We start from the raw sequence: 72,089 nt of genomic DNA on the forward strand, positions 1-72,089 counted from the left end.
CCTCTACATGCATCTTTTTTTTTATTATTCTGATGAACCGAAAAAAGTTATCTCTATTAACCAGCCACGTCCCTACTTTGGGTGTTAGCCATGCCTCTTTCTGTCCACCTTGGAGGCGAGATTTACCTGCTGACAACATGCATGCATGGACATAAAACCCCCATGCTGTTTCCCCAAACTCTTTAGTATACAGAAAGGGCTGCTAACATCTTAGGTGGCATTGTAATTTCTTGTTCACTGCTCCCTGTTGAAATCCGCTATGCTCTCCTATAGCCTGTGGCAAAGCACTGTGGAGGGAGGATGTAACGGAACAAGAGACATCCATGCAGCTGGAAATGCATTAGCACTTGTGAGTTGTTTTGTTAATGGCTGCCTTTCTGGGGGAAGTGATTGAGCAAGGAACGATTTCCTTGCTTGCAGCCTTTGCCTACAGGATTCGACAGCCTGCTCAAATCCCCCAAAGGATATATTTAGAGATGGCATGGCAGAATCAGCAACTACAATAGAGCTAATCCAAAATGTTAGACTCTGGCCTGCAAGGCAGTTCCACTGACTGATTGATCAACTGAATTGTTTGGCTTACACGGTCCAATTACTATCAGCATGTACCAGAAGGATAGAAACAGAATGGCTCTGGATAAGTTGCTGCAGCCATTCTGATAGTCCTTTCAAGCACTGCAAAGGAGGCTGGGAGGCTGTCCTTCTGTCTGAAGGCCAATGTCCTCAATATGGGATTATTTCTTCTTCTTCCTCTTCTTCTATCATTATCAGGATAAATGATTGTAAATAAAATTGCATGGATATATTTGCTCTTTCCAAACTTAAGTGCAATCCCTTCTCTTCCTGGAATTTCACAATGCAGTTTTCAGATCTGAAATGGTCTAGAACAGGGGCAAGTGGGCACAAAACTGTGTTGGACCGACTGGGGTAAAGTATCATATGCATACAACCCATGGTGCTTCTTGAAAACATAAAGAAAATTGTAGACTAGGAAATAATTCATTTTATTTAGCAAATTCAGCCACAGTAAATCCTACATTTTTAGAATGTGGTTCCAGAAGCAGCAGCAGCTCCTCATCTTCCCCCTCCTCCTCCTCCTCCTCCTCCTCCCTCTTAACTGCATTAGGATCTCTATCACTCCTATCCTCTTAGTTTTTGCAACTCCTGACTTTTAATAAACTGGGTCAATGCAATATCAGCTAGGTCATTTTAGAGCCAACTTGAGTACAGAACTGACTCCGTATCTGGGAATGATAAATCACAATAGAAGTAAAGATATGAAAATCCTTTCAGTCCATACAAATAAAAAAGAAGATGTGATTTTTAAAGTGCCGCATTCAGAATGTATGAGCCTCTCTCCTGTAATCAATCATGCCAAATAAACCAGTTTTATTTAGAACCTGGGTGGCAGCAAAGACAGCCATTTTACATGTGCGCAATTCTAAGGCAGAGAGAATGATGAGTCTCCCTGGTTCTACTCTGCCACTTCATTCATTCATTCATATATATATATGTATGTATGTATGTAAATATAAATATAAATATAAATATAAATATAAATATAAATATAAATATAAATATAAATATAAATATAAATAAAAGGAGGTTTCCTGCTCAGATTTCCTGCTCAGATTTCTCTTCCTGTTTAAAGATTGGACGTGGTATTATGATGAAATGTAATGTAGGACCCACGTTTTCAACACACTGTTGGTTTTCCCATAGGACACACAAAATGGCACACACAGAAGACATTTTGGAATTCTACTGTATGGTTATCAGCTATAGCCACAAAATTTTGAAAGCCTGACAGCATTTTCCCTTCCCTCCCTCTTCTACCAAAGGAGAGATGAAGCCAGTTCAAGTTTCTTTCTAACATTTTCTTCCTTTCTTGTACTGAGCTCATCTCACTGCCGCATTCCCTCTTCAAGGTCATCTCTGTGGTCCGCTACACCAAACTTAGCTAGGCTCAAAGATTGTACACACGAAGCTTTTATGAGTGTCTATATTGAAGGCAAAGGTATATAAAGTGCAGTTTGGAGAACTGTAAACAAAAATGTAATGGGCTTTTCTTTCTTTTTCTTTGTTAAAGCAGGATGGTGGAAAAATTGGATGGAATTGGCTTAGGGGTGAATATATGGGAAACTGACCGAGATTCTTTGGTGTCACCTTGAAATACAGGATCTGGAAATACAGGAGTGGGGAGCACATGGTCTTCTGGATGTTGCACTTTCTTCTAATATCTATTACCATTGCCAGTCTATTAGGGCTGAAGGGATTTGGGGTCCAGCCACTTCTGAAGGGGCACAGATTCCCTACTTGTGCTGAAACAGAGTAACAGTTGGCCTGACCCAGCTGATCTCCTCTTGTATTAGTCATCAAAACAGAGAAAAGAAAGTACTTTCTATGATAGTAGATTCCTCAGTGCACAGAATGATTTCTCCATCAGTTGAGGATGTGGAGACAATGAAAAAAAGGATGATTGACCTACTTCAACTAATGGTTTGTGCTGAACTCTCTCTCTCCCTCCCTCTCCCTTTATTGTAGGTTATGATCATTTATGTCCTCAGTCTTCTGAGATTTGAAGGGTCTTTGAAACTTCATTCCCAAGGGAATTCCTTTCCCCAAAAGAGATGCTTTTCATACAAGGTGAACTCGCCCTTTTCCCCTCATCTAGACACTTTAAGAAGAGACAACTTGCTCTCTGACTCCCCCTTGGTCTCCACTAGATGGCATCAGAACATCTCTTAGACTCCCCACTTATTTCCCCCCTCCCTGCAAAGGGGGGGTTGGAAGTCACGCAGAACCTGCTTTTTGTCTCTGAACTGTGACTATTGTTCCAGTATTGCAATTGATTTCTGTTGAACTGATGAATCAGCAATCTCCAAAAATTTGGGACAGGCCAATGGGGGAGAGAAAAGAAGACAAAAGTTAAAAAAAAAGAGGAGGAGGAGGAGGAGGAGGAGGAACAACCAATGTTTCAAACTCCTAGAAGGAGGGAGAGGGAGAGGGAGAGGGAGATACTTTCTTGTCCTTAAAAGTAATCAAGCCCCAGTATAATTGCCTTCATCAACAGAGCAAAATGTCTTTGCTTGGGATCAAGGTAAATTCAGAGTATTGCTGTAGCTCCATAGTAGAAAATTGCTAAAAAAAAAAAAAAGGATTTTCCTGGGGATGACCAATTAAATATTGCTGCAGAAGAGAATATTATCCCCTCTGCCTTGCATGTCTTATGGACAAAGGTTGACTGGATGGGCAGTTTGAAGTTCCTTCAATGGGACATCATCATACTTAAAATGAATTTGTGGAGTGGTCTAGGCAGGTTGCATAATGATCCATCTCCTAAACTCTACTGCTGCACCCTGCTTAAGAATAAGATTCATCAGCATCACAGACCTGGTCAATAGCTCCTGACAGCCTTAGATAAGCTGCTTTGTCCCTCTGGTGGGGGTGGGGGGAAGATCAACGGTGGCAAAATTTGAAAAATAAATACAAAATTGTGAAGCAGCCTATACCATATGCAGGAGGATTCCTTCTTGATAGCTACAGGGACATGGAGGGGGTAGGAAAGTTAGCAAATGAAGCATAAGGAGAACATAACAACACCATTAACTCAGTTAGCCACAACCAAGGCAGGTTTCCTTACTGATGGTCTGGACAGCCCACAGTCACACTGGCCAACAAGGCAGAAATAGAAGTGCCTTGGCTTCTGCAGCTATCGATCTTCCAGAGGTATCTTCTGGGTGGCCAGGGCTTGGCAGTAGCTTTGTAATAAAGAATCTCCCTCTCTCAGCTGTTCTTTCTTCCCCTTTCTTCTTCTTGGATTTGTTCTTCAAACAAAGCAGTTGATTGGGTTTAAGCGTTCTCCCAACACTGTTGACTGGGTGGAGCTGATTGCACTTAGTGTATAACTGGTCTAATTTGGACTGGGTTTAATCCCATCAACTGGTTGACCTTAATCCCTTTTCGGAGTCCCTGCAATGCACTAACACTCTGCCACTGGTATAGTTATGCCTATTATGGGAACAGGGCCTAAAGTCCTGTTAAATCTGGTCCTGTGTCCCCCGCACCCAGATCTGCGTTATTTTTTTATCCATTCTCATTCGATCTGATGGAGAGAGTTTCGTTTTGGTTTTGCTGCCAAGGAGAATAAAACTTTGGTGAGATCCTCATGGGCTGGAGAGGGGCTCCTTGGCTTAGTGATGAAGTGGCCAGGAGTTGTGCTTCATCACCATCTCTCCAGGACTTGTAACAACCCTGGCTTCCCATGCCTCAATTAAACCCTAAGAAAAGACCTTGTGACTGGAGGCAGTGAGAAAGACTGGAAAGAGATGGAGAGGTCCCTAATCAATAAACGGGAGCACCAAGATAAATGGTGATGGTCTGTTGGTGTGTGGTAGAAAAAACAAATGTCTCCTTTTCAGGGGAAGAAAACTTGGAAGAGATCTTGTGGCACAGTATTTGTTAAATCTTTTATTCTTCCTCTAGGTAGCATTTCCTTTGCTCACTGTGGCAGAAATGCGCTTCTCAAAGCCATGTGCCCCACAATGTCCCACCATTCTTGATACATTCAAGCTCATTTGCATTTCCTTCCACTTGTCCTGGCTTTTAAAGGATCCCATGAAAAGCTGCTTTCTTTTGCTGTGGCTGTTTCCCTGTGTTTTGCTTTCATCCTGCCAGAGATGAAAGGATATTGATGTGGTTGAGGCTGTGCATTAAAATTAAATTTATGTTTGCGACGAAAAAGCAGAAACATAAATTAACTGGAATTTGGCTTCTTCTGGGGGTTTGGAGCAACAGCGTTGCTACACCAGCTCTGTCAAATGGGCCAGGAATGTGTTTTCAGAAAGAGCCCTGTGATAGATCATGTAGAGTGCTTCACGCAAAGAGTTTTGGCACACACATGCAGCCAAAGGGAATATAGTACAGTTAATAAAAAGAGTGAAAGGTCAGAGCATGGGAAAGCCGGAGTCTAATCTTTCCCCTTAAGAGATCATTGACAGAATGGATAATAAAGGAAAAGAGCCACATCAAAGGATATAATAGCAAACAACTTGAATTCAGGGGCTTTTGTTTCATCAGAAGATGCTGGACTTGTAATCCAGACTGATATTGTTGTCACTGGCTGCAAGCAGCTGTCCAGAATTTCATATAAGTCTTTTCATGCCCTCATTCTGAATTTCCAAGACTTAAATCTGGGTCCTTCGCATGCCAAAGAGTATGCTGTACCATAAACAACTACATCTTCCCATTATAAATGGAAACAAAATTCCAGCCCTCATGGTTGTGAATGGATGGCAGACCACAAGAAAATGCTAACAATTATTATAATTATCTCCCCTGTCAAAAAAAACAGTTGGATGCAGGACACCAGCCCCTTCATTCAGTTAGACCTCTGTCTTCCAATCCAGCAGAAAACACGGCACTTAGAGTAGATCTTAGCTCTCATTTTGGTTAGCTTTGTAAGAACTATATAGAGTTCTACCTAGAACACATTGGGTACATCAGCCTTTTTGCCACAACTCATCAGTGACTGTACCACATTTCTTTGAGTCTGTGCATTTCCTCAAAAAAAGTATTAGAGATATCTCCTATCAGAAATAAGCTATCAAATACCAGGTCAGATAAATACCACAGTCTGTTTTATATTGGACCAATGTCCATCAAGTTATCATAGTTGACATAGCACAAGTTGGTCCATTACTTGGCTAGACTCAGGAAGGTTCTGAGATGATTCCTGGTTGACTTGAGAACATCTCTTTTACAACATGGGACCTAGATAGTGAATCCTTTGAGTCCGAGGGACTATTGGTCTCTGAATAAACCACATTTGTTTTGTTTAATCAAGAACAGCATGTCTGAGAGGGCAATTATTCTACAATATTGCTGAGAAGTACTTAATCCAGCCACTCAGAGCTACGCACAACAAATTACATAAGCCAAACATAGGTTGTGCAAGTTAGATTCGTATGTTCAAGGGAACGTAGTCCAAATACCCCTGCACTCCAAATAGTTAAGACTTCTTCAGCAAACCTCTAACTGTGCAAACTTATCCATGTCTACTAAGAAGTAAATCCCACTAGGTATCTAGGTAAGACACACATTCACATTATATCCAGTATATTGGATGATGTGTGCTGAACCATTCCAGCCACAAAGTAATCCTATGTCTAAAGGGACAAAGTAGCATTTCCGTCCTGCCCTAGAAGCTGCATCACCAATATTTTCAGTACAGTGTTGAAGACAGGCCATAACTGATTGATTAAACCCTTTTAGAAGTTTCTAGATCATTCCTAGCATCACCAGGTATGGTTGAGAAAGACTCCTTTTTGAAATCTAGAACAGCTACTGACAATCAGGGTAGACATGAATGAGACTTGTGGTGATTGTCTAATGCTTTGACCTAGCATGAGACTTCAGTTCATTCTCGGCTACTTTCAGAGAAGATTGTCCAATGGGACCTTGAACAGATCCTACTCTACTCAAAACCATGGTGCCAGATTTATGTAAAATCGCTGAAAAATACTTATTGTATGTACCAGTCCATGGAAGAGTTGGACTATAGAAAGGAGAGTTTGATTAACCTGGATTGGCTGGCTAGAAACTTTATTACCTGAAAAGAGTGGGCAAACACAGCAAGGATAATCTTGTCCTCAATTCCTTCCCAATTCAGTTCTGTAGTTGCCTAGGAAACCACAGGCCTGGATGAATCCCCATACAATGGAACGTCATTTGGTGCTGATTTTTTTTAAACTGCTGCTTCCTGAAGAAAGACCATCTAGGAATACAGATCAACTAGTCCATTGGTTAACATTAGCACAGAGTTGCAAATGGATATAAGCAATGAGGTGGATCCAACTGAACTGTGTTCCAACACCCCTGGTTTAGGTGGGATTTCAGGTCTGCCATAACTAGATGTTCCCATTGATTTCAGAAGGACTACAGAAGGGTTCAGAAAGAGTTTGAGCTCATGTTAAAGTCACTTCATGGTTCCATGCAGTTGCTAATCAGCAGGATACTGGGCTGGCAGAGATCAATATTGGAACCATTCCAATCAATATTGGAACCAAGAGCTTGGGGACCAAATGCAGTCCCAGAGACCGAAAGCATTCTTGGATTAAGGGTCAGTTTGCTTACACTGGATCCAATCCAACTGTGAAAATCGTAATCTAACCCATCTCCAGGTCAAAAGTTCAGGCTGGGGGACACTTCTTTTAACAGTAATGGAATGGCTTCATTCTGTCACCCAAATCCATTCATAATATATCAAAATTACCAACAGTTCTTCCCCTATTTCCTCCCTCTGTTTTGAAGACAGAAGACCAAATGTAACATGCACAGAGAGATACTTTCCTTCTTTATTTCACATGAAGTTAAATTGTGAGCATGAGAATGTATATGTAATAAATAGAGACTATTCATCTTGGGTATGAACAACTCAGGAAGCTGTTCCTTAAAGATGGAACATGGTGAAAAGATGGTCAGTCTGGGCTTAGCCAATAAAGGTGACTGAGTATGGGAGCATCATTACATTAATATTTCCCTTTAAACACTAATGAAGAAATGCAATCTGCTTCCACATTGAAAGTCTGCTGAAGAAGACCATTCATCCCAAAAATGAAAATAGCTCAACAGTGATGCCAGTGACAAAAGTAGACCAAATAACAAAAGAATGTTCTTTTTAAAGAAATATTAAAAACCACTTTGATACTACAGGAGCCTTTAGGGCGGCCATTGCCAACTTGGTCTTGAAATAAAATACTGCCGTGAATGATCAAGGAATTAGATTGGCTGGTGAAGTTTAACTTCAGTGGCTTGAAAGAAATTGCTGGAAACATTGAGCTGTGATGTTCTCAGATGCTCAGGTCAAACCAGCAGGATTCCTCTCAAAGTAAGCTTTACAGCTGGCTAACTGTGGATTGGATAAAAGTGCCCCAGAATAACCATTACATTTCTGCGTGGGGGTGGGGACATCCTTTCAAGATTTAAAATAAAGTCAAAATCTAATTATAAGGCAGGAATGATAACAAGAACTGAAAGAAATGATAACAGAGAAAGATAAGATACCAATAGCCAGGTGTATAGATATACGTATTTACACATTTTTCCTGCTGGTTTGGCTGATGGAAAGGCAACTATTTGATGTTAAATTTTGCTTGTATTTTTTTTTTTAAAATAATAATTTTACCTTACTAAAGTAAGGAGTGATCCATAGGAATGAGCAAATCTATCGAATTTGGTTTTACGGTCTCCCTGTCTTCAAGAAAAATAAAAAAGCATCAATACTAGTGCACTGTTCTTTCAATATACCCTTTTCTTGTGTACCCATTTTTAAAGCAGGATTACTAAGACAATAAGGTTTTATATGTTTGTTTGCACTTGGAACTACATTACAATATTGGGAGAGTAGAAAATGTAGCCTGTTCCAATTTCTCTGTAAGTTGGGGCAAAGTGGATGCATAATAATTTGGACAGAAAGAGTTCATCATTTTTTACTGGTGATGGACATTGCTGGTGATTTAGCAGCTGTCTGTGAACTACCAAATACAGCGCTTGATAATGCCATCTGCGTGGAACTCAAATGGCAGTTCCTAAATTAGAAATAACCTTTTGGCAAACAAGGTGGGGGGGGGGAGTTGGGAGAGCAGGATTCCTACCCCTCCCCCAAGTTATTTCCCCAACATGCACAGTCTGGTAAATAAATAAATAAAAATAAAACATTGGCTTTAGAGTTTGAGATGAAAGGCCACATAAAAAAATGACATTTATAGAAATCAATACTTTGTCTTCAGCATGGAAACTGGACTTTCCTATAAACATCAACCTCACTTGCTAGAAGAAGCTCAAGGCACTGGCAAGTGAGATAATATAATACCAATTAGGAAACTCAGGGACTGAGAGAACAAGTCATACTTTTCTTTCCTTTTTTAATTATTGGCTTTTTCAAGGATCCCAAGTATTAGACAAAAGTCAGTGCTCCATTGTAATGTTTTCTGACCTGTGTTAGTGGTGAGATCACATCACAAAGGTGAGGAATAGAAGGAAGGGTTATAATTGGAGCCAAGCATTCGCAGGAAGACAGCCTAGCTTTTAGATTAGCCCAGGAAGGAAGCAGAACAAGCAAGAACACCATTTGATTGCATTTATTTGATTAAGGATCCAGGGCTCCTGTTTACAAAATTCTGTGGTGCATGTGTATATTCAAAAGAAGTGATATTACACCCGGGAAGTGAGTTAAGGGCATGCATCTTCACTCATGGAGTGGCCAGTGGTATTCGCACGCTTAAATATACTACTGTACCTCACTTACCTGACTATTTTTGAATAGGGGTATGAAGGTTTTTTGGTGCCTTCAAGTCAGTGTTGAGTCCTGGCAAATGCCTGGACAAGTCCCTGCAGGTTTTTTGGCCAGATTTTGGAAGTGGCTTGCCCTTGCCTCCTTCTTCCTAGGGATGGGTGAGAGGGGCTGGCCCAAGGTCACCCAGCTGGCTTCATGCCTAAGGCAGGACTGGAACTCATGGTCTCCCAGTTTCTAGCCTACGCCAAACTGGCTCCACTTCTGAATAGTTATTTTAACTGAAAATGACATGATGAGAAGGTGACATAGTGCAAAGCAATGTATCAGCTCCCAGGTGCCTCCACACCACCTGTCTGTGTCTGTGATGTAACTATAGTACTATAACACTGTGCATCTCCATCTCCATCTATCTCTATTGAAAAGCAGCCTGCTGAGAAGAAGAGACAAAAGGAAGTTGAATGGTAGACAACATCCTTGTGACTACCACTTCCAATGTTATGAAAATGCCCATGATATGCTCTCAAATTCCTGGCTTCCATTACATGCATTGGGCATCACTTGGGCTCATTGGGCATCACTGTGTTAGTGTTTGTGCATATGCACTCCAGTTAGGCCTGTCTTCAGGTACATCCTTGCACTTCATTTCTTCTTCATGGGCAGAAATAGCTCATCACTTTATTTGAAGAAGAGACTGCCCTTAGCAGTAGAAGTAAAACTTCCTCTTTGCTTTGCCCCATATTGTCATTAAAAAAAAAAAAAAGGCCTACTTGCTTTAGCCAGTGTTTCAAATAATAACAAGAGTCATTCTGTTGGCATCATGACCAACATTTTTCATCCTTTGCAATGTCCCTGACCTACCATTGTTCCAGAGCATTTGAGGAAGAGGGAAATAATAGAGGACATGCATGGAAAGTAATTGTAGAGAATGTGCACGAAAAAAAAAAAAATCTGCAAAACATGCTTCTTTGGGGAAATGAGAGTTAGAAAAATATCTAAGAAATGTCATCTAACTCTAGTTGACATGAGATAGTTGGTAAAATTAATTCTGGGACTGGAATTCAATTTCTTTGTTTCACTGCTGGTAGTATTTTATCAGTAGGCATGCACATTTTAATAATGCAAAGAGAGGAATTAAATGGTGACAAAGAATTGTATAATCACAACATCTTGTATGAAGTCCATAAAACTAAAAATAAATACTGGACTAGGTAAAATACTAGGTCACCCACTGTCTTTCAGGGGAAAAAAAAAATCCCAGGTAACATGGCACTTCTAAATCCTGAGAATTAATTCCAATATGGAGAATTGTGGTGGCAACCTTACCATTTGTAAAATGAGATAAAGTGTTTCATTGAAAAGAGCAAAGCAATTATTAAAAGTTCAAGATAAGGTCTCAAACTCAGAGCACTGTTTAGTTAGGCAGCTAAGGAATTGGCAGAAAAGGATATGAGTCGGGAGAATAGTCAGAAAGCTAGAAGAAGGAAGGAAAACATAAGTAGGCAGAAAGAAAACAAAGAAGTCATTCTTTCGTATATATGAATAAAGAAGGTGAATTATGTTCAAAAAGAGCAAAGCTGATTTGAGGGAGGAAGCGTGGATGGCTTGGCAGCCAATAATGAAATAGGGCATCCCTAAAGGGTAGGAACCTTTTCTGAGGGCTGAAATTGACTGAGGATAACTAAAGGTTTGGACCAGGTGTGGGTGGGGCATAATCCAAAGTGATACATGTTAAATCTGTCTGTCTATCTATCTTCTATCTTCTATCTATCATTTGTCTGTCTGTCTGTCTATCAATCATCTATCAATCATCTATCATTTATCTATCTATCTATCTATCTATCTATCTATCTATCTATCTATCTATCTTATATGTCTGTCTATCATCTATCTATTTTCTTCCTTCTAGTACAACTCTTTGAAATTTAATTGACATGTGAACCTATTCCCTGCTGCTGTTCCCTCTGTGTTATTGGGGTAGCTGTGGAAACATTTTAAGGCCAGAAAAGGCATTCACAATGTCTGTTTTAAAACCTGTTCTTCTTCGAACCTCTCTCAAATGGGGGTGGGAGCAAGGAAAAAAGGAATCAGCAGAGGGGTGTCAGCAGTAATTTTCAGTTCTGCCTTTGTCATCAGTTGTGTTATCCTAATTGGCAGGTGTCTGGAGGCAGAACATCAGCCCTGTTGAATAGAGTTTGCCTGGTGTCCTCCATCATCTTCTCCTGTCAATCTAAGGCCAATTGCTCACCCAATCCTTTCTCTGCCCATCAGTCAGAGATGAGCTGCCATGTGGGCATGGAACTTCTCAAGAAAATGGCATTGCACCATGTGCTTCAAATCCAAAAAGGCACACAGAGAGAGGGCATTGCCTCAGATTCAGTGCATGTCATATGAGGCTGTCAGTAGAACCTCAAGTAATAAGAGTTGACTGATACGATCAGGTAATTCCCTGATGGCTTATCATTCATAAAAGTAAATAAATCCAATATTAAATGCCCTGGTGAAAACTAGGAGAGGGGAATTCAGCTCAGTCTCTGCTGTTTTGGCACTTGAAAATCCTATCAAAATTCTGGTGGTCAAACACAACTCTGTTGTTATAATTGCTGAAAGCTACAGCTTCCCCTCACCTTGTTGCTCTTCAGGTCCATGGTTTATCATTCCTATCACCTCAGCCAGATGGCTAATGTCTATGGCCACTGAAATTGTCAAAAACTACAATAATTCAAAATCTGTTGCTTGATACTTGCCTGGAACTTCATGTGACAGACTGATGATAACTGCCCGAAGATTTCCTATAAACCCTTAGCCAAGTGCACTGAACTGGCACAGGGACTATCACTGCTGGCAAAGTATGAAGCCTCAATCACTCATGGTCAATTGAATTGATCAGATGAGACAGCATAGGGCCAAAGTTTTTGTTGTCAATTGTGTAGAATTCTACCAGGGTGGGGTAGGGGAACAAAAGGCAGCTCTAGTTATCTTAAATAGGAAAATTCAGAAGATAAATGCCTCTGTCCAAGTGCTGAAATGATACTATTAACCCCGGGCATTTCTCTTGGCTTGGTCGTATCATTGCTCCAAGAAGCTTTGGTTAAGACTTTAATCTGCAGTGTGGTCAACACTACTGAAAATGTGCTGGGATTTTAAAAAGCAAAATGATAGAAGGAATGCTTCCGTTGACTCCAAAACCTTACCCCCCCAGATTTTTATTTTTATTTTTTTTAAGGGATTTAAATTTTCAACAAATGGAATGAAATTTGCTGGATCGGAACCCTGACATATTCTGAACAGCTCATGCCTGGCAGTCAAGATCAGATAAATCCCTAAGTTCCAAGCAGAGGCATTAAGCAATCCATGAACGAGAGCGCGTTCCAGAAACAGCCTACTACTGGCAGTGATCAAGGATCGTATCATCCTTTTATGAATGTGAAAGGTAAGAAGCAAAGAGTGGTTTGACAAGGTTAAAATCTAAGGGAACAGCATCCAGAAAGCAACAATAAGCAAGTCTGCATCAGGGGACTGTTTTGATAGTATCCTTGTTTGCCTAGACTCCAGAGGCCAAGGCTTTTGTTTCCCGTGCCAAAGCATATACAATTCCAAGAAGGATTGGAGGGATTGCAAGGACAGCTAGAATGGAACAAGTGTAGCTAGAGCAAAATAGCTGAGTAAAAGGGCTTCCAGATGGAACACACACCACAGTGGCAGCGAAGCCTGGCACCAGCAGCTGGCAAGGTAGGGCAGATGGCTTCACCCTGTTGCCCCAACAGGGCCTTCCAGCTTGGGCACGTGCCCTGATCCTCCATGGCAGGTAACAGTGTTGAAAATCTTCCATTTAAATTTATTACCATGTCCTGGCATGGCATTACACTAGGTGATTCAAGCAATGTTTTAAATTTGTGTTTAAAAAAAAAAAAACTAACATACACAGCTGTGTGTGTTTGTGCCTTCAAGTCAGTGTTGACTCCTGCTGGCTGCCTGGACAGGTCCCAGCCATTTTCTTGGCAAGACTTCAGAAGTGGCTTGCCATTGCTTGCTTCCCAGGGCTTAGAGAGAGGGACTGGCCCTAAGTCACCCAGCTGGCTTCGTGCCTAAGGTGGGACTAGAACTCAGTCTCCTGGTTTCTAGCCTGGTGCCATAACCACGACACCAGACTGGCTCTCAACATACACAGTTACAGTACTCCAAATAAATAAATAAACACATTCAGTAAAGAATACTAGGTGTCCTGAGCCACAGACTGGTATGGCAATCAGATCAGTTCCCTTGAAAAGGCATGTTAAGCAAAATTCTTCCCTTGTTCCTTTAAAAATCACACTAAGCAAAATTTATCTTCCACTTGTAGAATCTTGGCCTGCATGTTACTGTGAGCTTTGCAGCCAACACTGTATGTATAGTCAGGTTTTAGAGGCCATTGGTACCACAGAGAAGGGGTTGGGGAACAATAAAGGCATTTTAGAAGGTCCACAGCAGTCAATAGCAGATCCCCCAAAACTGAAGGAACTTTGTTGTTCGCATTTTCCCTCTTGAAAATAAAAGTTTTTCCTTGACCTCTTCATATAAAATACAATAAAAATATTTAGCGCCCTCCACTGCAAAATGTTGGAACTGACAATTCCATTTAAAAAGTAGAAGAAGAAGGAGTGAAATTGACTCAAGACTAGGATTTTTCTCAGGGCTCCAAAGGAGGTGTCTCCAGATGCTGATGGCAGAGAAGAGCGAAGAGCAGCAAAAAAATGGAAGAGCCATTAGAAACCAGTCCTGCTTACAGGAGAGGAGGTGCACCTTTGTTTTCATACAAAAGGACTCTGCTTCTCTATTTATAACCCACCCTACAGCCTCTCTCAACTTGGGGCTCCAGCTTAATAATAACTGATGGCAGCAGCTTCTGCCCACACCGGGCTGGATATGGCCCTTGAATTCTGAGCACACATTTTTCTAACATTTGCAACTTCCATAGCAGACATCTGGAACACAGTTCTTGCATCTTGTGGTGGATACTATGGGGGGCTTGGGGAAGCAGCGACAGCACACCTCCCTAAATATCACTCGGATGGATCTCGTTTGGACAATATGCAGCACTGTTTGGTACTCCTGAGCTATCACCCGGGGAGGTGGTTTTTTTGCAGGAAAAACACAGCTCATCAGGAAAAAAGAATTGCTCCAGCATCCCTGCTCCTTCATTTTGGATTGCAACCCTTTTGAAAAGAACCAGCATGACTTTGAGAAAGAGAAAACTGTGCACATGTTTCGGATACAGATTTCTTAGCTGCAGAGAATTAGGATATCAGATGAATGGGGAGAGAGGTGGCCTCCTGCTGCGAGTAATTTCCATTTATTTCCAGATACCCAGCTCAATTGCTAGGCAAGAGAAATTCTGAGATGATTGCATGAATTAAACCAATTCCACATCTTTTTCTTGGGTTTGGTTGTTATTCTATAGATTATGTCGCAATGGAAAGGAAAGATGGGGTGGGTTCTTCTTTCTTCTTCCAGCCATGTCACTCTGTGCACAATCCATTTCCTTTTTTAAAACTTCAAGAATATATTTGTCTTTGTGAGGCTACCTAGTGGCACTTCCCTCCCACTTTCCCTCCCACTTGGGCAAATTCTCTTGAAGATCTTCCTCCTCATCTTGGTCCAGGGTTATGACATTTGCTGCTGGAACATTACATTCAGCTCCCTTCATACCACCTTGGGAAACCAGGAAATAACTGTTCTTTACTCTCTCTCTCTTTTAACGTTGATTATATAAAGAACAGGATATTCTAATTCAGGGATTACCTTCCCTGAAGTTAGCCGTATCATATTCTGGTGCTGAAGATGATCTGGGATTCATAGGTTAGCCTTGGAAGTATCTGAGAGACTTTCATCAGGCCTTTAACAAGCCTCTCTTTACTTCAGTGACTAATCTGAAAAATATCTCTCTTTGCAGACTGAACTCCTGAAGGATCAGTTTTCTGCAAGAGCCAATGTCTCTCACACCTGAACTGGAAACATGGAAGTGCTTCAATAGGAAAGAAGGGAAAAGGCAGGAAACAAGAATCTGCTGCCAAAGTATATTGGTATACAAGTGTGTGTGCATGGGCACACAAATATACATATGTGTGATTATATACACATAGAAATCTGGACCCTTACGTGTGTGAATCTCATGCCAAGGTGCTGGATGTCTAAACAAGAGAGTCAGTATAATGGTATAAGGGGAAGTCAATCCTTTTCTGGTTGAAGAACAAACGTTTTACATTGTTGTTATTGCTCTAGGGTTATGGCAAGGAGATTTTTATTTGTGCAACTGCTGGTCCCTGAGAGTATCTGCCCATCCTACAAGAATAGATGGGGTGAGAATGCTCCAGGTCCCTCCCCTGAAATGTTGCCATCTAATGGAACCTAGGAAGCATGCCTTTTTTGAGGCTGTCCCTATCTGGTGGAACACCTTCCCACCAGCAATATGGCAGATCTCTACCCTCTTAGCCTTTTGGCCTTTTTCTTTTTCGTAAAATAGATGTGCAAAATCTATAAGAGGCTAAACTCTACAAGCTGACCTAATATTTCTTAAAAACATAACCCTGTAGATGAAGCTGTGATGTCCTCTTGGGGGTGCTCTGCAGCTTGATAATAGTGACTGTGTGTTTTCCACCACTTTTGTGATGCTCACAATACTACACAAAACTGGGGAGGACTGGTATCAAATCTCCACTCATTCAGTAAACATCCTTGGGTAGGCATGAATTCTCAGCCTGATCTAACTCCACAGCATTGTGGTAATGATAATATGGGAGAAAGAAATATGGCTGCATCCTAGACAAGAAAGGGAAGGAACAAATGCTAAAAATCAGGACATGATAATAGATTTAGGATTCTTCTTGTTAAGGCAAGCAGAATCCCAGAGCTGAGTGTGTGAATTAGATCTGTGCAATCAAAAATGGGGACCTGATTAAATTCTTCAATGTACCCAAGACTTAGAGGTAGAGAGAGACAGAAGTAAATCACTTCAGGACCAGCCCTGAAGGCTGGACTATTAGGCAGAGTGAGGCAACCATCTCAGGCAGAAACTGTTTTTTTCAATCATTGGAAGACTGTGCTGAGCACCCCACAATTTGCCCTAGGTTCCCCTAAAGAAAGCTACATCTTCAGGTATGGTGGAAGCCAGAATCCCATGACTATTCCTGAACTAAAATTTGACTGTCTTACTTTTTCTTCCAAGCAACAAAAGTCATCAGCTGGATCTCAGACTTGTCAGGTTCAATAGGAATTAATCTCCTGAAAGTGTGGTGTACTGTTGCATCCTGAGGGTAGGTCCAACCTTTTTTTCTTTTTTTGCTATCAGCTGTAATTTGTGGTAATTTCTACATTTGTCTGTGCTCAGCTGGACAGAGGACCATCTACTTTCCTTCTTCCTAATAGAAGGACCTATGTTAGAGAATTATGACAATTGTGTTTCATTGATTGCCTTTGCTCTCTCCTTGCAGTGGGAGGGAATGGATCTCATTGTCTTTTGGCTCATGAAGTACATGTTGAATGGACACAACTTGCCTATTCTTCCAAAGAAAATATAGTTGGTGAAATCTATCTAGGAAATGGATTTTCCCCTCTCCCTCCTCCAGCTAACCAGGAAGCTGATTAGCCTCTTGTCCCTTTACTATTACAAAAATTCAATTTTATCTTAGTGGGAAAAAAATAAAACACTTTTCAGTTTGCTTAATACCTTTGCAGCAAACAGAAAATAATTTCTCTTTCTTCTACTACTTCTATGCAGATGCAGATGATGGGCAAAGAGAGAATGGTTGGATTGTAACTACAAGGAAGCAAAAGGATCACCTCAAATACCATGGCTTATAATTATCCCAAGGAAAGGATACCTATCCTTCTTTCAAGGTACCCCATTTTATTCCATTTTAGCTTACAACTCCCTTAGAAGCACTCATACAGCTCTCCATCTGTTGTCCGTGGATGGCATTAATATCAAGACAGTGCATATGTCATGAGTAAGGATGGCGAGCAGGGGGCTCCCATCCAGGCTGTAAAGCACGTGCGTAGCACTGAGGAATTAGGTAGCCATTCCAAGAGACACAGATCGGGCCCGCCTTAACTTTTGGGGTTTGTATGTCTGGGTTTTTCCCACGCTTCTTCAGTTTGTTAGGATTTTCCTGTTATGTAGCAGCAATAAAACACTAGAGACCTGTTCCTTGTCTCAGCGTGGTTCCTGGCTGTTAGGACAGCATACTTCCAAAAAATGTTTTGAAGGTGCTGTTTGCAGCAAGGAAACCTGAAAAAAAGGGTGACTGCTTAAATGAATCAACTCATTAAAGCCACCTCCTGTTTAATGCCGCTCATTAAAGCAGCTAGGTCTTTTTTCAGGCTCATACTGACATGGGGCAGGGGGGAAGAGGTATCTGCTTTAAAGAGGTGATGCACCATGCATTCTGAAGCACCACTTCTGAATCATTTTCAAGCCATGCACAGCCTATTAACAACGATCAGCTGAAATAGTTTCACCTAAGACATCAGGGGGTTGTGCCTTGTCTGTGTTAATGAAAGATAAATATTCTCTTTGCGTTTTCTCTACTCAATCACCTGGTTTCCATCAGAGAGTGCATGGATAGAAACAACACGCCAAGGAACAAGCTGTATCGATTTGGATTCTAGGCTCCACTCTCTTGTTACATACTTTCTCTTACTACAGTATTAATTGCCAAGCCTCTGGCCTTACCATGTCATTTGTTATCCAAATATAGCTACGCAACAGACTGTCACAAGGGAGCCATTTTTCATTAACATGAGTGACCAATCCCTTGATAAGCTGCCTTCCAGGTTTGGGATGACGTTCAGTTAAACACTGTCTCATAGATAGTAAATCATTGCCGTGTTACAGAAAAATTTTCCTCCGCTGAGCAGCAGGGAGCAAAGCTCTGTCTGCAGGTTTTTAATTGAGTAAAACAAACAGAGTTGAAACCTCTTTAGATACTCTCAAGCCATTTCCACTGGATTAATTTGAAGCTGCATCATTTGGAGTTACAGATAACTACGGAAGTCTGTTTTCCCCTTTTCTCCCTCCTTATCTCTCCTTTTTTTCTTCTGGTGTGCAGAAGGGTGACAAGAACAGGCTGGGCAAATATATCAAGGCTTGTTTCTCATTTCCCTGCCTCTGTTAATTCAGCTTGTTGAACCTGAAAATTTTAAAGTTTATGCTTATCCCCTTGTTGATGCATGCTTTTCCAAACATTTACAAAAATGTAGGGGGTTTTTTTGTGAAAAGGTTGCTGGTATGCTATCAATTTTTTATGGATATATGCATTGCATTAAAGTTTCTACTAATGTATACATACACACGTACACACACAGACATCTAACTACCTACCCACCCACCACACTGGCCAAGTACAGATTATAGATAAATGTGTTCTTAACCACCCAGTCTAGGGCTGAGATAGACCGGCTGGCCCAAAGTCACCTTCCTGGCTTCCATGTTAAGGAAGAGCTAGTACTAGAACCAGGGTGCCCTACTCCTAGCCCACTAGCTTAACCACTACACCACACTGACTCTCAAATGCACACACAGGCATAAAATTGCATGGCAAAGTTCTGTAAGCAGTGGGTTTCAAAAGACTATTAGTAGGCTTTGATTTGTGAGCTGCTTCAGGAATGTGAAATTGGATGAGTTTGCTTTCAGATGTGAACTAAATGAATTTCTCCCCATTCATAGCTTGGGAAAACCGTTTACCTAATTTTTGTTTCAAGAAGGATACTCTTCAGAAACCCACAAGGAAATGATGTGGTTTATTGCTCTCTTCTGTTGTTCCCAGAGACAATATTCAGAGACAAATGGCCTCTCGTCTTGGGAGTAATGTACAATCGCATTATGACAACAACCCATTCTGGAGTTATCCTTTACAGGTTTGTCCAAATACACGTCAAGACATTTAAATGGGTAACCACCAGCACATCTTTTGACCATGAATTCCAGAATTTAATTTTCTAATTAAGAACCAAGGAAAGTTGTGGGCTCCCTTGGTTGCTGTCATCCTTATTTCACAGAAACTGCTTCAGCAGATGACAACATCTCAGCGTCAGAGAAATCTGTGCTGGATTTCTTTCACAGCCATAATGTAGAGAGTTCAGCAACATCTGGAGGACCAACAGTTCCTCAGTCTTCAATTGCACAGCATTTGCCATTTTTTTAAAGAGAGGTGATCACTGTTTCTTCATGGATGGTCAGGAGTTATTATTCTTCAGTGCAAAGACTGCATACATACCACAAGTAAGACTCACAAATCTTGTTCCTTGAGGGGTGTGAGAATGAATCTCAATGAAGGTAAAGCCAAGGAGAAATCTGGACTCTCTGAAGCCTGTTTGAGATGGCGCACTCATGGCAGTCAACATGGAGTTCATGTCAATCTGCCACATTCTTGGGGAACACCTAAGCTGGCACAATCATTCACTTCCTTTTCTCCCTATCTTGTCCAAGAACTGACATCACAGGTAGTAGCATCATAGATGTTTTTCTTGGGAACAGTGGTCTCCTTTATTAAGTGCCATTATGAAGCCAAAGAGAGCCATGGCTGTCTGATGTCACTGTTTTTTTTTTCCTTGCACAGTATAAAATAAATCAGCACCAGCAAGCTCCAGGTAGAAATGGAGATGGAATAGTCAAAATGTTATGAAAAAAAAAAAGAAACCTAAACAATTGTTTCACTCTCCCATGCTGGCTAGTGAATTGTCCATCTCCTACTTCTTCTCTAAGAAGGAAACTGTAATGGTGTGTGGGAGTGACCTTGGGAGACTGGGAGAAAAGATGCTGCCTAGGGAACAGTCAGATAAGAGACAGCATAGCCCACAGCTGCCTAGTGGGTGGAGCAAGAGGTTCAGGAGGGACCCTCCCTAAGTTATCGAGCTGTAAAGGTGACGGCGGGAGAATTGTACTTTCAGACTTGCAAGATTGATAGCAGCCTTACCAGGTAGACCAGACAGGAAACACAGCCAGATCAGCTAATTCTACTTTATTGTAAAGCTACATGAACAGAACCTTGCAAGTCTGAAAGTACAAATCTCCCACCATCACCTTTACAGCTCAATAAGTTAGGGAGGGTCCCTCCTGAGCCTCTTTCTCTGCCCATTATACAGCTGTGGGCTCTGCTCCCTCTTATCTGGCCATTCCCTAGGCAGCATCTCTTTGCACAGTCTCCCAAGGTCATTCCCACATACTATTACAGAATCTGAGAGAGTTCCTTGACAGCTGTTCTCTCACCACTACACCCATATCCATGTTTGAAACAACAACTTTCCTTTCCCTGCCAAAATGAGTTGACCTTTCCTTCTCTAATGGGAATGTGCATGACATAAGCAATTAGGAAGGATAAGCAGAAAGAGTTGAGAAGGCTTTGGCAAGCATCTCACAGAAGCAGCAGGTGATGGGCTCTGACAGATGCCTTTGGTGTCGCTGTTTGCTCAACACTATGCCGGCTTCCCTCAAAATATTTTCCAAACCTGTTTGTGAGCTTCCTGGACTAAGGAAGAAGACAAAGGCAGGATAGGGAATGTGCATATCACCCATGATAAGCACAATGGAGCCAGTTACAGGAGCAGCCACTGAAGAACTTAAGTTAGTAAAAGGGCTGTTTCCATTTTTTGCTTCTTTCTGAAAGATCCAGTCATCACAAACAGTCAGTGGCTGTGATCCCACAACTGTCTCAGGTTATTTCCCCTAGTAGTCTTATGCTGCCTGTTCTTAGCTGGAAGCAGTTTCCCAAGATTCAAGCAAAAGTCCTTCCCATTATTTGCTGTCAAACATTTCAGTTGGAAATGTTCAGTCTCCTATTGAGATGACGCTGCCATAGAAACCAACTCCATGGCTTACAACAAGTGCAACAGGATAACAGCGCTGGCTGGGCACAAGTAACTTGCAGATGGCCAGTCTGTAATGCAGAGCTGAAAGTTTTCAAACTGGAGAACTGATGACCTACCCCCAACTCAGCTGAAGGTCAGATGACTGGCCATTACAGAAGTCCTAGTAGATCTCTGTAGTGTTTTGGATTCAAAGGCCAACAGGTGCTTAGGAGCACGTAGGGCTTTTCATGTAGCATCTGTCAAATTCTGTAAACTTAGACTTCTGTGTCTTCTTCTGTGATCTTGCGCCTACTCCCCACAGCTGCGGCATGATTTCTAGAAAAAGATGTGTTTGGTTGAAAGAGTAGAAGACTGATGCTATGTACTCTTCAAAGTACCTTCTTGCCTTTGAATCTGAAGAGCCGCACAGCCCTAGTTTCTATTCCTAAGGAGGTCCTAAATCACAAGTAGGTCTTTGCTCATCAGGAATCCTGCTTTTTTTGCTCCTTAAGCAAACTGTTTTACCCCAAGCAGCAATCGAAGCTTTCAACTTCTGACAGTAAGTAGACAGAGCATGGAATCAGAAAGTTCCAGTTTTGTGGAGAGGCATCCAAAGACATTTCATTCAAGGAATCAAGTATCCCCACCCCACCCCCAGCGAGACCCACATTTTTCAACAACAAATTATTTACAGAAGTATTAACTCCTCCTCCAAATAGGATTTTCAGAAGGTGAGGGTATGACTTCAAGGAACTTTCACAGTAACGATCAGAGCCCCTTCTTGAACAAAGCACAATCTAACCAACAATTTAGAAGGATTTCATTAATTGCCAGGCAGTAAACAAGGTTCTTCCAATATCTAGCATGGAAAGAGACAGTGGTTAGCTCAAGGGTTACTATTCAGTATATGCACAAGGCCTTCACTGAATTGCTCAGTGTCATCCTGATTTGCTCCTGCAAAAAACACATGATAATAAAAATCATTGAGTCTATTACTCAATGCAACCTGAATAATACATTCATCAAATTCTGCTCAGCGAACTCTGGTAGTGGGACTTATTCTTGGCTTCTCATCTAATTTCCTCCACAGGAAATCTGCAAAGGAGAGGGGGAAAATAAACCATGCCCTTATATTGAAAAGCAGGAAGATGCTGGCCAGATATTGGTCAAGTAGCCAAAGATACCTGAAAGCTCTCGCAACAAGTGAAATCCAGGAGATTTTTTTTTTTTAATACAATTTATTTTATTGTTTCTTCTGCAGAACATGGTGGGTTTTGAGTGGAATGGAGGAAAGGGGAGGGGAGATATACTTGGCCAAGGGAGGGAAGAGATACGGAGGCGGCTTCATTAAGACGGATGGATCGGAGGTGGCAGGTCCTCTATGCTGAGCTATTCAAAGTGAAATGGGATAATTGCCACCGTAGCAGCAAGGCTGATCAAGCTGAGAGAAACAAGGTTTAAATTGTACCAATCACTCCTAATCCGGCAGAGTTATTAACACTGCTCTACCCTGGTGAGGCGGCATCTGCTAACTTGGGATAATGATTTATATCACAATTTATGAAAGTTCCAATTTATCCTAATTCAATAAGTGAAGAGCGAGCAAGCTCTGGGGAGACAAAGATGAAGATCCAAACATCTCGGTCACGCTCCTGGTCCAAGGAATCTCTTTCACCTGACTTGGCGATTCTTCTTTCAACCAAGAGGATGGGGTGGTCTTATCACAGGGTCAGTCCATTTGGTAAACCCATATGCTCGCTAACCACGGGGAAGCAAGGATATATTCCTATCCTTCCTGACAGCTTGGTTTTATTTGACCCATCTTTAATGGAGAGCCAGGATGTATTGATCAATCTATACCTGGAGGTTCCAATCCTAAAACCGCTCCATTAAATCTCTGCAGTGTTCTGCAAACTAAGGTAAACGAAAGGACACTTGCCTTTAGTTCTGACATTCTCTTTTCTTAACATGAATATCTGGCAAGCCACTTTCCTTGGTACACCCCTTATTGCATCCAGTACTTTCCGAAAGACCCATGTGGTAGTACCAAAATTTGCAACCCCAACATGCTACTTAGCTGCACTGAATGCACTAGAATACCATTTTAGATGCATCCTATATAGTCAATTATTATTGTTATTATTCTTTGCAACATTTTAGAATGACAGCTTCTTTTCGCCCCCACCCCCCACTTTCCACCTTACCATGGTCGCCTACATTTCTCCCTTTCATTAAAGGAATTCTTTTAATTGCTTTCCATTCCGTGAGTGCCAGATGTCACCACTTTTAGACATCCAATCTGTAACAGTGAGGGAGAGATTCGATTTTTTTTTTAAATCAGTGGCAATGAAATATTTATCAAAATTGTGTTGCTGACCTTTACTTTATATTTTTTTTACCACTGTTTGCACACTTGCAAAGGAGGGGAAGTATGAAGAAGTGAATATCTAGCAATGCACCAGCTTTCAGCTCTCCTTACTAGTTTGCCTTCTTATATTCCCCATTTTGGGATATGGAGAAAGCTCACCAGGTTGACAGATACCCCCCCCCCCTTACCTGCATTGTGGCTGCTGCAACATATTGTAGCAGCAGGAATAAGGTTTTTGACAAATGCCATTTTGGAAGTTCTTTGTAAACCTCAGGTAGGCTACTAGGATATTTGGAGAAGCAAATGGAAGTTCCTGAGTCTCCTGAATGTGTCTTCTCCATGATGTACTATAGCCAAGAAAAAAAAAATATTCCCTCCTCCAGAAGACGTGTAGTTTCTCTGGCTCAAATCTGAGGTTTTGCCTCCCTTTCTCAGAACTCAAGACTCTGTTAGTTGTTTCTCTACCCTATTCCAACTTGAGTTTCTGTGTGACCGTTACACCTAAGGGAATAGCCTTCCACCACTGCTGGATTTTGATGTCAGCCTTACGATGATTCTGGCAAACTCATTGACAGCTGGTTCTGCAGCTGGCCTGCAACTAGGGAAGAGGTCGATGGGCAAAGATGTACAGGAGTTTGAAAGCAGAGGGAGCAAAAAGAAATTGTCCTCTCTACCAGTGCAATGACGGACAAGACATTGGTCTAGTCTCTCTCTCTCTCAATCTCTCTCTCTCTCTCTCTGCTTAATTTCATTTGGGGCTTTATGGGCAACATTTTAGCATTTCCCCTCCACCCGAGAAAAGGCTTCTCAACTGTATCCACCTACTTTCTGAGCAGAGAAAGTTGTACATGCAGCTGGGAAAATAGTTTAGCAAATTTCTCAAAAGGAAGGCATTTCTCAAGACTGGGTTCTTTATTCAAATGTACCATAGATAGGTATTCTTTGTAATCTTCTTGACCAAACAGCATAGAGCCACACATAGGTAGAAAGTACCATATTCAGACCGCTGCAGGGGATGAAGGCACTACATTATATTTATATTTATATTTTAGGTACATGGCTCCAGCTCTATGGGACCTAAACTAGGAGGCAGAAGAAAGATCTAAGTTAGATTTTCCTTGATACGCTTGCTTTCTAAAGTAACGTTTTTGTAAGTTGGGGAGATGTAAAAGAAAAGATCCTCCTTGGCTCCTTACAACAATAATGTACTCAAAACCCCACCCTTTCCAAAATGTTCAGATCCGTAAGTGTGGGCAGCCAGGGAGGTTTAGCAATAAACGTCCCTTCCAACAGCCTTCAGCCATAAACTGAGCTGAAAGGTAGCTGCATCTGAACTCTAAAACACCTTGAGAATGAAGCCTAAAAAGAAAAGTTTCTTTGGCAGGAGAAGGATTAAGTTTGGGGAACACTTTCCTCTTAGTATTGTCCCACTTTTTAAGTGGGGTGTTGTCAGAAGAGAGAGAGAGTTTGGAAAGGGTGCTTAAAAGTGCTTGAGAAATAGCACCTTAGGCATTTAGGAGGCCAATCTCAAGCATAGTGGAGTCAGATCTTACCATTATTCACTTTTTAGTGTTTTGTGCAGGGTTCCCCCCCACACCCATGGCAATTTAATAATAAGACATGTGGCTCCTGAAATCAGCTATAAAAGCCATCAAGCATCTGTGGTGTGTGTAGGTGTGTGTACGTATGAAGGCGTTCAGTGAACTTCCCAGGTTAACCCCCTTCATCCCTTTTCTCCACAACAGCTTGTTCTGTTGGTTCTGACCATCCGGTTGGGACTCAATATCCAGAAGATCTGTTGGCCGCAGTCAGGCATGGCAAAACCAGTCACCTGTTAAATTTAGATTTCTTGAATCTGCCAACACCCTGACACATTGATAAACTGCCATGGTTTTTAGTGAAGGTTGGGAGAGCTTGCTCATTCACTTATGGTTAATTGCTTTGTGGTACTGAACCATGAAAACAGCCCTGGCTCTATTCTGAGCAACCTTCTCCTTGCAGGAGTTGGGGTGGAGGTGGTGGATAGCAGTTAGTCATAACAAAATGAAGGCCACTCCATCATCCTCCACACACTGGGGTCAGCTAACCTCTCTCAGAACAAAAGGCAGTTCAGAGTTACTGCCAGCCCAGTTGCCATGATGAGGGAAAAGAGAAACAATGGTCACTAGGCCACCATCAACCAAATACTAGAGCTCCAGGTGGTGGACCACCAATCCATGTCATGATCCTGGCAGGGAGAAGGTGACTTCAGAAACATCCAATATATATATTTGTGCATGGCTACAAAAGGTTCTTTCTTCATAATACAACTTTTCCTGAGCAAGAAATGCCTAGATGTGTTGGGCCTATTATTCTCCAAAGTCTAAGTAAACATGGCCAAATTCTCACTATAAATTTTGGGAATAGGACCGATGACACATCAGGGACTTAAGATATGAGTTAACATCTTGAACAGGGCCATCTACTTCTTCGTCCAATGCATGGGAGAAAAGCCAGGTCTTCATGGCTCTATGAAAAATTAGTAGGGTTGGGGCTACCCCAACTTTGAGGAAGAGCTCATTCTGAAGCATTCTAAGACAGCATTCTGAGGAGGATAAGATAGGGAAAAAAGTCTTTCACAGTAGCTTCAAGGACAGATCATTGTAAGAAAGGTTCACCTAGCAAAGCTGCATTCAAAAGTAGCCTTTGTATTTGAAATGTTCATGCTTATTCTACACATGTAGCAATACCATGCTAGGTTCTTCAGTAGTTTGCGTGCCCCCTTACCATTTTAAAGTTCATGGAATATCATTCTCAAATGTCTTCTTTTGTAGAAGGAGCCGTTTTTTTCTGCTGCAATAATGTCTCTGCATTTTTCAGCTCTGGGAAGCAGCTTTCCAAACCCAGCAATATTCCAAAATATTAAGACTAAAATGGTGCACCCCTTCTATCACTTCTAAATGCCATCTCTTTGTGCCCACTTCTTTCTCTTCCCTGTTTGAAGATGTTATTTTAGACAGCTCTGCTATTTCCTTACAATGCTACTTCTTAGGGAAATCCATCATACTGTTCTTCAAATGTTCTTCTCCTTTCCATTCACCTTCCTGGATTCTGTCACCTTTTGGTACCCAAATCTATAATTCTACAACTCCCCCCTCCCACATTGATGGATGATGTTTTAATCTCTTCCCTCTGTCCTCATCACCATTATGCCAGGTCAAAGACTGTGTAAAGTCCCTGCTAATTAAACCAGATAAATAAAATCACATTGCTTATAATTACTAGGGACAATTTGGCTTAATTAGATGTTAAGCTTACTAGCCTCTCTCCTTTACAGGCCCAGATAAATACCTGTGCCTCGCCCTCAAAGGTGGCTGCTTAGAAACTGTAACAGCTTTGTTGCTCTTTCTATAATTAATGACCATTAAAGCCACTAATTAGGTTATAACTTTTGAATAAGTTGGCCTAATTATAACTGGGTACACGGTGAGCTGATTTGATACTGACAAAGCCTTCAAAACTATGATGGGTACCATTCAGCAGCTTTGAGAGTTGTTCATGATTTGTACATCTCCAGGAGAAAAAAGCCTATCAACAATAGTTTGTGCATCTATAAAGAGAGGTCAAGACACAGGATGTGAGTCCCACTCCCTTCCTGTTCTGTTTGCAGGAGTTATAGAGGTAGGCTAGAGACCACAGTGGAACTGAAAGCATCACAGTGAAGGAGGAACTAAGTGTAAACATGCTTTAAGGCTAGTAACAGATGGATACCCCATTCACTCCAGTGTATTTTTATACTATATTAACACTTCCTGAACATACAGGTGAAACAGTTATGATAGGTGCACCAAATTCTGCACTGTATCACATTTTGGATTCCAGTTCAGATGTTCAAAACACTCATAGAACTTTTTTATTAAGTAAAAAAAATACTGATTATTTATTTATATTAAGCGCACATGCCCATACAAACCCAGCTCTTAAGCAAAGCCATGCAGGAGAATGTGTTTCTGTATTTTGGTATACGTGTTCAAAATCTCAGAAATTTGTATCTACTCAGTCATTACTCCAGGAAACTCATGGAAGAATCTTAAACCGTGGCAATGATGCTGAGCTGGTGGGAAGATCCACCAGGAAGATGGATAGAGCTAATTCCTGCAACTCCCTGCCTGTCTCCAGTAAACCAAACTGGAAGATGAGAAAAAGTCTTCAGTAGCACTAAAATCCAAGGAAGATGGGTTTGAGAAGGACATTTTTGTAGCTATGTGTATATTCAAAAGGGTGGGGCTTAAACAGAGGTGAAGAGGCAGAGGAAGAAGAAGAGAATGAATCAGTCTGAGCTGAGGCCTCAGAAAGGCTCCAGGCCCACATTTAGAGAGAGCAACAAATGTGTCTTCCATGCAAAGAATAAATCCCTCATGACGCACATACAGTCAATAATGCTTTCTTTGGGGGAAACTTGAGAACATTGCCTCAGCTTCATTCCGTACAGTAAATAAAGCCATCTGTATTGTTGTAGATTGTTTGTCTTTTCCTGGACACGCAGCAAGAATATTTTCCCCTACCTGGGGACCGCCGCTTCGGGTATTTCATTTTGAAAAGGAGTTGCTGGGATAGGAGATGGTTTTCAGAAAATCTTTGACCTTTCAGAAGGGTCCCTGCGAGCCAAAGATGTTTACAGGAGTGAGGAATTCAATTACTTGCTACGTGGTACTGTTCACAACACCGAGAAGATCTCAAAGTGGAGGAGGAGGAGGAGAAAAAGATTGTTCCAGATGATATATCACTTTGGCTGTCCCTCTGAAATCCTTGGAAAGGGATGGTGACCATAGCAACAGTTGGACAAAGAGTGGATTTACCCTTGGCACATACACATGAGTGTAAAAATGATGGGTAGCAATCCTTTCAATATTCAAATGGACCATTTTTTCATCCCCTATTACTAGGGCCGAGAGAGACTAGTTCACTAATCTTGATTGTTCCATGCCAAGGAATCCATAATACCTTCTGAAATTGTTTGTAGATTTGCTCACCAGTCTTGGTTCACACAGCCACACCATATACATAACCATCAGGTCACTGTATGAACTTATCCCTGCAATCACCTGGCTTAATTAAGGTTAAACCTGGAGATTCTCTTGTTCTCTTTTTGTAGTCTAGTGGGTTGTACAGACTCACCCTGTTTGGTTAGGAGGTGGTCAAATATTTTAAAATCCAGAAAATAATAGTAACCAAGTTTTTGGTGGTGTTATCAGCCCTCCCTGGGAGACCAAAAGACTTGGAAATCAAAGTCTCACAAGCTAATACTTGCAAGTCTGAATGTGCTTCCCCCGTCCCTCCCTCCATCTTCCTGAGAACTAGGGAGGGGCTTGTCTGAGATGCTTTCTCATATTTCATTTCTTCCCCAGACTCAGATTTCTTTTATCTGACTGTTGCCTTGATGGCGGATCTTCCTCCTGTTCCTCCAGATTATTTCTTTTTCCCATTACAGTTGTGTGGACGCAATTTGGGTCGGAAAAAAGCTGTATTCATGAAGAGTATTTAATCCACATGTTGAATTAGCCTGTTTGGGAGACTGTGGTCAATACATTAAACCACCAACAAACTAAATGCCCAGGGCTTGTTAACCAGGATGGATGCCTTTCCTACTCATAAGCAGAAAATGATGGCCTAGACTGATTTTTGATTAGGAAAGGGTACCAAATTCTGCTGGTTGTCAGGCATCATGAGAAAAGTATATTTCCCACAGTTGCACATGCCAGGGAAACCTACATTTCCATGGCTATTGAGAGAGAAGGAAAGAAAAAAAAATCAGAATATATCTTGACCTCTTTGCTTCCTTCTTCCTCCTGCAATAGACAGGCTTGGGTGGGTTGGAAGACGATATGGAAGATATGAAGGGTTCCATTGTGGTACAGAGTGAAGCGAAGACTTGCACTAGGGCAAGGCTAGTGTAGAGTGCATAGGAAGCAAAGGCACTAAAGCTGAACAGTGTAAAACTATACAAAAGAAGAAGTGTGGAAAATGACTTAAGGATAAATTTGGAAGGCTTCCACCTTGACCCCACTTGTGGAAATTCTCTTTTTAAGGTAAGAAGTTACCAAACTTAGCTTTTGTTTCAGGGGAAAAAAAAATCCCTCTAGCTGGGGTTGGATGAGAACCACCTGGAATATACCCTGTGATTTCTCACTTTACAGAATCCAATGTTCTAAAGATGAACCAAAAAAAATCCTGAAGTATCCATTTTCACTCATCCCTTTCATGGGTGCTAACAATTTAATGTAATTTAAATTCCAGTGGGGAAAATGCAGGAGAATCAAATGAAAGCAAATGTATACATATACAGCTGGTGCAGTAGTGCTGGTCAATAGATTTATTTATGTTTGTTTGCTTCCCAGTCTGGGTCTCCCTGCTTTTAATCCAGCACCTTAGCCCACCCTGGCTCTCGTATTCATACATTGATTCAGATGCAGCTGAATGAATTAGAGTGGAAGATAAATGCACGCATTCAGATCTGATTTTTGCAAACTGGAATCGCTCTGTCCTTTAATGAATCTGCCAGTCAAATCCACTTCCAAGATTTCCCATCTCACTTCACATGACTCACCCTGGTCTCTTCTCGGCGGGCTCAGTGTGCGCATGCCTTTATTTATTTATTTTCCAGAAACAAAAGCGCAATCATTTCCAGTAAATTCTCTTAATTAGTTAATGCTTTCCAAAGTGCCCCGATCAACTGCAGTGCAACATAATTGCGGAGTGCCCGTTAATATAATTGAGCTTGACTGTGTCGCTTCTTCAGCCCACTGGTGGGCTTTAAGAAAATCACCTTTCGCTCTAAAGCTCTTAGCATGTGGGGAAGAAACAAAAGGGTGGGTCAGAGGGGGGGACCCTAGAATGTCCCAGCCCTGATCCTGCTTACCCCATGTTTGACTGGTTTGAATTATGTTGCTTTTGAAAGAATTTCACAGTTGTGTTGGTCATAACATCCAAGCATAGGCAGCTTGTGACCACTGCATATTTACGATTTCCTGAAGGCCATTTTCCACACTTCTTCTTTTGTATAGTTTTACACTGTTCAGCTTTAGTGCCTTTGCTTCCTATGCACTCTACACTAGCCTTGCCCTAGTGCAAGTCTTCGCTGAGTCTTATTTTTGTATGTAGACTAGTCTTGTACTACAAGAGTAAAGTTCTGATTTGATTGACCTGCAGGGCCACAACTGGGGGTGGGGGGTGGGGCAAGCGGGTCATGTGCCCCAGGCACCGCGCTGGGGGGGGGCACGCCAAAATGAGCATGGAATCCATGCTTGCCCTGGGTGACACAGACCCTAGCTGTGTCCCTGTTGACCTGCACTGCTGTGATGGATGAGTATTGGATCAACCCAAGGACCTCATTAATCTAACTTTTTGCATCACTCAGTGGCCAATCAGATGCATCTAAGAAACTCACAAATATGCCCAAAGGGTGGTCACCTCACCCAGTAGATGATACTAATAGCATTTGGCCTGAGACTGGAGGAGATATTTTATAGGCCTCAAGACCAGTCACTGCCAATGAGCCCAACCCTCCATGAATTCATACAGTCCCTTTTGAAAACTCCTTACATCCCCCTATCTGATGGCAGGAAATTCCAAAGTTTTACGACAAAGTCCAGACTGCTGACCACGCAGGACTGTCACTTCTGCAGCATAGCTGAGCACTGGCCCGACAGATGGACGTTCACCTGGGGGAAACTTGGTTGAGGTGACAGTTGGATTTCCCTTGCCACTCTCCACTTCTTCTTTCTATGAGAGGGAACATCTAAAGATGACAACTGTTTGGGGTATCTCAAAGTCAGATGGAAGGGAAAGGAAGGGAAGGGAGATTCCTGCAAATTCCAAGCTGAGAGACTTTCAGGATCCCTTCCTACAGCTTTACTCTTCAGGTGATATTTTAGTATTTAAACCTGGGCTTTTTGTTTGCTTGTTTGTTTAATTCACAGGAACGGGGTAAGTAAAAAGATTTAGCATGCTGAGAATTAATATTGCCAGAATCTTTCAGGATGCTCTCCTCCACTTTCCACAGTCTAGCCTTCAGCCCTGGGATTTCCATTTGGCTTTTTAGGGGGAGGATTTCAGGGAAAATACAATGTAAATTTAATAAACGTATAAATAAAGTAGACAGAAAACCACCTATACACCAACACCCATGGATTTTTCAGGGGATTTTCAAGGGATGATTTGCTGGCAAACTGAATAGAATATGTGGATATAGGCAGCCCTGATGTAGCCTTTCCACCACCCGTATTGCCTCTTCACCAGAGATTATCTCTCTCTATGCTTTGCAGCATTGTTTTCACATCTGAGTTTTGCACTGGGCCTATTAACACAAGCAATCTCCCTTCTTCCATTTTTAAGTGTCTCCTCTGTACAATTCCTTTTTCTGAGTTTAGCCAAAGCATCAAATTAGAATGCCTTCAGCAGACCAGAAACAGATAATAAGGCCTTCAGGTATTAAGTGAGTTCATAGCCTATTAAATATTATATACAGGCATGCTTGTTCCATGCAGGTTGATTTTTGCAAGGTTTATGCAGAGGCACGCAGCAAGAATCCACAATGTATGGAAGCCAATTCTGTGATGGAAAGAAAATCGAATTGGTTGCTTACTTTTGCCATAGCTCTCTTGCTGTTTTCCCCGCAAGGATTCCTTCTGTTTTCCAAGCTGCAAATCTGAGTTCTAAAAACCAACCTGAGTTTAAAATGAAGAATGCAGAAAACCCTCTGGAGAAATTCTTCTTGTCTTCCTGCAATCCTTTTAACTGTTCAGGCAGTGATGGAGGCTCTGAATGGACTGCACAATGTAAATTTTTCAGCAGTGGGACGTGGTTTGTTAATGTTATTGAACGATATCTACTGCAGGGGTGGACGGGGGAAACATTCCTGGTTCCTGGAGAGAGGTTTAGCATACACACAATTAGGGCCTGACATGAGTCAGGTACACTGTGAGTCAAGCAAATATAGCAGTGGTTCTTCCTTACAAGTTTCTATATTGCCTAGAACCAGGTTATCCAAATGTCTTTAACAGTCTGCCTTTCTAAAGTATCTTTCAGAAATAAGATCTATGTATAGGCATGCATATAGACACATGCACACAGATGTACACACTCATATGAATTTATTCAGTTTTGAACAATGCTTATATAACATGGCTGTATATTTGGGGGGATAAAATGGTCTTATAAAAGTTCTCTGTGCCAACTCTGTTTCTGGCCACGTTGTCAGGCCATTCAGTTCCACTCCAGCACCTCCATTTTGGCTGTTAAGCAAATGAAAAGCTGGATGGATGGATGAATAAATAAATAAATAAATGTTGTCACTTTTAAATAGCGCCTGCACATAATCACATCTTGAAATGGTCCTCTGATACAGGAAGACCAAGTTATGAGCACTCTAATATTGAATTTTAAATAATATATTACACAAAATAGCTTCCAATTTGATTTGGGAGGGGAATATATTTTCATGAATTATTAAAGATTGGATTATTGTTGAAGGACTCTTAATACAGAAGCTTCCATTCTTCTAAGCCTGTGATAGATGACTTTTGTTATCAATATTTAAAGCAACAGACAAACCCTTCAAATATAACCAACATCCATTTGTCATCAGCAGCACTTATGTGGACTTACGCCAGTTGGGCACCAACCTACATGAGCCAGAAGGCCAGGGTAGTTCCAAAATTTTACTGCCATTGTCTGATAATTAATAGTTCTGGCATAATCTGCTGAAATCCAAGGACCCAATATGATCAATACAGTCCTTCCACATCCCAGCCCAAGTGACCTTTTCAAAAAGGATTTGTGGTTGATGCTGTGAAGTCACTAAGCTAACTATGTATTCAATTAACCCTCTTTCATGAAGACCATCTTGCAGAGCAACAAAAAGCCCATTTCTGAGATCTGATTGAAGAAGATCTAGAAAATCAAGTGTATCTAAGAGAATCAGAAATTGATGTTGTGGCCATTCACTAGAGAATCTTCTCTAGATAGCCCTCTTTAAATCACAATCAAGAGTAAACATTCCAAATTCCTCCCCTCTATTTTGGAGGACATAGTTTCAAAACCTCTGCTCATTCTCATTGTTCTTCTCTGAATGCATTCCCATCTTTCAGAACCCTTCCAGAAGTGTGACATCCAGAGCTGGCAGTAATCACTAGGGTACTAGAAAAGATTTTCTCCCACCCAAAGTGGCTCGGAAGGGAAGAATTTCTTCTTCCAGTAATGGAAATTCAATGAAAGGTACAACTTCATTCAGTGGGTACAGTTTGGCTACCTACAGAAACCAAATGGGCAAAATAGTTCTTTCCCTCTTCCCATCATATTTCAAGTCCAACCTGGGCAGATATTTTTGGGGTTGTTTTTGTTTAAGTTGCTAGTCCCAGCTCCTGCCAACCTAGTAGTTCAAAAACATGCAAATGTGAGTAGATCAATAGGTACCGCTTTGGCGGGCAGGTAACAGCGTTCTGGGTAGTCATGCTGGCCACATGACCACGGAGGAAGTGTCTACGGACAAACGCCGGCTCTTCGGCTTTGAAATGGAGATGAGCACCGCCCCCTAGAGTCAGACACGACTGGACTTAATGTCAAGGGAAACCTTTACCTTTACCTTTGTTTAAGTAATGTATGAATCTGGGCAGACCTGTGTTCTCCATGAGTAGGAAAGTCTGGAAGAAGAGAACCCTTTGTCCTGATCTGCTCCTCAGGAAAAATGGTCATTGATGGGAAAAGCTTTATAGATGTGAATATATATAGACTTTCTTCTCTCTTTACCCCATTTTTTTTTTCTGCTGACTTCATAGCTTTCTGCTGAATTGCCTTTTCTCCCTTATTGCTGATTGCAGCTGAGTTCAGGGAGGTTTAAACACATAGCAAGATGGCTTGGTTAATGACTCAGAGAACTGCAGAATGGACAGCACCAAAAGCCACTGAAGGCCTTTCTTTTACATTCATTCTCAGTTACTGCTCCAGCTTCCGCCTCTTGCCCTCTGCTTCCCTTACTTATATGTCAAGTGGATTTATTTTATGACTAAGGTCAACTCTTTGGGATTCAGTTGATTTGCATAAACCTGTTGAGAAGACAGGGAGGGCTTCCTCTGTCATGCAATTTCCCAACCATTCATCCTGTTGGCTGTGCATGGCCTGGGGTGAGAGAGGATAGATGGAAGCTTTCCAGTTGACATGTTGTAATCATAATATGCACGTAGGTTTAATGCTGAAAAATGCCAAGAGATGGATTAATGGCTTCCTGTGCTCCAGTAGCTCAAGCAAGGCACATGGTGTGATGCATGAAGCTTAAATGCAGATGGGCAGTTGAAAAATAAATCCCTGAAAATTCCATCAATTCTGAATTAATTCTTTAGGCGTGCCAGTCTCTGGGCTGCTTTACAAATGGAATTATTTTTAGCTATACATCAGATTTAAAGTCATGAGTGCCGCCGTTTCCCAGTCCAGCTCTATCCTGAAGACGACGCAACACTCTGAATCCAGAGGTGGTGAACAGCAGGTCAATGCCGTCCAGAGAAATCCCAGTCCTTCACAAGCAGTTCCACTCAGATAATCTCTAAATGATATTTAGGAAGATAACTTTTGCCTAGACTTCTGGAATTATTCTTCATTACCGCATGGCTAATCTGCCCAGTAAGTGAAGTTCTCCAGACAAATTATAAAATCATTTAAAATAATAAAAGTAGTAAAAACAACGTAATACACGAGCAGCTCAGGATAGATAAAAAGCATAAAAACCATTGTTCAAGACTGAATTAGACCCATGACTTTTTAAGGCCTAACTGCAAGGAAGTTAGCATGATAGACCTACTGCCCCTGCCAGGTGAGCGTGCTGCTATTTTTCCCTAGAAGGTGGCAGCATCTGCAACTATTGCAGGTAGTCCTTGCTTAACAACCACAATTGGGACCAGAATTTCAGTTGCTAAGCAAAGTGGTCATTAAGCAAATCTGACCTGATTTTATGACCTTTTTTGTGGCAGTTGTTAAGTGAATCAACATGGGCATTAAGCGAGCCATGTGGTCATTAAGCAAGCCACACAGTTCCACATTGACTTTTCTTGCCAGAAGCCAGCCTGAAAATAATGATCATGTGACCACAGGATGCTGCAGCAGTCATAAATGTGAAAAGGTTGCCAAGCACCCAAACTGTGATCATGTGACTGCCGGGATGCTGTGATGGTCGTGTGAGGACCGGTTGTAAGTTGTTTTTTTCAGCACCATCTTAAGTTTGAACCATCACTAAACAAATGGTTGTTAAGTGAGGACTACCTGTACAGTTTCATATGAGTCAAGCAAGTTTTTGGCTTCCTCCTATAGATTAATTCACCAATCAATCACCCTGGAAATAAAAGGGGTCTCCTTTCTTTCTTTGCCTAAACCAGATAGCAAAACAAAGAAAGGTGTTTTGGCCAAGGTTTAATTAAACCTAGTGAAGTAGTTTAATCGGAAAAGGTAAGCCACAGTCCACCACCTTCTTTATTCTAGGACCATAAATGAAATCCAACTTGGAGTTGGCATGGTTGACAAAATGATCTCAGACTTGACCAATGACTGGTCTTTTTTTTTTTTCTTTCAGAAAATGAATATTAGAGAAAACAGAATATAAAACTTTCATATTATGAAGTTCTCCACAAATGTACATTTCCTAACCTTTGAAAACTATTTCTAAAAAGATCTGTAATACAAAATATAGAGAAATCTGTGACACATATGATCAGCAGCATCTGCAAGGGGAGGATTAAAAGAGGCCAATGGCAGATATGGTGTTGTGACACCCTTTTGTAAGTGTGTCTACATCATATGCATGTACAAAGGGATGGGGCTTGGATTGTAATGCTGTGACAACCATGTTGCCCACTTTGACCTCTATTGAATGCCACTGCCTTTGATTTCCATTGACTTGCTTTTAATCTGCTATCTATCCATCCATCCCTTTCTCTTGGCCGTCAATTTTTCTATTAAAATCACTGTCAGTGTGGAATCCAACTAAATACTACTCAAGTTAGTTTGCCAGCTTGAGCTGTCCATGTCAGTCCCTTTTGTGTCTTTATGACCATTTTAAACAAGTGAGTCTTTTTTAAGCATTAATGGTCAGGTCCACCTTCTTGGCTACCAATGAGTGACTATGAGAATTAATGACCTGTGACATTCCCCTGTTCAACCTCTCCTCTCTGCTCCACTCCAGACAATTCCTCAGCAAGGAAGCTTGAGTCAACATGATGGTCACAAACCAATTTTCAGAATGAAAAGCAGTGAATCGATTAGAAAGGTGGCCTCAAGCCTTATTAGACGGAGAAGTTTTATTCCTCTGGCTTCAGGCTCTGAATCAGAGGTGGGACGCAGAATGCCGCACTGGGTCAGCAACGTCTTCCATTATTTCATAAAACACTGGCACCCAAGCTCTGTTACCAAGATTCGTGAGCATTTATCATGGGACTGCAAAATCATCGGTCTTTGTCCCCTTTCACAAGAGCAAGAAATCACTGTTCTCCCTTCTCAAGCCTCTGGCATTATTCGTAAAGATTTGAGGGGGGATATATAAGGGAAGTGAAAGGGAGAAGGATTGAGTTTTACATTCATTGCATCTACTTCCCACACAGTTCCATACATCTCTAGAGTGGAAGGGGCCACTAAAGCCAATCCCCTGTCCAATGCAGAAATGCAGGTGGAAGCATTACTAACCAACGACTGTCCAGGAACCCTTAATAAAGACACCATTCACCCAGCATCCCTCTCAATCTTTCTTTTAGAGGAGAAGGAATGCCTCAGCTGTTGTTTTGAGTCTCGAGACTTGCTCTTGTGATAGGAAATGAAACTTGTTACTGAGCTGGTGTTTCTTTATGGCGTAAGTAATGACCCAAACCGAAAGACAGATCAGGCATTGGCTGGAATTACTGCCTCTTACAGGCTGGAAATAATCAATACACCTCTCACTTACCAATCTCATCTGCATGTCAACTCCATCTCACAGCCCGTCTTTCAACAAATTCATTTCGCAGGAGGTCCAATAAAGCATGTTACTGGCATTGATCTGGTTTATTCATAGCTGGGCATAGAAAATGCATCATTTAAATTAATAGAAAGATGTGTGATCGGGCCATGAAAAGTTAGCCTGCTCTCAAAGAACAGGGATACATTATGCAGTTAAGGGAGAAAGCAACAGAAGGGGTGAGGAGATGTATTCCCTCTCCATCTACACACTCATGCACCATTTACCTGGAAGGAGCAGATAGACAAGTGAGTTTTTAAGGACAAAGTTGAGATCCTTAGAGCTGGCCACCATTTTTATTTCTCAGAGTTGCAATTGAAATTCTTACTACCTATGCTGTAGTATCGTTCAAGGAAGTCATTTAGAAAGAAACCAGGATTGTCACAACTGGAGAAAACAGAGCAGCAAGCCTGGAGCAGTTGGGACCCAGTAGGATAAGCTGCCAAGATCTTTCCCTACCTGCAGAATAATTCCTCTTCCTCCCCAAACTTGGAAAGAATTGAGATGGTTTAACTTCCCCCCTCATGAAAGAACTTGCATGAATGTAGAATGTGAAAACTGGAGAATCTGTTTATTTCGGCACAAGCTCACTTAACTGGAAACTCCTGGACTAACCCAGTGATCTTGGAAATCCCTGGTTTGTTGGAACGGAGGAAGACCTTTAGGCATAACTGTCCTCAAAATAGTCATCCAGATTGCAGTATCAGCCTGACTGACAGAATCAGTTAAAAGCAAGCCAGTAAATTGTCTAGGAAAAGCAAAGCAGAAAAAGAATGATTGATTTGAGTGTTTTGACTCACTGTCCAGAGTAAGGTCAGTCAAAACAGAATGTGGAAGTGTGATTTACTGGACAAAACAAAGCTACTGAAGAGGGTATGTGTATAAATGCCTTGCATGAAAAATCTCTGATGATGTCAGAAACCTTGCCATGGGGAATAAAGAATTGTGCGACAGCTGCATCATCTTGAAGGTAGAACCATGATCCCTGATTAGCTAGGTTCGCCGTTGCAATAAAGCACACTTGGGGAAGAATTATAACCAAGAATAATCCAAAAGACAGCAATGTCAAAGCCCCTGATTTTTGGACTATGATAACCCTGATGCAGTCTGACTTGGAGTAGAATGGATTAAGGCACATGCTACTGTTCAAGCGTATCTGTGGTGCATATATGAAGGCGATGGGCAGCTTGATCGCACATGCTCTTTTCACATAGATAGAACCATCCACTTCCACTTATATACTGTATAGCTAAATATATCCAATAGAAGAGAATATATGTAGCTCAGGGTTGAACTGAGGAGTCTGCAAGCAAACCACCAAGCTCAAACAGGACCAAGGACTCCACAGCTAAATATGTACTGAATTTTATTGTTCTGCCTTTTTTGAAACATGGCTGGATAAACAAAGTGTTTGAAGCTAGTAATTTCTGGAACAACATTCCACAGAAGACTTGAGAGGTACAAGGCTTGGGAGCAAGCAATGCCAAGTAAGATGAAAGAAATGGATACTGAATTCATGTTTTTAATATACAGATTAGCCATGTCAGAGAATCAAGGAATTGTGGGATAGGGTCATTTAGAGGGCAGTTCCCCTGATATATGCAAGAGAGCCTCCCCTTCTAGCTGCTTAAGGCAAGGTAGTGATGAATAATTCCATTAAGGAAAGCCAAAGCATTGTTTGTGGAAGCCAACAGTCTTTAGCTGGCTTCATCCCAATCTCAGCAGCAGCGGAGATGGTCCGGAGGGCTTTCATCTGCACTAGAAGGACCCATTCATCTCCTGTTTGTGGAAGAGAAGGGTCACTACAAGTTGACTTTCTTCCTCAAGGTTTCAATAAGAAAATGGTTCTTCTGGAAAAGGTTCCATATGAAGAGGATCCTGGGAAGGAAGGAAAGAAAACAGAAAACAATCATACCCATCAATGCTTGCTTCAGTAGGCATGTTTTGTTTTTCTGAATTAGGCTGACACTCCAAAAAGCAATGGGTGAGGATGAAGCAAGACAAGACTAAAGCATCAGCTTCATTTACAAAAAGGTAGAACGTCTCATCACAGCTTATGGATGTTTCAGAACAGTCATAAGCAGTGATGAAACATTCTACCTTTTTATCCCAGGCAGGGAAGGTGGGGAGGAAACACTTCAACCAAAATCATTGCCTTGAAAACACGAACTGCAAAACAGACAGGATTTTGAGTGATTCTCACACACCTATTCTCAGAATGACATCATAGTTTTAGAAAACCTTGACCTGAGCTATCTTCATACTAATTTCACTTGGAATCTGTCATGGTGTCAAAACTACCAAAGCTGGAGGCAGGAAGAAGGTGGTGTGTGTGTGTTGTTCCTCTGAGCCAATGTTGACCTTTGGCAAGATTTCAGTTTGCCCTTGCCGCCTCCTTCCTAGGGCCGAGAGAGATGGACTAGCCCAAACTCACCCAGCTGGCTTTATGCCTAAGGCAGGAGTAGAATTTAGTGTCTCTAACTTCTAATCCCATGCCTTTAACCACTATACCAAATTGGTTCTCTAGTGGTCTGCAAGTTTCTTCTTCCTAGAACTGAGATGGAGGAGGTCTGGCCCAAGGTCACCCAGCTGGCTTTGTGCCTAAGACAAGACTAGATCTCAGAGTTTCTAGCCTGGTGCCTTCACCACTACACCAAACTGGCTCTCTGACAGGAAGTACTATTTGGCTAATTCCCATCATTGGGGAAACGAAGACCTTGAGAAGCTCTTCTTAGCCTCTTAAAAACTACATATAAGCAGCAGATCAAAGTTCCTTGAATTCTTTGAGGTTGATTGGTGTCTCCAAAGAGGCCCTATCTTTACTGTGGGCAGTAGGGGACAAAGAGAATTTGCAGAGTGAGCTTAGACTGTGTATCCCTTCTCTGTAGCTCATTTGGGGTATTGAGGTAAACAGCCTCTTGCCAATGCATTTGGATGGGGAAACATCTTCAGAGGTTATGCTTTTATCTCCTCTTTTACAAATGTATTCCTTTGGGTGGTGTTACTGCCCTCCCAACTCCACTTAATGTCAGCTGGAATTAGGTATCCCTACTCAGGTCACTTGCCCCTTCTATTTTTATAGCCAGGATCGCTTCTTTGCTGCAGCGATGAAATCTGGATTCTGTCAGCGTTTCTTGCGATGGTTGTTTTCCTTGTTGGTGAGATCAGCCAGGCAAGCATTAATTGTTTAGCAGGCCCTCTTTAGAAATTAATTTACAATGCTACAAATTCAAATAATATGCGAAAGTAAAATTAAAAAGTGTCTCAATTAACATACAAAAGTCGAAGTGTGCCGCCCGCTTGGCTGAACATCTCCGCTGAGGATGCAGCGGATGATGGAAGGGAAAAGCAGCATAAAGCGCATAGAATGAGCAAGCCCTTATGGGGAGTGGCAACAGGGAGCAAAACAAATGGAGGGTTTCTATTAGAGAGCCTCAAAAAGCTTTATTACATGGAAAGCTTGCTTTGGAGCACATTGAGGGGAATGCAAATGCAACAAAATGGGCTTCCAGGAAACTTACTTGAGCTTTGGAATGATGTGGTGGGTACAAATGCTATATAAGCAGGCAAGAAGTCAGAAATCTGACAATTATCATTCATTCCAAGATTGGAGGGTATTAAAACAAAAACAAATGAAAATGGTGGGGCAAGAGGCATAGTGCAACGGAGGGAGGGAATTGAGCTTTTCTGCCTGTTGTCTGATTTCATTGTGAAGGACGAGGGAAAGGGGGAGACTACTAACACTAGTAAATAATTTTATTGTTGCAACCAAGGAGAAGACATTTCTCTTGCCCCAATTCCAACTGTGAAGGGGTTTTTCTTGGCTAGAAAAAAGGTACCAGTTCAGGTGGGCCTTCCTAGACAGTGCTTTCAACCACCAGGGAGGGATCTTGGGATTCACTGAACAGTGTTGCTGTTGTTATGGTGTGGATTCATTGCATATGTTCTAAACCATGCATAATTAGCAATTTTCTTTTAAAAGTGTACAGGACTGCAAAAAGCCATCAGAAGGGATTAACAAATATGGAAGAGTCAGTTCCCTGAGATGTACAATAAACACACAAGGAGAATGGGCTGGGGAGGGAAGAGAAAACAAGCTTATTGTACGCAGTTCATGACTACATTCATAACCACAAAACAAGCTGGAATGACTCTTGCAAGACATTGGTAGAGGGAGTACCAAAATAGGGTCAATGGAAAATCTGTTCATCATTTCAATGGCATCAGCTCAGTACTCATCCTCACATTTAATTTGCAGACTGCCTAAGAGAATGAGAGAGATAGTTCATGTGTCTATGCAGGAGCTGCACACACTTTTGGGGGGTTCTACAAAACATTTGCATCATGTCTTTCAGGCAGAATTGTAAGGAAGCTCTCATGCAGTCCAGATTGGGCAATGTTGGGATGTGCCTCAAACTTAATGTGATTCAGACATTACACCCCAGCCCACTTGATCTTGCCAAACAAAATTGCACAATTAATCAAGTTAAATAGCTTTAATAAACTCAGTGTGGCAGGAAAGAACTCAGCCCAGGATGAGGAAACCAGAGTTAAATCCTGGGATCCAGAGAACTGTCCGTGGTTCTGAACTGGTTCTGGAAATACTGGAATTTGGTGAATGGCTACATTTTTGGTGAGCCCAGGAGCCACTGGTGTGAAACTGTGAGTGGAGCAAGCTGGCTGTTCCCATGGACAGCTGAACAAAGTAATTTTCTGCTTGGGACTTAGGCAATTATGCAGATTGCAACTGGCAATTTCTCTGCCAGCTGCCAGAAACTCATTTGCTTGCTGAATCATACATCTTGTCACTGGAGATGGGGAGGTGAAAATGGCAGAGGATTGAAAGCACCTGGCACTTCTACATGTGCTCACTTGGCCACTGTATAACAACATGAGGACTCAAAATCAAGTGCAATAAAAGCTTGATCAGCTTGTAACTTATATCTACCCTTCGTTCAAGGGGGTGAAGGGAAACTTGCTTTTAAACTGCTTTCAGAAGACACAAGGAATTTGAGGACATCCCCATGGGCAGATTTTGCTGGTCTTGTACACACTGAGCAAACAAGGTGGCTGTGGAGCATGTGAATGTTGTATCTTTCTTCTGAAAATCTCCAACTTCCTTATCTTCCAACACTTCCATTTGATCCCAAGGGAAGACTCTAGAGGCAAACTCCATTTATGGGTCTCTCTCCTTCCAGCTGGGAAATATGGACAACCAGGGATGGTGCACGTAATGGTCCACACTGAATAAGCTTTCACACACAATTTGAAATTCTCAAGCACCCCAAGACTGATGTAGAAGCTGCTTGAGCATTAGAAGGCAATTTGTCCTAACATTGAATAATACTCAGTTTTTCATAGAATATTGCCTTGACAATGGTGTGAGATGGACAGCAATGGACACACTATCTTATAATATGTGGATGCTTTCATGTTCCTGCTTTGTTGTGTTTGTCTCATAGTTTTTAAATAGATCTCATAGATATAGATCTATCTATCTATCTATCTATCTATCTATCTATCTATCTATCTATCTATCTATCTCTTTGTAAGCTACCCAGAATCATTAAAGGATTAGGCAGCATATCCATTTTATGTATGCATTTATTTAAAAATCCAGGTTTTAAGGAAGTGGAGATCATCCTAATTTCTTGCATCGGTGCTTTTCAGGGTCTTTTACAAGACTCACCTTGTACTGGAATGGCACAGGAAAAGAATTGGTGCCAAGGAAGAAGCAAATATTTTGGATCTATTAATTCCTATCACAGGGAAAAATAAATACTGTCCTTTTAAGAAATAAACAAAACTGCATGTTCACATGACTTCTGCTCTTATCGATCTTGCTAGTAAAAGAAGTCAGAACAAGCAATCTGCCTACATATCTGTCTTGCTGTGCTATTTTTCCCAAAACTGTTGGCATGGCATTTCTGTTCCCTGCCAATTGTACAGAAAATGCAGAGCAAAAACAAAGGATGACTCAGTCTGCCAACTGTCAGGACACCTTTTTTTTTCATCCCACCCAGTATTTTCTCTGACCTCAACTTAATATTGATCCTTGGAACAAAAACCACCACTCCTCCCCATCCCCCCGTGAACCATATTTGAAACTGCTGAGTTAGGAATGATCAATGACTTTGGTTCTACCCGGCTCAGATATGATTGAGATCAAGGTGGTTGACTCCCAAGTTGGTTAAATTAGCAAAGTTTAGAATACCCAAGCTTCCACACCATCACCCAGCCCATGCATTAAAGTCATTTGGGTCTGTCCCCCCCAGCATGGGGGCTGAGAGAAGGGTCTTCCTAGCAGTGGCAGCCCAAGGGGATGTATAACCTCCAGAAATGAGAAGTGAAGACTTGATTTCAAACACCGAGTTAAACTGAGCAGCAATTATGTGAAGGTCAACCTGCCTTCAGAAGCATCACTGTGATTATTTTCTTTATAGGTATACTGCAAAATGCTGTAACTCTGTGGCACATTGTTCTATTGATTCATTGTGAGCTCTCTCTGCTCCATCCTGGGCTCCCTCAGAAGGAAGAATGGCCTACAAATTAATTAAAATATATATAAAGGGAGGTGCCTGATCCACAGGGATCAAGAGCTGACTAGCCCAATTGCTTTCCAAGAGAAGCAAGCAGTGCCAAGCCTCCCGTAATAACTTACAATTACTTAGGAGTTGAGAATGTAAAAATTGCCATAATAAATACAATAAGTCTGCAGCTTGCGCCCAAGCCCACGTTGGCTGTGATCCCAAGAGCCTTTCCTTGGGGACAGATTCCAGAGCTGAGTTGCAAATGCAAGGAGGAAGAGAACATAAAACCAGTGCGAGAGTCCAGGATGCAAAAAGGACATTCGCACAGGAGTCTAGGCCAGTAAAAATAAGCACACTGAAACCTTCCCACAACTTGACAAGTGCTATTCATTTTCAAACCCGAAATGTTAACCAACACCAGGCTCCTAAGTACAGTATGATTAATATTGATTTTAATATGCAACGAGTTTTCTTCTTGGTCTAATTGACCTTCTGGGTCCTATATGAGGAACTCATGTTTACAGGAACCACTGCCAACGTGGAATTTAAAATGGTGTCAGGCGTTCATGAAAGCAAGTCTTGGGCATTGCGTGTTGCTTAGCTAAAATCCCATTTGGGCCCAGCAGGAAGCCATCTTGAGGTACCAGACAGAGAAACCTAATTCGTTTTCTAAGCTTTCTTTCAATCCGCATCACTGCCATGAAAGTACCATTTCAGGGCTCTTGGCATGCTTATCGAGAAGCGGTGATAAATTAAGCACAGAGAATGCACCTCTGCTGAAGAGGAGCCATTCTGTCTTTTTAAAGAGGAGGAGGAGGAGCATGTTTAACTCAGCCTCCAACTCCGTTAAAATTCCTCATTGGTCATTAGAAGAGCACAATCAGCACAGCTAGGGAGGAGACACCATTCAGAAAACACAGAGCCCCTGCCCACTTGCCCCAAGTAGTGATCGATATCCCAGGAGCCTTTGCACTAAAAGCACAGGCCGAAAAGCCTCCAGTCTTCTCCACCACCTTCCTGTCCATCAGGTTGGTCCCCCTGAAATGCCCATGAAAAAGAAGAATCAGTCAGTGTACCCCATTGGAAGGAAAACAGAGCCTCCAATGTGAGGGATATTAAGGAAAGGCTAGGGACCAGTCCCACTCTGAAGCCCCACAGGGGGCATGCTTCGAAAGGGGAGAAAGGGACATCTCCAATAATTAAGAGTACACCTCTGACATCCAAGACTGCCAGGTAGCAGAAAATAGAGCAAGCCCATCCCAAAACCTCCATCATCAACCCCAAGCCTGGAGTGAGCCCCCCAAAGTGGCATTTGCTTATGTTTGGTAGCGAAGAGTGGTGTGTGTAAATGTCTTCACATCTTAGGCACAAAAGGCTCCATGGAGGGTTTTTCTCATCTGGATTCTTGTTGGCCATAAGTGCACTAGAGAAGCTCCTGCAAACAGACTGAGCAGAAGCTGCTTAATTAGCCCCAGTAGAAAAGAGGCACATTCTTGTTTCCAGGACTCCAGAAGTGGAATTCAACACTAAGGGCAAAGCTGTTCCAGTTGTGCTTTCCCTCCAGCTCTTTTGCTTGGAGGACTAGCCAAGTAAAACCAAACAATTGACTGAGTGGTAGAGTGTCCACCACACAGCTGACTGGGGTGAAGTTAGTTTAGCCCTATGCAAAACTGGAACTTTAAACTCTGTTTTGGAGCTAAACCTAATCTCATTAACTCCACTGGTGTTGCCATAATACAGGAACCTCCTTTTGGCCCTGTTAGTATCCTAAGGCAATTAAAAAAAACACTTTATTTGCCTGGCCAGAACAAGCTGAAAATAAAGTCCTCTTGCCCAGGCAATCACAGAGAATGCCAAAATCAAGAACCCTCTCTTATCCAAGAACCCAAAAGGGAGAAAATTGTGAAAGAAACTGCACATACAACCAATACCAGGTTACAACCTATCCCCTAGGGCTGTTTGAAGCTTCAACATGTTGATTTAACTTGAAAGCAATTCTTCAAACCAAACTGCCTTTCCCAAGCATATCAGAAAGTGAATCTGAATTGTCAAATCTAATAAACTGCCCCCAAAGTATTAATAAATAATAATAAAACAAATTCAGTGCATCACACTGAATTTCCTTACTGCTTCACATCTGAGTTCCCAGTGGAAAGATTTGGATCAGATTGAAATTAATCTGCACCCCTCCTGGTTCCTAAAAAAATGTGTCCCAGTGCATGACAAGCTTGCTTGCTTGAGGATTTATTTTGATAGCATCCTCACATTTAGTTAGATTTTCTCTTGGTTTCATTACTGCTCCTGGCTTAGCTTAGCACTGTTACATGTACCCCTATCCCTCTGCAACCTCTGACTTTTCCCACCCCCTCTGGGAGGAATTTCCCCCTAATATCCCTCCTTGGGAGGTTTGGGAATCCAGGGAAGCTGCAGAAGGCACCCGGATTGCCCAATGAAAACAGGGATCTCAAACATATTCCTTGGCCAGTCCTGAAAGGTGAGAACCCTGCATTCCATCTCTAAAAATTTCCCCAAATGTTTCTCTCCAGAAAATAAAAGAAAACAAAGGAACAAACAGAAATGCAAACAAGAGCAGCCATTTCAAAGTAAGCAGGCAATTCTATAGAGCCTGTTCTGATTTGACCACAAAGTCTACTTCCACACAACACACATAACCAGCTTACTAATTAATCCACTTTACTTCCACTGACCTAGTTAAACATGTTGTGCAATCCCAGCCTACAAATGCATGATCTGCCTGGAAAGCATTCCTTAGATATTCTCCAGGGATAGAGAAGATGAACAAGACTGGAGGGCTCTAACATCATTACCTGAATTAACAGCTTGTTTTCTCAAGGTTGTCCTAAGTGAATGCTCATCACCAGGATGAATTATTTTTTTAAAATAATTAAAAAAAAAAATACACACAGGCAAGGCCTCACTACAGGAAAGGGGTTTATTAACAGGTCACTGATCCTGTGGTGGCATAACAGGGAATCAGAGCTAAGCTGGCGAAGTGTGACATTTGATTAATTAACGCTTCTGCAGCACTTAGCAAAAACATGAGCAAAGCGCTAAACTTCATTAGAACAGGAACAAGATGATATTTATATCCTTCCTATGCTGGCCTGCCAACATATGTAGGTTTTCGCCACAGAGACGTATCTGCCATGGACAGCATATTTCTTCACTTCCAACTTGGGCCAATAAGCAGTCCAGCCCAAAATAACCATCACAGATGCAGCCCAAGGGTTTAGGAGTATTATAACTAGAGATACAGTTGATAAGTATCAGATGTAGAACTTCCTATACAGGACAATTTGAATGAGTCAGTTAACTGTGGCTTAATACATTGCCTGAAATCAAGGTTGACTAAACGCCAATTCATTGCAGTCACCCACAGAAACAGGTGATTCTTCATAGGAACTAGAGACACATAGTGGGGTTGAGTGTCTGGTATGAATCTAGACATGGGAACAGCGATGGCCTAAATCAGTGATACAGAAAAGCTTCTTGCAGTTTGGGACATTGGCTTAGATACTTGCAAGGACTCTCGGGCTATGTTGAATGTTGATCTGATCTTCTGAAATATTCAAGCAGACTGGATTGCACATCCTGGATTTTTTTGCATCCTTATGTTGTGTAAGTGGTGAGATGCATTCCTGGGGGGTGGGGGAAGACCCTCTAGCAAGTCAGCCATGTTCCTGAACCTCAAGACACAATGGTGGGCTTTGTATTGTTCTGGCTTTCTCTGAAAATACAGACCCCCACTGAAAATGAATACCTAATACCAAGGCAAAGATCCCATCCAGCAATGTGACACTCCAGCAATCTGTAAGTGCCATCTTCCTAGTTGCTCTCAGCAACTAGAACTGACAAACTGTCCATAACCTCCTTTTTTTACAATTATTGTTTTTACACAAACAGCAGGTGAACATGACAGGGCCAGTCCATCTTTCTGTGGGAATGCACAAGGCCAATGGCTTTAAATGACAGTAGAAGCAGAGCGATTAGAAGGATGACTTTGTTTTTGAACAATGGACATCTAGCTGCAGGAAAAGCCAGTTTTTTCAGCTTCAAAGGCCACAGAAATTTAGGGAACGAGGGGTCAGAATTTCACTCTCCAGCTTCTAGAAAACCACAGGAAGCATGCACCAAATGAACTGGAACCAATTCTGAGAGGGTTTTCATTTTGGAGGTTGTTAACTCTGGGAACAGGAGTTGTTTACTCCCACAGACCGCCCCCTCTCATCCTTAAAACACACACTACATCAAAAATAGATCAAACTCAGGGATGACTTAAAGCTGCTGGAGGATCAGGAGTGGGAACTGTTTATCTGCCAGAGGTCCCTCCCAACCACTTACACCCTGAAAACTCAGGGTTTTCATCCTGAGAAATTGACCTTTAGAAGCCTGTGTGGGGTAAAGTTAACTGACAAAGGCCAACAGCATATTAAAAATATTCCTTAAAAAAAATTGGAAAATTGTATACCAAGCTTTTAGGCATAAGTGAAAAAATACTAGTGAGACACAGGCATAGTTTTCCTTTCTTAGGCCTACCTTAACATGGTCTCCCCCACCCTCTCCCTTGCTGGACTGTGTCTCAGAACCAGGAACATGTCCAGCCACACTAAGATCAATATCTACATGGCAAAACATCTCAGGATAAAGCCATGTTTGGTTTTACAGCCAGAAAAGCCATGAATCCCTTAGCCAGAAGCCTGATGCCTCTAGATAAGCAGCAGCCACCAGCAAATTAAAGCAAGAAAAAAGCTTACAAATAAATAGCCTTTCACAGCCAGGATTCTTCAGGATTCTCCTGGCAGTGATGAGTCCATGGGGCAGGCAAGACAGAAAAGCTACCACAAAGCCCAGGCACATGGTCCAGCAATTGCAGAACAGGAACACAAAGTACAGAGCTGAAAAAAGCAAGCAAAAGGGTGAGAGGGCAGTGAGTTAGCTTATATCTGCCAAGCTGGCTGACTCCCCCAGGTGCTACTTGTTTTGAAAGCAAGGGAGCCTTGCTCCTGCTAACTCTTACTGCTCAGCTGCCCACTCTCTGCCTTAAACCCCAGAGATGTAATAGTCATTTTCCTTTAAGGCAAGAAGGAATCTGGATTCTAACAGCTCTTCTATCCCAGCTGTTTCTGCTCTGGGAGAAGCTTGCCTTCCCAACAGGTATCTGAGATGTCTCAGCCTTTATAAGACCTGGTTCTGGCTGGGCAGCTTTTCTTCTTTTTCCTCAGAGGACTCTTCAGATGCTGTCTCGATCTCTCACCACCTGGACCCTTGAATTGATCTATTCCAGTTGAGCTGGCTTTCCAAGCTCCATATTCTTCTTTTTCTTAAGTGGCCAAGGAGAAAGCTCATGGATCTCCCCAAAGATGTCTTTCCACATTCATATTTCTCAAGGTCATATTTGGTATCTCTTTGCCTTTCCTCCTTCTAAACATTTACCTAGATCCGTCACTCCAGTCCTACTGTGCTCAAGAGTTGTTTTCATAGCTTTGCTCTGTGCTTCTTTGCTGCAACCTATTTATTTACTTAATTTATTTTATATCCCACCTTTATTGTTTTTATAAGTAACTCAAGGCGGCAAACATACCAGATACTCCTTCCTCCTCCTATTTTCCACACAACAACATCCCTGTGAGGTGAGTTGGGCTGAGCAAGAGGGACTGGCCCAAGGTCACCCAGCCAGCTTTCATGCCCAAGGCAGGACTGGAACTCTCCATCTCCTGGTTTCTAGCCCAGCACCTTAACCACCAAAATTCCTGATGCATCTCAGTTTTGTTTTGTTTTTAAATGTCAAATTTCTACAGATGCCTCATCAAAATGGTTCCCCTTTGCTCCATACTGGGTGGGTGGGTGGGGGGGAGGGATTGTATTCAAGTGATATGCTTGGTTCTGTGTAGTTTTAATTTGTAATCTCTTCCTTTGGAGCAGATTGCATTTGGCAAGAAGGCTCAGAGGAAGCTTCCCCCCCCCTCCCCATATATACCTTGGCTAACTTATGATTCAATTGTCATTCCCTTGGGGGGAAAAGTTGGCTACTTGCCCCTTGGTGACAGATGCACTTGCTTTGCTTGACTCACCAAGCTTGTCATATGCCTTATTAATGTTTGCTGTTCCCCATATTATGAGGTAGCACATAATTCATTGGTGCTACAGAGAGAAGCTGCCGCTTAGGGTGAGCCATTCCTGGAGTCAGATTGCAAGCTCTTTAGCACTCAGATCTATCTTCTTTGTTTGTGAAGCTCATTTGTACCAATAGGGCTCTAATTATGAAAGAGGAGAAGGGGACATTTTGTTTGTGTCCAGATGAAAAGTTGTGTTAATTTTCAGATATTAAAAAAAATGAGTATCATTTCTTCCATAAACATTACGTATGCATCCTGGTTCCCACTTTCCACCCAAATGTATGCTCTTAAAAGCTTTTAAAAAGTGGAGCGGTCTGCCGCAACATTTGGAAGCATGCAACATTGGATCCATGGATTCCTTCAGAAAGGGTGAGGTAGGCTGGTTCGCACAGAAACGTGGACCCATCTCTTGCATATTGGTGAGACAGAGGCAGTAAAGGTGGCTTGCTCATTGTTCAGCTTCACTGTTAGGTGAGAAGGGCAGCAGACGTTACACTGTGGTCCTGGAAAAGCAGAATATAGAGCAGATGGAAAACAAATGGAAAATATGGGTTTTGCTTCCCATGCACCTCCAAGAATTATTTCTCTGCCCACAAGGAGCCTGCAGTACTTTGATAATTATATGGAGAAGGTATTTTGGAGTGACACTGGTCCCTAACTCTTTAAAGCAGCTGTTTCTGGGGTTGCTTTGCTGCTGTTTGCAAGTGCTGTGTAATCCTGGGAAAAGGCCTCAGCTGCTTTAAAGAGTTACAGATGGGTGCTTCTTTCACAATTCCATTCTCCAAAGGACCTTTCTTGAATGGGATCCAAATTGGTACACAGCTCTAATGTCACTGTTATGGGATGTCTCCTCTAGTAAGGTTGGCTACATTGCATGACGCTGCTCCCACCATCTCCTTGCAAGACAATGGCTGAGGTCCACTTGCCCCCACAGAGCAAGATCAAGGAATTCCAGGACAACATTGTGGGCATCATTCCTGGACATCTCAGCAACTTCACCAGGGGTGTGAGGGCACCAGAAGACTGCAGCCCACTCTTCATCACATTTATCATCAGTGGTGTAGAGGTGAAGAGTGACACTAGGGAAAACATCAGGCATAGAAGCTCACTCAGCCCAGTCCGTCTCACAGGGCTGAAGAAAATTGGGAAACACTGAACACTGGCTTCTGCACATTATTACCTGTACACTGAAGCCATGTCCTATGAGCAAGGACAAGTGGCGACTCTGCCACTTAAAGGGGGTGCCAAAACCATTGCTCCTGAGGCAAGTCTGATGTTCATGATGGATCAGCCTCCCTTTAACGCTTGAATTGAAATGAAGCAAAATGCAGCACTGAGAAACAGTGCACCTGCTCCGATCTGGTGGCTGCCTTGCATCCAAGTTCTTAAATGAATGTCTGAGCCTCATCCTGTGGCTGGAGGGACCACCAGTGCCTCGCTTATCACTCTCTGTTGAGAACAAAATATTTGCACCGAGCACCTGATTCCTGAGCCATGTCTGACAGTGGGCTAATTCTCCCCTGACTCTCCAAGCGTGAGCTCTTTTCAGCAAGGCTGGGAAATCTGTATTCCATTAAGGATGACAGAATTAGAGCCTGCATGGCTCCCCACCTTTTTGTTCCTTGTCCATCAGCTGCTGCACAAGTGTGACCTTGTTTTCATTAGGCAAAAACACCTTGAGAGCAAGCTGGAGCAGCTGGGTAGAGCTGCATGAAGAAGAGGGCATGCAATTCATTAGTCAGCCTGAAGTCCAACGCTCTTCTCCCTTTCTCCAAAGCTGCTTTTCTTCATAATTAGGAAGGCTGAGGGAAGTCAATATTTGCACATTCCAATGTGAACTGATCTGTATCTCCTCCAGGAAAGATCGGGACTATTCGTTATCCACTTGATTTCTCTGGGCAGCATGGTTCTCAGTTGAACAATGTTGGTTTTATGCATACAAATGTATTTATGCATGGCATATTGGGAGATAAAACCTGCTTTGTAATATACCCATGGTGGGGGGGGGATGTGTCAAAAGGAGCCATTAAATGTATGACCGCCCAGAGTTGTTGTCGAGATGGGCAGGGAAGAAGTGTGATAAATGAAATAAAAAATCTGCAGAGATTGGAAGGGACTTATAAGAGAGTGTGTTTATGTCTCTCTGTGTTTATGCATGTACATGCATGCATATACAAACAAAGGGCATAGTCTTGGAGTAGATTGGTTTAGGCATTCTTGTCATTTCACAACACAAATCTTACAGTAGAGCAAATTAAACGTAGGACCAAATATGACACTTCTGTTGAAGGCTGCAAGCCAACTCCTCCTCCTCTTCTGAAAAATCTCTGATTGTAAAAAACAAAAACCCCAGGATTTTAAAAACAAAACTTACCTGCTTGGGAACGTACTGAATTCAGATCAATTGGAACATTTCCTGCACATGGACATATCAACATTTTAAGAGACCAGACTAGACTCTGGTGAACCATGTTCATTTCAACAGTTCAGTCCACACATCCAAAATAAAGTAGTGATTTTTTTTTTCTGAATGGGTGCAAATGATCAGATCAAATCAGCTCCTATTGAACAATCCTAGACTACAATATAGACCAGCCTTTCTCAACTTTTTGACCCTGGAGGAACCCTTGAAGTATTTTTCAGGCTTCAGGGAACCCTTGCACGTTCAGGCTCAAATATAGGCCAGAAGTTGCAAATTCATATTTGTTTCATGGGTAGGCCTGTAGATATGCATTAACAGTGTTCTCAGACTGAAAATAATGAAACTTACCTCTTTCATGTGAAGTTGCCCAAATTTGAAATATTTTTTAAATAAATTGTGATCTCCCAGGGAGCCCTAGTGACCTCTCACAGAATCCGAGGGTGCCACAGAACCCTGGTTGAGAAATCCTGATAGAGACCCTGAAACAGGATTTAAATCATTAAAAGGCACCTTAATAATGAGAAAAGTTCTCAATCTATCTATTGTATCATTGCCCAAATTTTGGTGAACTTTGTTCACCAAATGAGGTGGTATATTTAGTTTTCCCCTCCCTGCCCATTTTATCTTGACAATAGCCAAACAATTTACCAACTTACAGATGTTGTCATTGATGGGAATCTGGAATCTGTTTCTCCTAAATCTGATCCATGGTTCCTCTATGGAACAGCAGTTTCCTGCCTGTTGTTTGAATGACAGTCTCAGCAATGGGTTTTGAAAAGCATCCCCCCCCCCCCACCCACATTTCCCTCACTCCTGTCCAGATTGATTTTAGCCAGGCATTAGGTCAGAAAGCAATGGAGGAAGGGAGGAGGGGGGGACCCCACTAAAAAGACAATTACAATCTGTGAGATGCAGAAGACGTTGTAATTGAAGTTGAGGTCTCCAAACTTTCTCCTGAGTTAATAGAGCGCAAGTGAACATGGAATAATTCTGAGCGTCTCCCTCCCAAGGTTGGTGCCACTGCCACTTGCTGACACTCAACCTCATTATTTTAATCACAGAGTGGAAAACAGAACGTGTAATAAGTGACAGTGCAGAAGTCAGAGAGTGCAATAAGAAGCAAGAAAGCATGGAAGGGCTGTGGCAGTTGAAAGCAAATGAAGTGAGCTGGGATGTCAGATTATTCCATCTGAAACCGGGGATCTTTAATAATGGGGATTGAGTGGTCCTAAGCTAGGGTTGTAACAGCAAATAATCCACTAATAAGGACCATTTTTGTTGCATGGATGACAGAGGCAGTGTTGAACTCAGTGGTTTTGTGCACAGCAGTGTATATTTAACAAAGACACTTATAGAGTCAAAACAGACAAGATGGTGGTCATGGTGACTGAATGCTTGCCCTTCTGTGTGTGCAAACAAATCTTTATTATGGTCAAAGACCAGCATAAGGAGGGCGAGGTACAGTCAGTTGAAAGCATGGAAGGTACATTAAAATCTAATATTAAAAGCTGAAGCACAAAAGTACATTAAGAACTGGTGTAAAAGCTAAAACACCAAAATAAAAAAATGCATTAAAATCTAATGTAAAAAGCTAAAACACAGAAGTCTAAAAGAGAGGGGAAAAAGAAAATCTGGAGAGAAGGGTACTTTTGTGCGTGTGAGAGAGATCAACACATGCACAAAAGGGTCAAGGCTTTGATCATTCTGCCACAACTGTTGTTTGCCTGTTTTGACACTGCACAGAGGCCATCGTGCATGGCCAAGAAATGTAGATTTGGGAAACTTACATGCTCCACCAAGTGGTTGACTTAGGGAAGTTATATACTTGACCAAAACTAAATTTGTGGAGGTTATGCATCCAACAGTATATCTATTGGACAGTTGTGTACAAAAGAGAGCCCAGTCCGTGTCCGTCAACCCTTCTGCATGCAGAATCGTGCAACTGTTTCCAAATCTGAAATGGAATCTCTTTTCACCAAAAGCTGTAGAAGCCTAAATTGAATTGCAAATTCAAACTAGGTTGGGATGCTTTGCACCCTCTAGTAGAGGGCTGGGTGTGGGAAACATATTGGATGTAAAAGTAAACATTGTTTTAAAATATAGCAAGCAATAATAGTTGTGCTGATTTCTCCTTGCTTCTATCAACTGTGATATTGATCATACTGAGGAACATCAGGGGAATATGATCTTCTGATGATGTCGCTACCTAAAATCACTTGGTTTTCCTTGGTGGCTGCTGCAGGCAACCTTTTCTTCAAAGCTCCAGTTGGCTTGGGGATAAGCAAGCTGTGCAGGAAAGGTCTATGGAGAAATCTGAAGGATAATCATATTCATGTCATATCTTCCCGCTTCCCTTGGTATGCCATGGCATAAAGAGACAAAGCAGGTTGGAAAGCCAAACGGCTCCATCAGTCCTATTTCAGTGACGGCATAATGGCCATTATGAGATAAACAGAGAGAACATTTGCTGGCAAGGAAGACTGACAGAAGGGCCATTGAGCTGCAGAGGGCAGGGTGTGCCCTACAGGGAGTAATTTTTCCATTCCTCCCAACCCCAGGGACTGAGATGTATAATGGAGTAAAGAATAACCCTTGGAGCTGTACAGATGTTTGGAAAGGCATCACACACTGCTGTTAAAACCCACAGCAGATCTGAATCTCTCTCTCCCTTCAGACTTCCCTGACTCTGTGACTGTCGCCAATTAGGTTTGCATTTCTTAAAATTAGGTGCCTTTTGATATGTTGGCAATCTTTCCACCTTTGGTTGTCGGCAGATCCTGTGTCATGGGGAGACAGGCTTTCCCCAAATCACGGGGAGTTTGTATGACTGATCAACCCTATTTAAATGGCACCCTCCATAATTAGAACAAGGATAAGTCTTCTTGTGGTTTGGAGGACTTGAGCTATTGATGGATCTCCAGGAGATAATAAATCTCAGATCTTGCCAATTGAGGTGCAGGAATATTTAATTTATAACAGAGGAATGACAGAGAAAAGTCACATTGGAGTGAAAGAACCACCTCAAAAGGAACTATTCAAGACTGGGTCTATACCGTGATTCATGTATTATTTGTTCCCTCCTTCTGGATCACCACAGACTAAGATTCAACAGAGATCCTGCTGAAACAAGCTTACCCTAGCTTAATTTAGTGTATGAAGGTGGAACTGAGGCAGTAGGATTTCTCCATTTTTCCATCTTTTTTTTTTTTAATTTCTAAATGTTTCTGTAAAGTGATGTGCATGGATAATTTGTAGCATCGTTTCAACTCTTCAGCGTCCATCAGGGGTTTCCAGTCAGCAACAAACACAGGTATTATCTTTTCTGTAACCAGACTGCTCAGTTTGGCCATCTCAGCAAGTTCTAGCACCTTCACCAACTGTTCTTCAGTTGTAGGTAGTGCCCAAACTTTCCATTTTGTGCATACAATAATCTCGCAGCTGCTGCCAGTCTCTGAAGATGAGGAGTCTGAGATGACCACCCACCCACCCCCCAATGCAAGGGCTCACTGTGTGGAGAAGAGAGGGGAGCAAAGGTGGGCTCCTGGCAAGAAAGGAGCCTGGCCTTTCCAAATGAGCTACGCCTATTTAAGAGAGCAGAGAGCTTAAGTCTCTCCTTCGGTAACAAGTAGCTGACCAGATTCCGTGTGCCTTGACTCCCAACCTGAAACCTTGTGATTTTGACTCTGGACCTGGACTGGCGGACAAACCTTCTACAACCTCTGGACCCTTGGACTTTGCTTGACCACTCTGGAGCCTGCGGTTTTGGACTGGGACTCTCAAGGCAAGGGAAGCTGTTGTAGTTCCTGGACTCTGGCTCCAGTTCCAGTTCCAGCTCTGGCTCCAGCTCCAGCTCCAGCTCCAGCTCCAGCTCCAGTTCCAGTTCTAGTTCCAGTCCCAGATTTGGTTCCAGTTCTAGTTCCAGCTCTGGTTCTAATTCCAGATCTAGTTCTAGTTCCAATTCCAGCTCCAGCTCCAGCTCCAGATCTGGTTCTAGCTCCAGCTCTAGTTCCAGTCCCAGATTTGGTTCCAGTTCCAGCTCTAATTCCAGTTCCAGATCTGGTTCCAGTTCCAGTTCTGGTTCCGGTTCCGGTTCCGGTTCCGGTTCTAGTTCCGGTTCCGGTTCTAGTTCCAATTCCAGCTCCAGCTCCAGCTCCAGCTCCAGCTCCAGCTCTGGTTCTAGCTCCAGCTCTAATTTCAGTTCCAGATCTGGTTCCAGATCTGGTTCCAGTTCTAGTTCTGGTTCTGGTTCTGGTTCTGGTTCTGGTTCTAGTTCTAGTTCTGGTTCCGGTTCCGGTTCCGGTTCCGGTTCCGGTTCCAATTCCAGCTCCAGCTCCAGCTCCAGCTCCAGCTCCGGTTCCAGTTCCAGTTCCAGCTCTGGTTCTAGTTCCGGCTCTGGTTCTTGACATTATTTCCATTAATTTGCCATGTGACAAGCTACCTCTTCTGTGTCTGGGGAGGTGGATGCCTGCCCATTCTTGGTGGCTCAAATCTCCTCCCCTGCCTGGATGGCTGGACGTCCCCACTGACCGCGATACAGTGTTTTCTTCCCCTCCATTTCTTTTCCTCCTAGGTCAGGCTAGAAGATCTACAAGGCCCAGAAGGATTGTCCAGAGGGCTTTTTCCTTTAGCGACACAAGAGGAGGGCTGAATGTTTAGCAGTGGGGAGACAAAGGTTTGGGGGGAATACCCAGTGACTGTGAGGAAAGGCATTCCGTTGAAAAGTTTGGGGTACAAATTGAACTAATCCAACAAAGTAGAGAGGAGAAGATGAGGGCCAGGTCTCTCTGCGTTAAGACTGGTGCTAACCTAAGCTTCAAAATCCAGGGATAGGCTTGGGAATATAGGAAATATTGGAAGCATTTCTCGTTCTTAACTGCAGTTTCCATATGTTGGCTACTTCCAGCCAAGGGGTGCAATGTATCTTCCCAACATGGCCTCCAGGAGAGAAACAGCTGCCCAGAGCCCTCCCATATGCTCAATATTTTATTGCCTTTTCTTATGTATGCCATAAGAAATACGAGATACCATCAGCCTCCACAGACACTTCTGCATATCTGTGGCTTTAATTTCCTGCCTCCTTCTCCTGCACACAAGGAGACACAGTGTGTGCCATGTGATAATGCAACCACAGGTCATCTTTTGCCTTCAGCTGTTGGCATGCAAATGTTTCCCGACTAATGAGGCAGTCTCAAATAGTTGCTTCTTCCTCCACTGCCCCCAGCAAACCCAATTTCATCTTGAAATTCCTCCTGACAGGTGGGAAAGAGTCATCATACCCCAAGGGCTCATGATCTGGGTCAGAAATGCCATCAGAACCAGTCACATTTTTAGGCAGAAAGATCTGTGGCATGAGGAAGAAGTAATTGCCTGGCTGGTCTTGGATTGGAGTTTTCACCTCCCTTTCACATCAACAGGGCAGAATTGTCCACCTCTACCACAGAAGGATGGTTATTTTTGTTCTCAGCCTCCCCAACTCTTCAGCTCCATTGGCTCAAAATGCTTGTCACTGTGATTTGTGTTAAGGGACATCTTTGGACTTAACAATATACCTCTTGGGGTTGTCGGCACGTATTAGATCTACCCTGAGACTCCATCTTATGGGATCCAAGATACTTAGAGTTGACAACTTGCTAAAGCAGCTGAATAAACAACCAAGAATAAGAAGATGCATACCCAGGAAAGGACTTAGAATGTGATGGATTATTAGAAAATCTACCTCATCTGCCTGAAGGTAGTTTGTCAACAAAGGGACTAAGTGCTAACAGACAGAGCATCTCTTTGAGGAAGTGGCATTCAAAATGGTCATCATTTTTCAACTGTTAACAAAAATATGGACAAACTCCCTCCTCCCACCTTCAAATATTGCCTTCCCTTTCCGTCATCCTGGTCAGAGACATTATCCTGCATTACTTTTTCCTTCCTATTCTTCCCTCTGTTTGATAAAAGAGAATTTGTTTTCCATTTCTTTCATAGGAGGAGATAATGGAGAGATGCAATTCTCACAGAATGCAATATGAGGTTCTTGCTCTTACTGTATTTAGTAACATGATCAAAGGCGATGTTTGACTGTCCTCTCTCTCATTAAAATATTCTCTCTCCAAAAGTCTGCACCTTCCCTGGGTTCCCCCATTTGTAGCAAATCCCACAGGAGAAAACTCCCCCTCCCTCAGGGTCTCTTTTTTGGATTGGGATGTTGGGCAGCCAGGGGGGATTCAGTTGACCCCTCTGCCAATGAGGAATGAGAACAGAAACCTTCCCAAGAGAAATTAGGGGAAAATTTCCATTTGTAAGGTCCACATTGGAAGCCCAATCTTCAGCTTTGGATCTGTGACATCAAGAAGCTTGGTAGGGGTGAGGAAATATCTGTCATCCATGTTCATTGTGTGAGATCCCAGAACAGCTTTCAAATATCTTCTCCCACTTTTGATTCCCATTTTCTTTCAACTATTGACACCTCCCCATTCCATTCCAATTTCCTCAGGGTGGGTTGGGAGGGGGTGGAAGCTGCAACTCCCCCCCACCATCCTTTCCCTAATCCATTCCAGTCCTCACCCACTTTCTTTCCACCCCCTCCCCACCCGAAGAGGATACATCAAGATAATTTTCTGTTATTAGATCTGAAGTGTTTTGAATCTGAAATGCCTTTTCACATTGAAAGAATGGATGCTTATAACTTGTAATGGGTTCCCTGTTTGCCGTGCTGCATGACAGCTCAAAGTACATTCAGGTAAGCTAATCTTGGCAGCTTAGCTCCATTAAAGAGTAGATGGTGTCTCTTAATGCAACTGCTGCGCTTCAGTCATCGTGCCGAGGTGAGGCGCACAGTTGCCTGGGGAAAATTATTATGTGATGGTACGGGAGCCCTCCCCTACCCACCATTTTAAGCCTAGAAGATCTATGAAGTTATACACATCTCTATGTCACATAATTATATTTTTTTGCCCCCCCCAAAAAAATATCTTGCAGTGGAAGACATTAGCAAGATGGTATCTAGCAAGCCATCAGATTGCAGATTAGACTTAATCCAAGAGGGGAAAACAACAACAACAACAACAACAACAACACCCTGGCCCTGGGTCCTAGTCATCATTGTTTAAGACCCAACTATTTTCTTGCAGGCTACTGATTAACGTGCAATTGTCATTTGTTTTCACAAACGGTGAAATTGAGGGCCATTCCTTAAAGATAGGATGCACTTTCCTGAGGAGGAAAGTGACGTTCAACGTCCCATCTTCTTGCTGGATTGTCATGTGGTTTTACCCAGCATGCTACTTGTGCTGTTGCATTCTCATTCCAAGAGGCATTCTGGGGGAACCACAGAGGAACCATTGATGGAGCATTCCTGGAGGATAGGCTGCCTCTGCCATTGAAGCAAGAGTGGGGCAGCCTTCAGCCATAGAGAAAGTTACAGTCCTTGACTTCCCAGCCAAACACCTTCTCCATCCACACTGAGTTTCAGCAGAATGCCAGCCAAAGGTGTTGAGAAAATGGTTAGAGGCAGAAAGTAGTAAATCTGTTGTGTAAACAGTGATGCTTTACACAGGTGTTGGTTTGTTTTAAGGGGAAGGAGAAGAGAAAAAAATCAATCTGTTTTTGACCTGCTCACTTCACTTTATTGGCCTCTTCCTGTTCCACTGCCTCACAAAAGAAAACAAAATGTAGGGGGCCTCCAGGCCCCCAAAGTCTTTCCATGTCTTCATTAGACAGATTGCTTCTGAGTGTTGAGAAAAGGAAAATGTGTTCTTTCTTAGGATTGCCTGTTTATTGTCATGGATAGTTCACTGGTGGGCTGTTGGTTCTTCACATTCCAGAAACAGTGGTGTCCTATGCATCTTGACCTAAGTGAGTGAGAGGCACATTTGGTTCTTCCCTGCGAGCCCTTCTGCAGGCTTTCCCTCCAAGTATTTAATAATGATGTTCCCAATCACATCCTGAGCCACATGGAGTTTGCTCATCTTTAAAAATAACCCCAGTGCCTCCTAATTGCTGAAATTCAGGCACAAAATCCAGCCAAAGTGAAGCACCTGCTTAAATCTCTAATTAAAATCAATGGAGCTTAAATAAGCCCAGCTTGGATAAAGCAGAATTATGCTTTATTAGAGTTCTCCTCCTTCCCCCAGAATATTTCTAGGGGGTAAACTTTAGTCTTTGATACAGTTTCTATGGCTTACAATCATTGTCCGCTTTGAAGGAGAGGAGAGGAGAATAATGGAAGCCTACCAAATCAATGACATCAAAATGCAAGATAATTTGGTTTCCTGGAATCTGCCAATAATAGCCACAGACCCATCATAAATAACTTTTTTAGAGAATCCAAGGTCAGATGCCTGACACATGGTAATCTTCATAGCCAAGGTCACCAAGAACTGCCTTCTTCCAGCCCCTTTCTTTAAATTAGAAAGCCATCAAAGCACCTTCAGAGAAACAGATGACACACTTTAGAAGCTTCAGGCAAATAGTATGATATGGTTGGTCTCCTACAGTTACTAATTCAATACGGGACAAAATCATTGATTCCCTCTCTGGCTTTGGATTGCATGGAAAAGAAGGAATTATTTTTAGCCTATTGTGGTTCATTTAGTCAGTGGGCAATTGTCATCATACTGCAAACAGAGAACTGCCTTGCTAATTAAGACAAGATATGGGATGGAGGCAGTTTATGCAACAGAGATAGAACAAGGAGCAACTAGACTGTAGAAGAATGTGCATTCAGAACGGGAAAATGGACAAGCTGGGAGAAGAGGACAACTCTCTCATGCTGAATAGAACAAATCTGGGTCAAAGGGAGAGCAATGAAACTCTGGAAGATCGAACAGGCCAATCCCTATGTTGGATTAAACAGCCTGTCAATGAAAATGCAACATTTCCTGATGAATGTTAGGACTAGATGGTCATAGCATGTACAGTATGTGATCAAAAAGACAGGACCTTTTACCTCTGACATCACAGTACCTATGCTGTGTGTTTTCACAACCCCAAAGCATCTCAGCCTGCTGTCAACAGTTGTTATTCTCCTGGCAGTTTCTAAATTTCATGTCACACTTTTCATTCATGCTTGGAACTTGATCTCACCATAGAAACTCTACCAAAAGCCTTACAGTACCCAGGAATTCTGAGAAAATTGGGTTCTGTGGATGAGGCTTTTAAAACCACAGAGTAATGGCTGCAAGAAATCCTGGGACTTTAGACCAAGGAGATCCTCTTCTGGGAAATTCTACATCCAGGTTTTGTGGATTTCAAAGTATTGAAGTCCATTTAGGCAGAAAACCATATTTGAAGGGAAGATGAAGGTTGATTTGTGAATTTGCTCACTGATTTTGTAATTCTGTTGCTAAGACTGCGTGTTAATGTGGCAACTGAAGGAAAAAAAATATGGGTGAACATGCATCCCTATGTGACTTGGCACCAAGCCAGACAATTTACCCATCGCGTCTCAATCAGAACATTCTTAGTTCCTGCTGCTAGTCTTCCATCTCCATGCCCATGTATGCCCATGAACCTCTTTCCCTCTCAACTTCCTGCCCTGGTGCCTTTATTTTCTGCATCTCCTCATCTGTAAAATGCTCACAGGCTTCATACCTCTTGCAAGCTTTCAATTTCACACTGCATTTGTTGCCATGACTACTGTGCCCCCCCCCCCCCAGGGAAAAATTTACAGAATCAGCTTTGTAGTGTTTTTACCCGGGCAAATCAGACATTATGGCAGAGTCCATAATGGGCTCTTACCTTTCCTCCCGCTCCCTGGGCTTTCCCAAAGTCCCCCAACTACTTCATCTGAGTAACGTCTGCCGCCATCTCAGTTCCCAAAGGACAGTCATCAGGGCTTTCATCTCAATGAAGGGCCATCTCGGGAATGCATTTATTTGTCTTTCGGAGGAATGATGGCAGAGGTGAGCAAGTACCCGTCACCTCAACCCAGGAGGGCAGCACAGGCAATGCTCATCCAGAGCAACATTTTACCTGTATCCTTCTCACCAGCAACCAACTCCTCAGCTGAGTTGGTGAAATGTGGACCACAGCCTGAGTCCCCCTCCTTTCTGCTTCCTGTATCCTCCCCTTCCCAACTGCCACAGTGAAAGGACCAGCAAGCTCTTAAATGAAAACTTTATGGCGAAGAGCATCTGACACTTTTTCATTATGAAGATACATGGGGTGGCTGGTAGCTAATGAATGTCAGCGTTCAAAAGGATAATCTCTGCTTCTCTCTGATACATTTTAACATCGTATTTCCCTAATTTGAGCCTGATTTAGTCGCAGGGGTATTTGGATGCCTCTTCCATGGTACCGATAGTTAATTAAACAGATGTTGCAGAGGGAATCATTAATTTTAGTACCGCAGATGGGAGTGGAATGACTTTGTGAAGTTAATGTTTCAGCAAAACAATGGGCTTCTGTCATCAGTTGGTATAAACCAAGTAAATTAAGAGGAGAACCAGAAGTAGAAGGGGGAGTACAGAGAGCTATCAATTTTTCATTCAGAGAATTATACCTTTTATTTCAGTTAGTCATATGGTAGGGTAATAAAGGGGCTGAGGCAGAGAGAGGAGGAGGAGGAGGAGGTTGAAATTTTTGAAGACTTGCAAATCAGTGTAGGGCAGTGGATATTAGGGTTTTGTGAAGCTTGGGTTCGGAGATTTGATGGAGGGTGAATTGGCTCAATCTCCAAGCTGAATCAACTTTCCAAATAATTCAGGGCGAGTCACTGAATCAAATCAGGGGCTTTGGAATCAATCTGGCAATTAAGAAGCACTCTTCCACCAGGACCAATTCCTTTCTTTTCAGATTGATTCAGAAAAATGAACTAAATTCAGCTTTCCCGCTGAATTGAACCCAGTTCCATTGGAAGGCTGATCCACATAGAACTGAAGTCTCAGATAGGATTAGAGCTTAAGTGTAATGTTGGGTGTTGGCATGAGAAATAAGGTTCAAATGTCCAACAAAGTTGTAGCAAGGAATATACCAATCCTGCTAATATTTGGAAGGGTGAAATAATTCCTAACACAGTGGGTGGAAAAGATGCAAAATAAAATAGTTGATACGATGTTTGTTGAAGCCATCATGTCATCAATACCCCAAATAGATAGAGGACTTTCATGGGAGCTGATGTTATGTCCTTTGGTGGAAGCTAGAAGACATCTCTGGAATACATCACAGGACCACAAGGTTCTGGTGGGCAATTGATTTCTCTAGTTCAGCTTTGAACTTTAATAACGGGTTAGATGTTTGAGTTGCAGGTTTGAGTATTTCATAAAGTCGCGTTATGTTGGACACTAACCACTGCTGAGTCACATTTTTCCCTCCTGATCAGATTACCCACCTATATCTTCTTTCTAATATCTTTCTTTCTGTTAATCCTCCCTGTAAGAGGCATTGAAGTATCTGTATCGGTTTGTTCGTTTGTAGAATTCCAAACAGTTTTCAGTGCCCAGACAGTAATTATGTTCTTGGCAATCTTCACTGACAATAAATCTTTCATGAAAAGTCTTCTGTTGTCCTTACCATAAATGACACAGATCTTGAGAAATGGTGGAGGAATGTCTTCAGTCTATATTTTCAAGCAAAAGATGGTTCACATAAGCAGGTATCCTTGATCTACGTATGGACAGTAATGGTACTGACCTTCAGGCAGTGTGTAACTCCGAATTTTTCAGTGACTTTTAAAGTTCAGATAAACAGATACAATTTTTTAAAAAATACGAATATGGGCACCTTAAAGAAAAATATATGTACCAAAGTGCATACTAGTTTTGGTGTCTAATCCTTTCTGGTACGTTGTCAGCCCTCTATGTGGTCTTACTCCATTTGGATATGCCTATTTCTTGCCTTTTGATCTAGCTCTTACCTTAGGAAGAAAATGTTGGGAATATTGATCTGGACACTTTTGTATTATTAAACTAAGTGACCATAAATTTCATCTCATCCACTTACCTTCAATCACCCAGAACAGTAACAGAATAATTAAAGCAGCCCACCCAAGTAGGGGTCTGAGTCCCCCAACATCTCCAAAGCCCTGCAGAGTTCCACTTTTTTCATCCTTTCTCCCTTACATCATGGTATCACCAGCCAGTAGAGTCTGTTTCTGCTGCAAGTAATTGATTCACTTCCTCATTTATGGCTCTAATTAAATGCACACAGAATTAAATTCGAATGCATTGGAAACAATTAGCTCCCTCTTTTCTCTCCCTCACTGGAGTCTATAATGCAAGGCAGCCAGGTGTCACATTCAACAAATCTCCATCCACAGTTCATTGTGTAAAGCAATGAAGGTTGAAGAACCCTTTGACAGCACCCATCGCTTTGACCTTGTGCAAGTCACGTGGCAGCAGCACAGAGGCCTGTGCTGTAGAGCAGAGTGTGTAACCAAAGGCTTGTGGGTGACATACGCTCCCCAAGGAGTTCTGTGCAGCCCCTGGTCCCTACATATACTGCCTCTGAATTTAGGATGGGTTAACTGTAAGTCCTCCAACACTTCAGATCCCCATGCCAGTTGAGGACTGAAAAAAAAAATTGTAGTCTAAAACATTAAATGAAATTTGGCCTCCTCTTAGAACATTCAGATTTGAGGATTGGCCGTGCTGTCTTCAATGTGTGTTTCTTTCCTTGGGAAGAAAAGGTCAGTGGAAACCCAGGAGAATAAGATGGTCACAATGACCTTGCTAGTAAGGATCAAAGGCCATGTCTCAACTGTAAATATCTATAACCTACAATTTGCATGACCTCATTTTTGGATGAGTTAAATTGGAGATGAGCTGAAATTTCTCCTCCATTGCACATCTCCCTGATTAATCTCCCCCCTGCCCACCCCGCTAACCAGCCAAAAGTCTGGCTCATTTTCTCATAAAGGAGTTTTACAAGACAAATTCCTAAGAAGAGGCAGCTAGTTTGCATAAGAACACTGTTCTTTCAGGTATGTGTCTCCACCTCTTTATCAGCAACCATGGGGCATTTCCTCCTCTTCTTCCTCATCCCCTTCCTCGAATTCAAGGTTTTGAGGGCTGAATTTCTATGAAGAGGACAACATTGCCAAGCAAAAAGTCTGTCTCAGTGGCAGCTGGAAGAGTTGATGTTGCAAGGGACTTGAACATGGATAGCTGGCTGAGCATAACACAGGACGGTTTTTTTAAAGAGAAAAACAGCTGTCAATGGGGACAAAGGAGTCAAAGTCATAGAAAACTGACTGTTGGGTCACCAGAATCAGGACAGATGAACAAATGGAGGTGGTGGCTGGGGTTGTGCTGATCCTTGTTGTTGCTGGGGTTTGGAAACCCACTTGAAGGTTTAAAAAAAAAGAATCACAAATAAAACAATGAGACTTAAGGGGCAATGAAAGATATTTGATCTATAAGCCCTTCGTTTAGCTTACTACTTTTGATGCCCAGAGGTTAGGGTTAAGCAGCTGAGATGTGCAAAAAATAAGAAAGACTATATCTGAAACTTGTTTCCTTATGCTTTCAGTAAAGACATGAGGACTCCTGATCAGTCCAACCTAGGCATCAAATGCTGAATTCAGCAGATCAAGTATCCTGATGGGTCTAACCTCATATGTTGAATATTGGGAGCAATATATATTGAATATCCCTGTATCAGGCCTTGCCAGCCCAAAAATTAACTGGCATAGTTCACTGGAAAATTTCTTATGGATTAAAAAAAAAAGTACATGAAGTTCTATCAGGAGGGTAGACATAGCCACATTTCCCTGATGTATCTGCCCAAGAAGAAAGAGCATAGTGTCCTTTTTGAAGGCTGATAGAACTGATGCCAGAAGAAAAAAATGATGCTTCCAAGTTAACAAACTCCCCTTGAAAAGGGACTGTGGAAGAAGGGTCATACCCACCATACCACAAATTTGTTAACATCCAATTTTAACCCTGTTTGAAAGAGTTAACATGACTTCCCTTCGTGATGCATGTATCTATCTCCTTCCTAAGACCTTAAGGCTTAAAAGGTCTTCCCTTCCTTTGCACTAACCTTTACCCAATATATCAAGAAAGGGACTTTTCAAAGGAATTTTCATCCATTTATTTACTTATTTATGTCAAGGCAAGGCCAACAAAATCAATACTTTAAAATGTCCCCCCTTCCCCCTTTAAAATGTTACTGTAGAAGCTGAGCTCCATGTTTTTATAATGTGTTTATTCATTTACTCCTACAAAGTTTTGAGCAGGCAACTCTCTCCCATGCCTTGGACACACGTCATTCCCACCGATATCAGGTGGTAAATTTTAAAGATAATGAAACTGCCTACTCATGGAAACCCAGTATAATAACCCAGAGTCTCTAGGAAGAAATAATACAAAAGTTAACAAGGGCATTTCTCATGACATAGTGGAGCCTCTATAGAACCTTGCATATAAGTCCTCTTCTAAGGTCCTATCATATTAGAGAGTGGTGTGTTTGCTTAACCATGCTCTGTTGACTGAACCATTATAGCTTAGACCAAAATGACAGTCTCTGCTGTAGACCATAGTTTGCAAACTGCAATGCCTGGATTCACACATTAAACCAGAACCACGCAAACCACATTAAAGTTTCAGAAGATGCATAAAGTTCATGCACTTAGGAGAACGTATGTCCCTCTTGAGTAGCATTGTACATTTGCCCCATATCTGGTCTTCTCCCTGGTGGAGAAATGTCTCCAAGCCAAAGGTCCTCATGTTCCTTCAGCAAACAGACATATCTGGGGAAGTATTCTCAACCAATTCTTTCTCCTTGGCTCATCCCTACTTAGAAAGCATCAGAGACTGCAGTGCACAATGCTAAGTTTGTTGGTTGGTTGGTTTTGGTGGGAGGGAACCAAATCTAGTTTTGAGTTAGGGTGGAAATCCCACAAGAAGTCTCCTAATCCTTCTATGAAAGCCTGGCAGTGTCTTCTGAGGAAAGCTAAGTTTGGTTGCTCTCCCCACAGGGTTGCTTCTCATGAGCTTGAAAAGAAACCTAGAAGAAAAAGTAGTGGTGCTGTCCATTGTCCTGATCCACTCCAAATCCTAGTTAGCTGCTTGATTTCCCTTGACCCATTTGCTGGGGTGATGGAATCTTGACCAAACAGCATGGTTCACTGACCTCATACTTTCAGTCATCCTGGGGGCCACAATCCAAAAGACCGTCTCAGTATACATGAAGGACATGCTTATCCATGATTAATACGTTTCATGAACTTAGTAAAACGTTCTGGAAGGAACCCACTATAAACTAGGTTAATGCCAAAACCATTAGCCTCCTCCAAAGTAAAGCATCAACCAGGGAAAAGTGGGACACCACATGCTTTATGTCCAGATTGCTCACATTGTGCACAATTAATTTCCTAATTTCATTTCCGCAGGACCCCTTTCTGCTCTTAGATATCTTAGCTCCAATGCCACAATTGTTGCGGAGGGGTCCTGAACACAATGCAGCCTATTTTGGAATAAATATTTTGGATGGGATTGCACTGCCCCAGACAGACCCAGTGCATAACTTGGGGGTCCTCCTGGACTCACGGCTCCCGCTCGAAGAGCAGGTGGCAGCCGTGGCCAGGAGAGCCTTTGTGCAGCTACGTGCTGTGCACCAGTTACGCCCCTTCCTGGACCAGGAGGCCCTTCAAACAGTCACTCATGCCCTTGTTATCTCTCAGATAGACTACTGCAATGCACTCTACATGTGGCTACCCTTGAAAAGTATCCAGAAGCTTCAGCTGGTCCAGAATGCAGCTGCGCGAGCTGTTTTTGGTGCCCCCAGAAGGGCACATGTAACTCCACTGCTGCGCGAGCTGCATTGGGTACCAGTTTGCTCCTGGATCCAATTCAAGGTGTTGGTTATTACCTTTAAAGCCCTACATGGCATGGGACCAGGTTACCTGAGGGACCGCCTCTTCCCCATTACATCAACCCGTCCCACCCGATCGTGCAGAGAGCGCATGCTACGGACCCCATCTGTAAAAGAATTTCATCTGGCGGGGTCCAGGAAGCGGGCCTTCTCTGCAGTAGCTTCCACCCTGTGGAACATGCTGCCCCCGGAGGTGAGATTGGCCCCATCGCTCCTGGCCTTTTGGCGGAGTCTGAAGACCTGGCTCTGCCACCTCGCTTGGGGTGGAGAGGGGAATAGAGTTACATGGGGATGGTTGTTATAGACCACTCCTCCCACACTTGGACTGTCTTAGATCTTTCATCACTTGGATTTTTATTCTTTTTATTTCTATTTATAGTATTTTTATTGTATTTTATTATTCTGATGGTTTTAATCATTTGTTGTAAACCACCCAGAGGCCTCCGACAGGAGGAGATGGGCGGGGATAAATTAGATAAATACAATAAAATAAAAATAAATAAATATAGGATGCAATTGTTTTTTAGAGAAGCTCCGTGTCAAGGATGGCACTTCAAGCTGTAATTTATCCCATCTGCTTTAATGAAATACTGCGGTTCATCTCTACACTTTATTTAACTGACAATAATATGTGTCTTAAGTGGGTTATGGATTCACACAAACATTTGTATGAAAATTAAACTGCATCTGAATACAACGGGAGCGTCTAATCACAAGCAATGGCTAGACCTGAGCAGCATATTGAAAAGATCAGAGCAATAAACGATGGCAATAAAAAGAACAGTTTAATATTTTGTGGAAGCTTAAGACTGTACATTCTGTGACAGCAACACTGATCTTTGACAATGACGACCAAAAGTAATAAACTCTATTCTCTTGGTGCCTTGAGTCTGGGGATCACAGGATCAAAATCTTCCTGTGAAATCCAGGTTATTTCTACTGGGCCTTTCTTTAAAAGTTTACAAGGATTAGGAACAGTTCCAGGTTTAAGTCCCTTCTCTCAGATAGGCAAGGCCTTTCTCCTAGAGATAAGTGAATCTGTCAATTTAATATCTTTCTCGGTTTCTCATTTTATGAACTGTGACTGGGCTTATTTCTGAATTAATTTACTTTCTTGGCTGAGAACTGTCCACATAGGTAGACACCCTTTTTTCAAATGGGTGTACTTTATTCTCACTCTTCTGACGTTGGCGTATGAGCTTTTTGCAAATGTTTTCCCCGGAGAGAAATGGCATTCTGTGTGAAGGTTCCACTTACTTTTGTTCACATTCTGACATGGGTGCGGTTGCTTTTTGCTCATTGTTTTGTTTTTAAGTGCACTTTTCACAGAATCTCGAAAACTGTCGAATTTGGCATTAGATGAGCTCTGCCTTTCCTAGAATTAGTGGTTCTCCACTCTCCTTTGGGTGCTTCAGCAAAAGTATCTTTGCCTCCCTTGGTGGGTTTTGAAAATTTCCCACTGCTGAGTGTGCTCTTTATAATCCTATGGGGCTGCATTATGTATCTTTCCTTCCTTTCTTTTGGTTATTTCATGCCTGACAAGTTGAGAGTATTGGCATCATTTTTTTCACATTGCCTTATGGTAGTAGATCATTGATGGCATCCTCCTCCTTCTCATGATGTCATTTGTTCCCTGTCTATTGTCATGGTGGTGTCTTTGAAGTCAGTCTTTGATAGAATATCTAACAATCCTAGGATTCTATCTGCATCATTCTATCTTTTGCTGACATTGTGTGCCTTATGCTAAGATGGTGGATGTTGGTTGGAGAGACATCAGGATATCTCAATGAGGTGTTATCACTGTGGCACTTGATTGGCAATATTTTCAGGGTCACTACAGCAAAAAAAATAGTTTTTTTTTTTTTTAATAGAACAGAGAAGAAGAAACAAAACAAAGCAGCCATGAAAGGGGGGGAAAAGGCAACAAAACACACACACACTTCTAAAGAGTGTATGGGCTAGACCTTCCCAAGTCCAGATGGGAGATTCCAAAGAATGCTGTGGAGAATAACAGGTCTAAGGTCCTATGGGACTTCCAGATCCAGATGGACAGGCAGGTCCTGGCCAATCAACCAGACATCTTGGTAGTAGACAAGGACCAGAAGACAGCGGTGGTGATAGGAGGAACTGGAGACGATGTGGAAAGAGAAGGCCAAAGTGGTCCCAGTGGTGGTAGGAGCACTCGGGGCTGTGACTCCTAAACTGGGAGAGGGGCTCCAACAGATCCCAGGAGCAATGTCAGAGCTGTCCTAGAGGAACTGAAGTTGAGGAAGACACATACCACCCATAGGGGGGTGAGAAAGGAATATACATATATACATATATAGGTTTCTCATACATGTATATATGAAATATTATACAACAGTTTCCATGCATGAGCATTGTTGTCCATTTTTTGATATTTTATGTTGATCCTTTTCTTAGGATAGACATCACATGGTGGCCATTTCTTCAGAGTAGCAGAAAAGTCCCTCCATGGATGATAAGTCCAGCTCGGTTATTAACACCTAATACAAAACTCTTGTTCCAGTCGTAACCTCTCTTCCCATCTTTTCAAATATATAGCCATCCCTGACATTGCCCAATGCTGAATACCCCTTGCTCTTCTCCTGCCCTTTTCCCATGATGCCCCTATGTCACTCACAATGTTCTCTCATAATTTATACTGCCAAAGGTCCTCACACACCCAGCTCCTGCAAGCGATAACTGCCTTGGCAGATCACAGAGAAGAGAAGCAAAGTGTTTCGAACTCTCTAAAACCCCAGTAGAAGCCAACACTTCTAATTTATGCCTTAGTTTCCCCCCCCCTTCTTTTTATTCCTCAGCATAATTCTACTTTTAGTGCTCCATCTTTACTGCATCAATAGTTTTTAGCGAGGGCAAGGATGGTGGGGAGATGGAGGAGAAACAGCAACAAAAAAGTGTATTTCATCTGCCCTTTTAGAAGGCAGTTCAGGTGCCCTGAGGTTACACAGGGGGAAATGGACATGCATCGCTGGGTGGGTGCTTCGTAGGAAAACTGGATTTCTTAACGTCACTGGGGAGTTATTTATTATTTGTTAACTCACGGATATTGTAAGGACAACCCATGTTCTCATCAGGCTAAATCACTGGACTAAACTTAATGCAGGGTTTTTAATCTGGCTGCTAATTTATCAGAGCAAATGCTGCCATTTACTTTATGAAGCCATATTCATAAAGCACTTCGATGGGTCCACAAAAGAATAAATAGAAGGAACCGCAGTGTATTTAGGAAAAACATTTATGCAGTGCTGTTCAAAAGAGGACATAAATCACACCATGATGTTTGCAGTGCTTCAGGATGTCAAAAGTCAGAAACAAGGCAGAGCTGCTGTTCCTAGGGAAGATTTCCCGGGCTTGAATTTTTTGGCTTTCATAACAGGGGAAAGTTTTGACCAGGCCAAATCCAGGCCAAAATCTTCTTCCTTATTTTTTTTTTCAGCTCCTTTGAAATAAGGTCTTCTTTTTAAACATGCCCCCCTCTCTAACTCATCATCAGGGTGTTTTAAAATTTAGGTGGAATTTCTTTTGTGAGTGTTGAGTTTGGAATTGGTTGGAAGGGATATAATAATGCAATTTAGGGCCACATGCCCTGAATCAGTCACCTTTGCTTCTAAAAATAGCCCAGGCTGTTCTGATCCTAATTTAAAAATGCTATTTGGAAAGTTTTCCAGTTACTGGGGTGTT

Source organism: Candoia aspera, chromosome 16, assembly GCF_035149785.1.
Source record: "Candoia aspera isolate rCanAsp1 chromosome 16, rCanAsp1.hap2, whole genome shotgun sequence".
NCBI lineage: Eukaryota > Metazoa > Chordata > Lepidosauria > Squamata > Boidae > Candoia > Candoia aspera.